The sequence below is a fragment of the Telopea speciosissima genome, chromosome 2 (genome assembly GCF_018873765.1).
Source record: "Telopea speciosissima isolate NSW1024214 ecotype Mountain lineage chromosome 2, Tspe_v1, whole genome shotgun sequence".
Lineage (NCBI taxonomy): Eukaryota > Viridiplantae > Streptophyta > Magnoliopsida > Proteales > Proteaceae > Telopea > Telopea speciosissima.
Window position 1 is genome coordinate 81,213,192 of NC_057917.1, and position 72,089 is coordinate 81,285,280.

Consider the following 72,089-nt stretch of genomic DNA (forward strand, 5'->3'; position numbering starts at 1 on the left):
TTGATAAGACAAAAAGAGCTAGTGGTGTTGCTGTTTCGACGATAAATGTTTTTCGGAAGGCTGGGAATTTAGACCAAGGCGATGATGGTGATGGCAACGATGTTGCGTATTCACCAATGTTATTGCGGTAATTTGGAGATGGATTGTGGATGGATTGATAACTGATGAGTCTCCAAGTATGGACCATGGTTGTTGTAGAGGGAGTGCAGGTTCAATTCCATGCTAGCATCATGATGGGGAAGAGTGGTGATAGAAACGGTAACTCTATCAATCCCTCTCTGTCATATTCGTTCCATTTGAAGCACATTCTTTCCAACGAATTAATTTGGGAATCAAAATCGTGGAAGGGGAGGATTGGGGTAGTGGTTGCAACCGTGATAAGTCTGGATCAAAGAGAAAAAGAAGACAAGGTTCTAGTTGAGTCTTCGATGGTTGTGAAGGTTGTTGTCATTCATTTACTTCCAACTCTTCATTACATTTTAATTTCATAATCATTCATTACTTTCTACTGACATAACATTTGAAAATTTTCTCATACATATTTCATTGCATGGCATAAATCAGATTCATATCACATTCATAAATCATATGCTTATCATTTCATACAAACATCTCATGTCATACTTCATTTTACATTCAATTAATATCAAGTAAACACTTTAAGCATTCCCATGGCATTCATTCTTATAATAATATATAAATCAAACATCATTCAATAAACACATCACATCTTACAATTCATACCCATGCTTTCCTCACACAACAAGCATACATTGTATTATAGTACATAATCATGGATCCATCACCTTCAACTCAACTTCTCTATTTCATCTCAACTTCCCTTTCATTCACTGCTCCAACAGCACTAAGGCTCATTAAAATAATACCATCATATAAATAATACCAAAGAATAGTAGAGCATTCCCACCATAATACAAATATTAATAAAATATTCACAGAAGTATAAAAATATCCAATGCATCGATGTTTTCGTTTACCCTAAACTTGAATTCAATCAGTTTGTTCCTAATCCTCACCTCTGTCTTACTGTGGTGGAACAAAAAAAACAGTTAAACAACAAAAATATTAAAAAAAATAACAATAAGGTAGTCAGAATTTAAAGATACCTTGTATCAGAAAAATTAGCCGCTATGAAATTTTTGATTGAATTATAAATGTCACTCCATTCTTTCTCATGCTTATTAGTAATTTCGAACATTTGCATATTGTTGAAATAAGAGTAACTAGATTAATGATCGAAACGAAAGAATAAAAAATAAGAACACGAAAAGACAATTTGCAGATTTACTGGTAACTTTCATGACTCTGGAAGCATTTATTGCTTTTGCAGTTTGATTTCTGCCTAATGATCTTGAAGCAGTAAGGTCTAAACTCTGAACTACTATCTTTTTTATCAGGTCTTCATCCAAAAGAATCATTAACTCGTCGTTACAAAGTAAGTGATCATGCTTCACTAAGTCGCCAGAGAGAGCGAGAATGTGAGAAGTAATCAAACATTCATACATATATCCAATCAATAAACACATTACAGACAATTTTATGACACAAGGTATAATTCTGAATTCTGACAACATTAGTTTCTTTCTTTTATTAATATTTTTTTAACTATTTTTTGTTTATTTGTGATAGTGAGGCGAGGAACAAACTTCTTGAACTCAAGTTTACACTAGGCGACACCATCGCCGCATTGCTCCACCACTAGTTGGGTTATGGAGATAGAGTCCTTATAGAAGGAAATTCGTCAAAGTGGAGCCCAACTAAGAAGCAAAGGATTGCCATCTTCAGGGCAGAGATCAGTGATGATCGATAGGAACTGAACCCTGTTGAGGGTGATCAGGAGGAGGAGCTGCCCTGTTGAGGATGATCAGGAGGAGGAACTGAACCCTGTTGAGGGTGATCAGGAGGAGGAGTTGCCCTGTTGAGGATGATCAGGAGGAGGAACTGAATCCTGTTGAGGGTGATCAGGAGGAGGAGCTAAACCCTGTTGAGGGTGATCAGGAGGAGGAGCTGAACCTTGTTGAGGATGATCATGAGGATGAACTGAACCCTATTGAGGGTGATCAGGAAGAGGAGCTGATCCCTGTTGAGGGTGATCAAGAGGAGGAACTGAACCCTGTTAAGGATGATCAGGAGGAAGAGCTGAACCCTATGGAGGATGATCACGAGGAGGAACTAAACCTTATTGAGGGTTATCAAGAGTAGGAGCTGAACCCTGTTAAGGATGATCAGGAGGAGGAGCTAAATCCTTTTGAGGGTGATCAGGAGGAGGAACTGAACCCTGTTGAGGGTGAGGAGGTGTAAACCCTCTCAAACTCCATGTAATCCATTTCAAAATCCAGACACCGTCTCTCATTATTTGAAGAAGCTCTTCTCCTTTCATTCCTTCTGCCTGTAATGATTCCATTGTAAGAGTAAGAGCTATAAGGTCAAAATAATGAAGTTCTGAGTTTGAAATTTTGAGCTGAAAACAGAAGAATGGTCAATTCGTGGAGTACCAAAATGGAATTTAATTTGAAAATTATCCATGGAACTCTTAAGTAAGCCTAAATAAACCACAACTATCCTGAATAAGGTAGGTAGCAATCTTGGATAGTTTAAACCAGAATTATCCTGAATAAGCCAATTCTTTTTGTCGAGGGTTTGGAGAGAGAGAGAGAGAGAGAGAAGAGCACTAAAGTCGATAGTGTTTGGGGGGGGGGTATGATGTTTTGTATTCTGTCATTTGCATAAGTGGGCTGATTACGAAGGGCCGTTAAGAGGCTGAGGACCTGAAGAGCTAGTGAGTCTATGTGGAGGCTCAGAGGCATCAACCCTTGATTTCTTTTTAGGGCTATATGGGTATTTCAGTAAAATTTTCTGTATAGGGTTTGTTATAAATTTGTAGCAAGGTTCTTTCTTCGTAACCAATCTAACTATCTAAGAGAGGCATGAGGACACTCAATAAGTCCCTTAAAACTGCCAAAGAATTCACTGAGAGACCTATCCCCTTGCTTATGTGTAAATAGTTTCTCATATATTTCATAAATACGAGACACATTCTTGGCTTGGGAATATGTCCCACGAAGATCAGTCCATACTCCTTTGGCTGTGGAGTGATACATAACATTAGAAACAATGGCTGGTTCCATACTATTCCATAACCAGATTTTAACAGTGGAGTTATCACGCATCCAAGTAGTGTAGGCAGCAGTGGAAGTCTTATCTTTAGGGTCATAAGAAGGAGGATCTTCAGTGAGATGCTGGACCTTATCCTTGGCATACAGATAGGTTTGTACAGCTTGTACCCATAGAGTGTAATTAGAAATCCCAGCCAGTTTAACACCAGTAATAGGTAGATGAATATGGTCCACAGTAGCTTTGGTCTCTTCCATAATATTAAACCAGAAAAGGAATAACAGGCAGTGAAGAAGTAACAGCAAGGGAAGGACCAGTTAAGGCTCAAGAGGAATATGGAATCCACAACAAGTTGTATATATGCAGAATACACATAGCAAAACCGGCAGCCAGTAAAATAGCTTTCGAGAAGCACAAAACAGGGATGAAAACTGTTTTTGATAAAAATCAGAATAACATCACCTGATATAGATATCTAAGAATGCTTTTGGGAAGATAAATAAAAGCCCAGAAGCTCAGACCAAGAAGCCAACAGCTTCAGCAGTTATAGAAAATATAGCAGTCCCAGAAAAACTTGGAAAAACAGAGTATCGCAGGTTAAAAAAAAACTGTAGTCCTTCAGGAGCAGCAATAGGAGAACTCAAAAGGTCTCAAAACTCTGATCGAGTGACACATATATGCAGTAGAATAGAACCCTCCAGGTTGGAGAAGTACATCTGGTGGAATGAAGAGAACCAGAAAAAATCCACAAAAAAAACTTGTGCAAGAAGATATCCTTCACTTGATCCTTAGAACATCAGTTAGCCCTTATAGGGAATGTATGCAGAATCAATCCTTACACAGCACATGATCTTCAGACATAGTATATGATAGCAGTACAGTCCTAGTTTGCTTGCGTAATCATCAATTAGGACATCATGTAGACAGGCAGCTTAGGCTGCTACAGCCAAGAAGAAGGAGGGAATCTAACTTGATCAAACCAGAATTGTAGAAAGAATAACCAGGATTTAACCTGGCTCTGATACCATGTAACAGAAATAAAAAGAAAAGACTGATCAGAAGAAGAAGATGAAGGAGAGGGAAGATGAGAGAAGAGCCTGCTAGAGATAGAGCAGTCTCGGTTGTGAGAGCTGCTCCTCTCATGCAGGAAATATATTAAATAATCTTTCTAAATATGTTTCCTAATTTAAGGAAACAGAATTACATCTAATAACTGAAATATGGAAAGAGAATAGGAACAAAATAAGAATACTACAGCTGGCAGACTACAGCTGGCCTATGGACTAGCTAGCTGTATCCATTACTTATGTACCCCCACGGTACATTAAGTCATGGACCCCCATACACATTTAATATATTTAACAGACTCTTAGTAGGAAACTTACTAAGAGTACAAAACTAATTACAAGGAAAGAATCTAACTAACGTAACTTAAACATCAACAAACTCTACAACTTAACATATATCACAATAGGGACACTCCCCCTATTGTGACCAAAGAAAACTAAAAATAGTACCGCAGGGTATGATAATAATACCCTTGCTAATGTAGGACAGTATTGAAGTCTCAACCAGTCCCAAATAGGATCTGAAATCAGGGAAATTGGTTCAGTTCGATGGGCTAAGAATGGGAGGTTTAATAGGGTAGGGTTTAGTTCAAGGGTGAGGGTAATGTGAAGGGATAGGCCTGGGACAGTAGGAAAGACAAGGGGTTAGGCAAAACAAATCTACAGAAGGGGTTTCTTGTCTGCCGATTTGAATAGCAGGCTAAGAAAATAGGGATTTAAGGGGTTTGGGGAGATTTCTTATGGAGGTCAATCAGCAGGTCAGAAGAGGCTGAAAGGGGGGTCGAGTGGAGCTCTTGGTTGGGGGAAGGAATGCTCAAAAGATGGGAGGAAGGTGATGGTTGGATTGAGCAGGGGAAGGGTGTAATGGAATTAGAAGGTTAGACAGAAATTAGAAGGTAACCTGGGAATGAAGGTCTGGGCAGCAGCAATGGAGCTCGGTTGAAGGGGAAGACTTCTCAAGGCTTGAAGACTTGCAGGGAATGAAAATCAGCCACAAGAAAGAGCCTCCTGGGCTTCCCGCCGCAAGGAGTCAGCTTGGATCACACAGCAGCTCCATCACCAAGGATCGAACACCATGGAAATAGCTTCATTGAAGCAACATGCAAGCAGCAGTATTGGAGAATAGAAATCGTGGCTTGTATGGCCTCTTGGGTTGTATTTATTGACTATCATAAAGAGAGAAAAGGCAAGGGAACAAAATTAGAAAGTCCTAAATTAAAAACTTCTAATTTTGACCCTTGACTTCGATTACAAAATTACAAAACACAATCAGCTTCTAACTAATGTGACTACTAATTTTAATCACCTACTAATTATGAAAATAGAAACTAACTACTAACTTAGCCCACATGGTTGACCATAACTTAAACTGGACCAATTTGAACCAATTACAATAGTACTAAATCTCGCGAAATCTCGATTGAGATTTCGGAAATTTCAAAAAACTCGAGATGGTCGAGACGAAACATGACTTCGAATAAAAAAAAATACAATATTTCGATTGTCTTGCGAAATTTCGAGCCAATATCTCATCTCGCAAGATATCGACTTAAAGTTACATAAACCACTTTATATAAATACACTATTTCATTGAGACTCTATCGAAATTTCGACCGAGAGCTCACCTGTGTCTTCTTTTTCGAGCTTTTGGTCTCCAAAGCCCAATTTTCACTCATTGTTGATGATTTTGGGTATGTTCTTCGAATCTTCTCGCCGCATCTACGCCGGAAACACCTTCTTAGCACATCTGTGAAGCCTTTCCACTATTTCAGGTAAAACCATATTCTCAAAATTTGTTTTTTTTTGGGGAAATGCATGATCAATATGTTTGTTTGTGATGAAATTAGTATATATTAGACACTGGAAGCCGATTTACAACTTTATGGTGTCGAATTTTTTTTTTGGTATATATATTATTTTTTTTATTTTTCTGCTTCAAAATTTTGATTTTCTTAGAACAAAAATAAAAAAATAATAGGGGTTATGTATATTGTATGGTGATCAATTAAATATATGTTAGACACTGTTAGCCGATCTACGGCTTCATGGTGTCGAAAATATTTTTCTGCCAATAAGTAATTATTTTAATTTTTGGAAATTATAAAAAATATTTAAAAAAAAGCAAAAAATAAGAAAAAATATGAGGTTTTTGTTTTAAAATTAATGAAAAATATAAAAGTAAATTGTACATACTTTTTAATTGCTGCCCATTTACATATCTTTTCGATTTTGTTGTGCTAGGCCAATAATTACTTGAAAAATATTTAAAAAATTATTTTTAAATATGAGAAAAATATGAGGGTTAGGGGAAAAATACACAATTAGCTATAAGTGAATTCTACATGTTGTTTTATTGCTGCCCATTTGCACATAATTTCGGTTTTGTTGTGCTAGGATAATATTTATTTGAAAAATATTTTTAAAAAATGTTTTTAAATATGAGAAAAATATGAGGGTTAGGGGAAAAATACTAAATAGTTATATACTTGATGTGCTTCAGTGATTAATGAATTGTCTTTTATTCATGCAACAGTAAACTAGTCCGATTATGGCGGACCGTGGTAAACGACAGAGCCAGATGCAGGAGGGGCAGAGGCATCCGGCCCGGACCCAGGGCCAGGGGGAGGAGAGAACACCCAGGCGCACTAGGGGTGACATTGCATGGTTGCACGGCACTCCAATTGATGGGGATAAAAGAAAAATACAATGCAATTATTGTCACCAGAAGTTTTTGGGAGGTGGTGCCACTAGACTCAAACAACATCTAGCTAGGAATTCTCCTGAAGTGGTCTCATGTCATATGGTCCCTGTTGAGCTGTCATTGAGTACATGAAGGGAGGGAGTAAGAGGAACGCTCAGAGGGAGAAGGCAAGAGTAGAACTTGAGTAAGCAGTGAGGTGTACAGCGGGAGGCTATCATGATGATGTTGATCATGGTGATGATGATGACGACAGTGATGATCCTGTCTATGTTCCTGATGATATAGAGATTGAGCGAGAGGCTAGGGATTGGAGACGAGCATTGATGATGAGTAGAGCCAGTTATCATGAGGATCAGGAGAGACAGAGAGTAGGTGGTAGTGGAGGAGCTGGTACCTCTAGAGCTGGTGCTAGTGGTAGTGGAGGAGCAGGTGGGTTGCCTAATCCCTTTAGGAGATCACAGAGTCCGAGGGTAGCTCCGCCTCCACCATCTCCAGTAGTACCACCACGAGATGACCCAGCACTTCACCAAGCACCTGGTGTTTATAGAAAGAAAGGCAACAAGCAACCAAAAATCAAGGGAGCATGGAAAAATTTGAAGGGGATGGCGAAGGAATCTATAGCTAAGTGGATGTTATACAATACCATCCCAGCAAACACAACACAAGGCCCCTTTTATCAGACTATGATAGATTCCATTACTGAGGCTGGCCCAGGGTATAAGGGGCCCACCCCACATGAGATTATGAATGTATATTTGCCCCAGCAGAAGAGAGAGCTTGAAGACTACATCAATGAAATGAGGGGGATGTGGGAGAGCTATGGGGTGACCATAATGTGTGATGGTTGGACTGGTCCTACAAGAAAGTCCATCATCAACTTTATGGTGTATTGTGATGGGAGGACAATCTTTCTGAAGTCTGTTGATGCATCCAAGGAGAAAAAGGATGCAAAGTATATCTACAAACTGTTGAAGGAAGTGGTAGAAGATGTAGAAGTGGGGAACGTTGTCCAAATTGAAACGGACAACGGAAGCAACTACAAGAGTACCGGTGAGAAGTCGATGCAAAACAGTAAGTACCGGTTGTTTTGGACTCCATGTGCTGCCCATTGGATAGACCTCATGTTGAAGGATATGTGAAAGATCAAATTGGTACAACATGTTGTGGAAAAGGCAAGGCAAATGACCAACTTTGTCTACAACCTCTTGAGGGAGAAGTGTGGGGGTGACTTAGGGAGGCCAGGCATAACTAGATTCGCCACCAACTACATTGCACTCAAGAGTATAGAGACCAAGAAGTCTGGACTTAGATCTATGTTTGCTTCTGAAGACTGGTTCAACTGGAATGGATCCAATACCCATGGTGGTAGGGAAGCGCAAGCTACCATTTCATCAGACGACTTTTGGTCAAAGTTGCATAAAGTGGTACAACTTCTGGACCTAGTGGTCAAGGTTTTGCATATAGTTGATTCTGCTCTCAAGGGACCAACCATGCCACATCTATATGCTGCCATAGACTTAATGAATGAAGGTGTTTACAATGCAAATCCACGAGGTAGCAAATACTTTCTCAAAATTATCAAGGAATGCTGGGAAAATCAACTTATGCCATCCACTGCATAAGACTGGTGAGTGTAGTTTGTTTTTTATGCAATTACATCTTTTAAAGTTAATTTGAAAGATATATTACTAACTATTAAGGCATTGACAATATGTAATGTCAATTTTAGCATATTATTCAAACCCCAAGTCCCAATACAATCATAGGCTTAGGTTGAATAGTAGTCTTATTGACGAAGTAAAAGAAATAATTGCCAAGTTGGAGCCGAATAGTAAATTACAAGCTATATGCAACAATGACGTGAGTCTTATAAGTTATAATTCATTTGGAATTACTCAGTTCAATACTAAATAGTAATGAGTCATTACTAATTTTAAATATTTTCCAAATGTTTATAGTTGAAGACTTTTAGGGATGCATTGGGAAGTTTTGGAACCGATGCTGCAGAGCAAGGCCGGACATGCGGTGATGCCGGTACTCATTAGTCATTACTCAATTCAATATCTTATTCTTTAAATTATGTATGTGTTGAAACTTTTGAAATGAAGGTGACATGCCTCTTTTGCTGTAATGCAGCTGAATGGTGGGTGTTGTATGGGGGTTCGGCAGACAATTTAAGAAAAATAGCAATCAAGATTCTCTCCCAGACATGTTCAGCATCTGGCTATGAACGGAATTGGAGTACATTTTCTCTCATCCACTCCAAGAGGAGAAATAGATTGGGTTCTGAACGTCTATCTGACTTGGTGTATGTGCATTACAATTTGAGGTTGAAGATGCAACACATACGCATGGGACGAGGGTATCAGGGAAAATATCGATCTCGTTGACATTTTCCAGGTGGAGTCAGATGATGAAGATCCTATTGTGGATTGGGTGAGGGATAGAGGTGAGCCAGTGTTAGATCAGCCTGGAGGTAGGCCTGACCCCATGATAGCCGAACATATAGAAGCTGATGTGGATGACTTTATGGCTGCAGAGGGTGAGGTACACGCACGGGACGTGTCACCCATACTGTTCCAGCCTACTGGTGGCAATGTTGATGAGGAGGAAGAAGATTGGTCCGTGTCCTCTGGTGGCGGTGGCGGTGGTGGTGGAGATGGTGATGGTGGAGGTGATGATGGTGATGGTGGTCAAGCATATGAGGGAACTCGAGTCCCGTATGTGGTAGAAGAGCAGCAAGAGGCAATCTATGCCCCCACACCGGCCACACGGCCCACACCATCCACCTCGACCTACTCGAGAAAGCATCGTGGCCAGTCCCGTCTTGGTGGCCGTGGTAGTGGTACTAGTAGGCAGACTGATCTTATGGACATTGATACCCTATCTGGCTCTGTTGGTGGACTGAGTATTGGCGATAAAGACAGCAGATCGAGTGGGCATTTTCGTGCCCCATCTTTTCATATAGAGAGCAGTCCATCTCCAGCACAATCAGAGTATAGTTCATCTCATTCACATCCATATGGCGAAGGGCAGGCTGGGCAGTTGACTTGGGGACGGGAGCCTATATCTTCTCCATCCATTCTCAGTTTTGAGTATGACTCCCACTCACAGGGATGTAGTGGATCGTCTTTTGTGGATGACTTCTTTTCCTACCCAACCCACCTGCCGTACAGCCCGTACCCGTACCCATACATGCTCTCGGAGCCGTCATATAACTCATATCATAGTGGATCAGTGGGTAGTACTTCTTCACAGTTTGGTGACCTATATCCTAGGATAGGTTACCTTCAGCATGTTGATGATGAAGTTTACATGGCCACTGTGGATCACTACACTCATTTCTTCTCCCAGACTATCATAGTTATCAAGGCGAGAAGGCATTCATGGTGTTTTAGAGAGTCAAAAATCAAGGCGACACCGCCATGGCGGCAAAGCGCCCGTCATGGCGCCCAAGGAGCCCGCCATGGTGCCCAAGGCGTCTAAGGCGACCAAGGAGCCTGGACGCCATGGCGTCGCCATTGAGACTCCTTGATAACTATGCAGACTATGACGTGGCATTCATTTGTCCTACAGTCGGAGAGGTCGGAGAGCAATACACGTCGGCTCCATCGGACTATGAGTGGGGTTGATCCTGGATGGCGGAGTAGTTATTATTAGAAAATTTGTAAACATTTGAGTCACTTGATGACTACTTGACTTGTATTGGATTATTGGGGATATTGTCATTTTGAATTTTTGCTATCATCTTCTTATGTTGTTAACTTGTTATTGACTTAATGTACTTAATATTATGACTTAAGTTATGAGTTATGAGTTATGACTGTTATGAGTCATTCACTTTATGTTTCCAACTTCCAAGTCAATTTACTTGTTTAAATTGCTTATTAATCATTAATTTATTATGTGTTCTAGTACTTAAAGTCTTAAACAATGTGTATGTATAATTAACTAAGTTATACATTAGGGTTCGATCGTACATTGCCAATCAATGGTGCAAATCCAAAACACCATTTTGGGTGACTATTTTTGCAATTTGAACATTTAAATGTGTTTATATAGCCTAAAATAGGGTTTCCATGATGTTTCAGGCCTTAACTTGGCCTAAAACCCACCGAAATGACCTACCGAAACATACCAGAAAAAATACAAAATTTCGACTGAAATATCCGAAATTTCGGATATTTAGGTCAGCCCGAAACACTGAAACGAAAGGAGTTTTCGAACCATGGAACCAACTGGTTCATTGGTTTATTACAAGACTCAAAATAAAAACATAACAACCCAATAGAACAAAACTGTTCACGTGAACAGTACCTCATGAACAGTGTTACACTACCAGTAGTTGAAAATCAAAATCGTGGCTGGTTGCCAAGGTAGGCAGCAGCCTTCTTCTTTTTCTTCCTTGAGTACACCCTTGGTTCTGCATCACTTGCAGTACATATCTTAACACTCTCCTTCAAGCTGGAGCATATAAATCACCCATGCCTAGCATGGAACAGCCCTTCCGGAAAGCAGGACTAAATAGAGGCTTAGTAAACATATCACCCAACTGATATGCAGAATAAATAAATGAAGTATCAATCAACTTCCTCATAACTACATTCCTAACAAAATGACAGTCAACTTCAATGTGTTTGGTCTTTTCATGAAATCCTGGGTTATTGGCAATCATAGTTGTCATCGCTGCTAGGCGACCCTAGGCGGTGGAGAGGATCCACAATCAGAGGACACCAAGTAGACGAATGAGGTGACCAAGGTGCCCAAGTCGACTGGATGCCTAGGCGACGCCTTGACAACTATGTTGGCAATGTAGATAGCAACTTGATTATCACAAAACATCTTCATAGGTTTAAGTTGAGAAGAGAAGATTTGAAAATGATTTGGCTTGTCTAATATGACAGAGGCCTTTCTTATTTATAATGTGGATATTGAGAACAAAGGGAACAAATACGGTATGTAGTACAACTCCATAAATGGTATGGAATACTAAGCTATGGCGTGGTATCCTTATCCTATGATGTGACATTCCAATCTTTAACACTCCCCCTCAAGTTGGTGCATAGATATCTCTCATGCCCAACTTGCATATTATATGATGGAACAACTTACAATTTAAACCCTTTGTAAACACATCAGCTAACTGATTTTCAGAATTGACAAGCAGAATCCAAATTGAGCATTGGTCAAACTTCTCATTGATGAAGAGTCTGTAAATCTCAATGTGCTTGGTCTTGTCATGCTGAACTGGGTTATGAGCTAATTGATTGCTGCCTTCTTAGTAGAGCCTCATAGGTTCTTTAGTAATCACTCCTAGATCATCAAGTAGCATCTTAAGCCATATAAGCTCACAAACACCTTGGGTCATTGCTCAGTACTTCGCTTCAACGTCTAGATACCACTGATTGCTTCTTGCTTTTCTAGGTAACTAGATTACCTCCAAGGAAAGTACAATATCCAGAAGTAGACCGTCGATCATCTATAGAGCCAGCCAAGTCTACATCAGTGAAGGCTTCCGACTTCAAATTGCCATAATTAGAGAATAAGATTACCTTTCCAGTGGAAGATTTCGAATATCTCAGAATTCGATATACTACCACGAGGGGTGTAGTCTATGGATAATGTAGAAACCATAGTTCAAAATCACAACGAAATTTTGTAAATTTCGATTGGTTTGAGACAAAATGTACAGTCAAATTAAAAAATTAATATATACAATGTTTCAGTCGAAATTTCTGCGAGATGTCGAAATTTTGACTGTGTATAACATCTCGCCAAAATTTCGGCCAGATGTTACAAAAGCCAACTTTAAAATTACCAAAACTGGTGACTCTTGGTCGAAATTTCAACGGAGAGTTCCAAAGAGTCCCATTTCACACTTATAAGTTGGCTCTTCGCTTTTGTGCTTTCTTCTTCGAATTTTCGCCGCATCAACACCGGAATCACTAGGGAAAACATCATTGAAGCTTGCTCCACTATTTCAGGTAAAATCACTTTCTCAAAAAATGTTTTTTTGAAAAACATATGATCAATACATGTTGGTTAGTAATGAATTTATTCTGTCAGACCCCAAAGTTTGTTCTACCACCTCACTATGTCAAATTTTTTTTTTCTACTCTAAAATTTTGATTTTCCTACAACAAAAATGTAAAACATTAAGGATTATGTAAACTAGATGGGGATCAATTAAATATATGTTAGACACCATTGGCCGATCTAAAGCCTCACGGTGTTGAAATATTTTTTCTGCCAATAATTAATTATTTTTATTTTCTGAAATTAATAAAATATTTAAAAAGGAAAAAATAAGGAAAAATATGAGATGTTGGTTTGAAAATTAATGAAAAAATATGAATTTTTGAAGTGCATTAGAGGCATATTATGGTGTATCATTTTCGGTTTTGTTTGTGTTAGACCAATATTTATTAGAAAAATGTTTTTAAATATGAGAAAAATATAAGGGTTAGGGGAAAAATACTAAATAACTATATACTTGTTTTAGTGGTCTCAAACTCTTAAAGTCTTATTTGAAGTGCTTCAGTTTTTAATGTTTTACTCGAGCAATAGTAAACAAGTCAGATTATGGCGGACCGTGAAAGACAGCACAGGCAGGGAAAGCAGAGGCAGGGGGAGCAGAAGCAAGAGGAGCAAAGGCCACCCAGGCGCCCCAGGGGTGACATTGCATGGTTGCAAGGAGTGGCAATTGATGGGGATGAAATAAAAACAAAGTGTAATTACTGTGATAAGAGGTTTTCGGGAGGTGGGGCTACTAGACTCAAACGACATGTGACTGGGAATTCTCCTGATATAGTCTCATGTCATATGGTCCCTGTTGAGGTAGCTAGGACCATAAGTGAGCACATGAGGGGAGGAAGTAAGAGCAAGGCTAAGAGGGAGAAGGCAAGGATAGAACTTGAGGATGCAGTGAGGAGTACAATGAGAGGCTATAATGATAGAGAAGATGATGATAGTAATGACCCTATCTATGTGCCTGATGATATACAGACTGAGGAAGAGGATAGGGATTTTCGGCGGGTACATGCGAGGAGTAGAGCCACTTATCATGAGGATCAGGATAGACTGAGAGTAGGTGGTAATGGAGGAGCTAGTACCTCTAGAGCAGGTGGTAGTGGTAGTGGTAGGAGGAGCTAAAACCTCTAGAGCAGGTCGTAGGCAGCTTGGGTTGCCTAATCCCATCAGGAGATCACAGAGTACGAGGGCAGCTACGCCTCCACCACCTCCGGTAATACCTCCACGAGTTGACCCCATACTACAACAGGATCTTAGTGTTTACAAGAAGAAAGGCAGCAAGCAGTGTAAGATAAAGGAGCAGGGAAAAATTTGAAGGGGGTTGTGAAAGAGTCTATAGCTAAGTACATGTTATACAATACCATCCCAGCAAACATCGTACAAGGCCCCTATTATCAGACGATGATAGATGCAATTGCTGAGGCAGGCCCAAGGTATAAGGGAGCCATCCCATATGAGATAATGAATGTTTATTTGCCTCAACAGAAGAGTGAGCTTGAGGAGTATATTGCTGAAATGAGGGGGATGTGGGAGACCTATGGGGTGACTATTAGTGTGATGGTTGGACTGGTCCTACAAGAAAGTTCATCATCAACTTTATGGTGTATTGTGATGGGAGGACAATATTCATCAAATCTGTGGATGCATCCAAGGAGAAAAAGGATGCAAAATATATTTGCAAATTGTTGAAGGAGGTAGTAGCAGAGGTAGGAGTGAAGAATGTTGTCCTGGTTGTAACGGACAACGGAAGCAACTTCAAGAAGGTCGGTGAGAAGTTAATGCATAATAGTAAGTATCGACTTTTTTGGACACCTTGTACAGCCCACATAAAGAACTCATGCTGAAGGATATGGGGAGGATAAAATTGGTACAGGGTGTGGTAGATAGGGCAAGACAAGTGACCAATTTTGTATACAACCATGGGTATGCACTAAACCTTCTGAGGGATAAGTGTGGGGGTAAATTGGTGAGGCCGGGCATAACTAGATTCGCCACAAACGACATTGCACTCAAAAGCTTTGAAGCGAAGAAGTCTGGACTTAGATCTATGTTTGCTTGTGAGAAGTGGTTTGAATGTAGAGGGTCCAATACCCAAGATGGGAAGGAAGCACAAGTTACCATTTCATCTGATGACTTTTGAACAAATCTGAATAAAGTGGTTAAAATCTTGGACCCAGTGGTCAAGGTTCTGCATATAGTGGACTCCGCTTTTAAGGGGTCCACCATGCCACACTTGTATGTTGTTATAGACATGATGAAGGATAACATGTACAATGCAAATCCACGTGGTAGCAAGCACTTTATCAAGATTATCAAGGATCGTTGGGAGCTTCAACTTATGCATATACTGCATAAGGCTGGTGAGTAATTTTGTTAATGTAACTAATTCACATTACATCTTATAATTTGAAGGATATATTACTATTTAACTATGCATTGACAATATATATATATATATATATATATATATATATATATATATATATATATATATATGTATATTTGTGTGTGTGTGTGTGTGGATTTTCAGCATACTATTTGAACCCCAAGTACCAATATAGTCCTAGGCTTGGGTTGAATACTAGTCTTATTGTTGGAGCCAGATAGTAAATTACAGTCTATCTGCAACACTGAGGTAAGTCTCATAATTCATTTGGAATATAATTAGTAAATAGTACTGAGTCATTACAAATTTTAAAAGATTTCCAAATGGGTATTAGATGAAGAGTTTTAGGGATGCATTGGGGAGTTTTGGAACCAAAGTTGCAGAGCACGGCCGGTCATGCGGTGATGTTGGTAATCAATTCCATATCTTGTTTTTTAAGTTACATATGTATTGAAACTTGTGAAATGCAAATAACATGTCTTTTTTGCTGTAATGCAGCTGAATGGTGGGTGTTTTGTAGGAGTATGACAGAGAAGTTAAGGAACTGGTTCCGCATTTGGCCGTGAGCGGAACTGGTGTACGTTTTCACTCATCTACTCCAAGAGGCGAAACAGATTGGGTTCCCAACGTCTATATGACTTGGTGTATGTGCACTACAATATGTGGCTGAAGATGCAACACATATGCATGGGACAGGAGGATAATAGGAAAACTATCGATCTCGGCAATATTTTCCAAGTGGACTTGGACGTTGAGGATCCTATTGTGGATTGGGTGAGGGATAGAGGTGAGCCAGTGTTGGACCAGGCAGGAGGTAGGCCTAATCCCATGATAGTCGCTGAGATGGGTGCTGATGTGGATGAGTGGTAAAAGAGGGTCAGATACACACACAGGAAGCATCATCCATGCGTTGCTGATGAGGAAGATGACTGGTCCATGTCCTCAAGTGGCGGGACTCAGACTCAAACTCACAGATCACCACCAACTCTTGGCTGGTGTGTTAAAACTCCTTTTGTGGAATGGCTAATACCTTCTTCTCAGAGCTTGTACCCTTCCGATTAGTTCACAAGGATCTTCTTTAGTGCATTTCAGCTGGTATGTTGACTGGATGGAAAACACTATGTTGGCCCTTGTGTTAGAATACACACTGATTCTTCTTACCACCAACCATAACATCGTTGTCATACATCTAGGGCCTCCCGAGTAGAACATAAGTGAGCCTCATGGGTATAACATCACACCAAACATCCTCTGAATATTGATGAAGCTGTAAAGGAACTGAGCAACGCTGATTCACCTCTAAAGTATGACCATTCAGTAGTGATACCTTATATGGTTGTGGATGCTTCCTAGTCTTTAACCCTGCTTTCTTCACAAAAGCTTCGGAAGTTACATTAACACAGATGCCACAATCAACAATTACCTGTATAGTGTGATCCCTAGAACGCATATGGGTATAGAATATACAATTGCGCCTCCAATCTTCGCCTTTGGTTTCAGCCACCAAAAGTCGAGTAACCACATTAATACTGTATGTATAGTCTTCGGGAGCATCATCATAATACTCATCAGCATTGAAATCACCATCATCAAATGGGTAGAGTAATAAATCAGGGTCTTCACCTTCAATTGTCTCTTCTTTTTCAGCAACAGCAGCAATCTTCCTATGGAGAGGACAATTCTTTGCATAGTGTCCAACCTCTTGACAATGAAAACAGTTTACCCTGTTGCTACTAGGCATAGGTGCTTTACCTTTGTGATCTGATCGTGTAGGATCTGCAAGACGTGAAGGACCAGCAGTATAGGGTTTGGGAGCTGAGAAATTTTTCTTGTTCTCAACAGCTGGAGTACCAAACCGTCTACCAGTAGATGCCAATAATTCTTCTGTCCGAAGAGCATTCTCAAAACAATCCCTAACATTAGATACATCAGCAACGCCAATAGCCCTGTTAATATAACTAATATAACTTATCAATCCCAATCGAAATCGAGATAACACTTGAATTTCATTCCCTCTAATGCTAGTAGAAGAAGAGAGTGACTCAAGCCGATGCATATACTCAGCTTACCCACCTGGCTTTTGCTGATGACCTTATGATCTTCTCCAAAGCCTCCTTTGTCTCCCTTGAGATAATCATGTCCTGTCTCCAAACTTTTGAGGATTTATCAAGACTCTGCATCAACCGGAGGAAATCTCTTTTGTTCTTGGGAGGCGTTTCGGAGGTTGGCAAAGCATTATTTTCCCAGGTGACTAGCTTCTCCATTGGGCAACTTCCACTCAAATACTTGGGTCTCCCCTTGATTCCGGCAAGATTATCTTCCCACTGCATCCCCATGCAAGATATCATTTGTAAGAAGCTCCAACTTTGGAAAGGTAGACTCCTGTCTTATGCTGGCCGATTAGTGCTCATCAAATCTGTTCTTCAGTCTTGCTACATTTATTGATCTGGGTGCTTCCTCAGTCTACCATCGAGGACCTGGAATCTCTCATGTCTGCCTTCCTTTGGAAAGGTTCTGATGCGACAAAATTTCTTCGCCCCACCAGTTGGGTTGCAGTTTGTCTTCCCCTAAAAGAGGGGGGGGGGGGCTTGGCCTAAGAAGAATAAGAGATGTGAAGACAACTAATGTTATCAAGCTAATATGGAAGTTGGTCTCCAAACACCATAGCATTTTGGTTGATCGGGTCTACTCCGGCCCCCTCTGCTCTGACTCCATTTGAACAGCCCCGACCTCCCCGAATGCTTTTTGGGCTTGGCGCAAGATCCTGAAGCTTCACCCCGTAGCTCTAGAGGCCATCTCCATCAAGATCATAGACGGCTCTTCCACCTCTCTATGGCTCGACCAATGGGCATCCTATGGACATACTTCTGCACTTGATCTCCCCCCCAGGATCATATATAACTTTGGCCTTCCAAAGCACTCCAAGGTCGCCAATATCATCACGCTTGGAGATTGGACCCCCCGGCTTCCTCTTCTCCATTACTTACTTCAGTATAGAATGCTCTGCCGCCCATTACTTGTCACTCATCTGGTAGGGGAGATAGGATCACTTGGACTCCATCCTCTTCAGGGCTCTTCAATATCAAAGTGGCTTAGAACCTTGTCCGCCAGCATGGTCCTATTGAAGCAGATAGGCGTTGGGTAAATTAGAAGTAATTTATTGTATTTATTTTCTTTTCTTTATTTCAGCCGTAAGTAGAAGTAGAGTGAGTCAAAGTTTGTCTCAGTCGAGTCCATGATAGAGTTAATTTCTATTTCAGTTTCAAATAGGAATATGATTTCTTTTCTTTTAATCTTATAAAAGGGAATGTAACCCACGACGGAGATTAGTTTTGAATGAATGAAAAATTGAGTTGAATTGTGATGCCGTGGCTACTTTCTCCTCCCCCTGCAATTCAGGATTTTTTTTCTTTTTTCTAACCCTTTCCTCCTCTTCTTCAGTTCTTCTCTAATCTCTTCTATACTCTAGGGTTTGAGACATACCATGTTTAGCCCCCCCAAAAAAAAAGACATACCATAAAGCAAGTTAAACTTCAGCTCCTTATTGAGAAGACTATCCTCTGAACTCAATTGGAACCTGCAACCACCGTTACTTCCAAGTTTCAGAAATCTGCAGTTCAAATAACACTTGATTTCCACAGCTGTAGTGGTTTGGATCGAACCAGCAGGCCTAGGCGACAACAAATCCGGAGATTTTGGGCTGTTTGAGGCAGATTCCAGAGGCTACCACTCAACTTTCTCCTCTTGTGTGACACCTTGACTCCCTGGTTCCAAAGGTTGAAGAAGACTTCAATCGTAAGTTTAATTTAACCCTATTTTGTCTTATTTGCCTTAATCCCCCTACCCTTTATTCTTTATTCCCTATTATCCATTTAATTTAGTTTGTCCAAGTCTGTCCCTTCTCATTAGTGAAAATTCCTTCTTTATAGTTGATTCTATCAAATTACGATCCTGCCATCCTTCTTTACAACTTCATATTAATTACCATTCTGCCACTGATCTTACAAATCGTCAAAATATTTACTAGTTTGCCATCAATTTTGAATTTGAGTGCTCCTTTGCTTGGGTGGGTCCACAAGCAACCCAGTAAGGGTTATTTTAACCCAAGTTTACACCAAATTGGTATTAGAGCCCAATTTCTGGCAGTTACTAACCATGGCAGGTGGTCACATCACCAACACTGAGTTGCAAAAATTATATCGGGAATTGGCTGAGAATCAACAGAAGAGTGAGGCCAGACTTGTGGCTAGAATTGAGAGAGGTGAAGCCAAGTTGGAGGCCAGATTTGAAAGGAATGAGGCTAAACTTGACAAATTTATGGAAGAGATGTTTGCTCTTATGAGGAGAACCGACAAACAAGTTGAAGCAGGAACGTCTACGCCACCTCCTCAGTTTCATACCTTACAAATCGAAGGTACACCTCAAGGCAACCTAATCCAGTTATACCCCAGGACATCACACGCTAATTTTCAGATAGGGACTATGGCATCAAAGTTGAAGTTCCAGAATTCAGTGGTAAAAAGGGGCTAGAGGAATTTCTTGACTGGCTTACCAAGGTTGAAAGGATCATTGCTTATAAATCCTTTTCGGATGAGAAAAAATGTGAACCTCACTAGGTATGCATGCTCATGGTGGGATGATGTATAACACTCGAGGTTTATCAAGCGACTTGGACCCGTTACTAATTGGGAGGTCATGAAACAGATTCTGTATGAGAAATTTGTTCCTCCTAATTGTGAGAAGGAATTGTTTCACGAATTGTTTAATTTTCAACAAGACAGCAAGGATTTGGATACCTACACACCAGAGTTCCACAAATTATCTTCAAAGTGCCGACTTCAGGAGACAGACCGACAACGGGTTATGAGATATATCAACGGGTTAAATAATGAGATTCAATTACAGTTGGCTAGCATTGATTTCAGATCTGTTGATTTGGCTGCAGCTCATGCCAAGACAGCTGAAGAAAAGTACAGTTATCTGAAGAATATGCTCAAGACTCCTTCAAATTATAAACCCCAACCACAGATCGAAGAAAAGAAGCCTGAACCCCGCAGAGTGGACGAAAAGAAGCCAGAATCCAACAAAGGCAACGATTGGGTGAAGAACATTGTGTGCCGTAATTGTGGCGAAAAGGGTCATTTTGGTAATAAATGTCCCAATAGAACTTGCTCCATAAATGTAGCAGAGAAACAACCAACAGAGAAGGATGATGCTGATGATGAAAACTTATGCCCTTACCCTTTTGATGGTAATGACTATACTTATAATGATGATGAAGTTGAACCTCACTCTGCCAGCCTTGCATCATTCATGAATGGACTTGTTGATAAAGCTCCCCTCTTCAGGCAAAAGGGTACTCTTCTGTACGGTACTGGTTCTACAGATGTTCATATAGTTGTTGATACTTGATACTGGGGCAGAAGCCAATTTCATCTCTACTGGTTTTGTTCGAGCACATAACCTTCCACAGAAGCAGCTTTTCAAGAACATTCATGTGCAAGGTTTTGGAACTACAGCTCGAGAAGAGGCCACTACAGTAGTTCGAGTACACCTACAATTTGGGCCTTTACAGTACTATGTGCCTTGGCAAGTCACGTCGTTTGCGCACTGCGACATTCTTCTAGGGCGTCCTTGGCAATAACATGCTTGTATTAACTACGATGGTGCACGAAACACCATCAAAGTAAAGCAAGGAGGGCGTACATTTCTAATGTTGCCTCATGCATTGAAGGATATGCCACGACGCCGACAGTTTTCTCCTCCTCCAGTTATGAATCACCCCTCCCTTACCCATTGAGTTGCAATTTGATTGTCTACCTTGAGATACGTCATCGAAATAATTACAGAGTGATCTTGGGTCCGGGATCTAACTCGACAAAGTCGAGCTCTTTTAAGACCGGGAGAGTTGATGTCAGTCCCGGCCCGGTTAGTAAGGGTATGGTGTGACCGGATGCCAACAGACATCCGAACAACCACTAGGATCGCAAGTGCAGTACTCCATATTCACAATTTATCACAATACAGTAATCAAAAGCAACGGAAGAGAACAAATAATAATAATAACAGCAATAGGAAGAGATCTAAGTGATAAACATGTTATAATGATAAAACTTGTATTTACACTGTACAATTTCTTACAAGCTCAAAGTATAGAGAAACCACTATATGCTTATCTATAACAAAAGTAATATATAAACACAAAAGGAATACATCCTAGTCCGTCAGGCCACATCACAGAAACGCGCATGAATCACACATGCATGAAGCATCATGCACTTCGAGCTCCTGCACCGTATAGTCATCATCAGTGTGGAAGTCCAAAGCAACAAAAGCTCCCATCCCTGGTTCCTCACAACCAGCCATACCAACTGAAAAAGGGGAATATCCGCGGGAATGAGCTCCACTGAGCCCAGCGAGGGAAAACATGCAAACAGATGCAAATAGTTCATAATGCATGTCTCAAGTCTAAGCATGCATCTAACAACAGACCTAGGTCTCATGAGGTTAAATGCTACTGTAACAGGTATGATATTCTCAGTCTCAGAACCATCCCTTCGGACCCCAAGAATACTACTCTATTACGGTGAAGACCTTCCAGTACCATAATCACACATCGGTCCCCAGCAAACCCCCAAAGTTAACCATACTATACATCCCATTCCGGAAGCACACATCGGACCTAAGAGACAGCAAATGGCATTCTAGAATCATCCCTTCGGACCTACCACGGGTTATCCAACACCTCACCTTTGTTGGCAAGGGTCGTAGCATGAGATCCTAGCCATATGCACTTTCTAACATGTATGTTATGTAGTTCCATAGTAAATAAAATATCAAATCAGTTCCATCATCAACTTGCAACCTCATAGATCATAGCGTCTCGACTATAGTTGTCACATCGTCACGGTGATCCAAGTCGCTAGAGGGGTATCTAATCGATATATCGACATGTTGCCCGCCACGGCGATCATGTCGACCACGTTTTATTTTTTATTTTCTCTATTTTTAATGTCATTTAGTATGCTATAATATATCCTATAATATAAAAAATCAACACTAAAGTGTACTCCTAAAGTAACAAAACAAAAAAAACAATTAAAAGAACATAATTTATATTGAGTGCAATCAGTGAATAAACCTAATAAACAGCCCATCTAAACAAAAAAAAAAATTTGCTGATGTGAATATGTGCTTGCTGCTGCTGTTGTTGCTTTACCCAACCAAAAAAAATTGCTTTAAATGTGTCAATAACAAGAGAGTGGCAATTGGACTTAACACTGATTTAATTCAACTGAAAAAAAAAAAAAAAGGATATAATAATATAATAGAATTTTAAGATTCAGCTGAAAGAAATTTCAATTTCGAGTGGTTTTTCAATTGATTCCATTCTGTTGGGTTTTCTGTTTCGTAGGCCCTAGGTATGGTGATTCCTCCTTCTCGGGAGGATCAGCCCCTACTCCTGGCCTAGAGGGGTCCCAGCAGCGTCGCGGCCAGCCTCTTTTGCCGCTGTGGTTTCTCGGTCTTTGGCTCCGTTGCCAGTTCAGGTGGAGGAGAAGAAACCCTCGACTTTTTTGGGGTTCCGGCTGTATTTTTCTCCATGGACGAAGTTAATTTGTCTGAGCGTGCCTTCTCTTCCACTTTGATTGCTAAGTGTAGCTATGGCCTACCGAGATATCCGAAATATGGCAAAATTTCGCCGAAATATTGCATTTTTTCTGCAATATTTCGGGAGTCCATCTCGGTGGGTATTTGGCCATATCTAGGCCTGATATTTCATGGACACCCTTATTTAAGCTAAATAAAAACATTTAAACCTTCATATTGCAAAAAAATGAACTCAAAGTGGTGTTTTGGGCTTGCACCCTTGATTGACAGTATACGGACGCCGACCCTGATGTATAAATACTTAAATACACATTGATTAGGCAGTTAAAGACATTAAAGAAATTTAAACAAACTAATTAAAAATTTAAAACTCATAAGACATAATTCATAAATAGCTCAATAGTCAATACTTTAATAGGCAATACACAAAGTGTCAAAATCACAAACTCACAACTCACAAGTTCACAAATCAGTGAAATCACAACTTACAACTTACAAGTTACAAGTGCTAATAATAGTTGTTGTGCCTTCCTGGATCAACCCCACTCATGGCCCGCTGGAGTCGACGTCAATTGTTCTCTGTTTGAAGGACATATGTGGACCACAGTATAGCTTCGAAGAAGAAACGAGTATAGTCATCCACAAGTGTCATGTAAATGGAGTCATCAACATACTGTAGGTAACCTATCCTAGGATATGGGCTAAGGTTACCAATCGATCCAGCCTGTGAAGAAGATGATCAAGTATGATATGATGTCGGCGGAAGCGGCGTTGGCGCATGTATGGCCGTGAGGTCGGTAGCTAGGGTATGCAAAGATTTCATCTACAAAAGATGATCCAGATGTCCCCGACTCCCTCGGGACGGGACAGTAGTCATAGTCCCCTACCCCACTAAACCGCCCATATCCATATCCATATCCACCATGAAGTTGTGATGCACTATAATCCGATGACAATGGAGTGGTATGTGCGTCAAAAGATGGGGTACCCCAATGCCCAGTCGATCCTCCCTCCCTATCACCCATACTCAAACCGCTAGCAGAGCTAGATAAGTCATCAATGTCCATATAATCAGCTTGTAACTGTGTTTGTCGACCCCTACGCTTCCTATTGTATGGTTGTATGGGGGGTTTTGAGGGTGGGGGTACGGGGTCACGTGCACCGTGGTCCGTATCCTGTGTGGCATGATCAAATTGTGTCTCTCCAGTGAATCGGACTGGCTCTACAGGCGCCGTATCCTCGCCTACCACATAACGCTCTCGCATTCCATCAAAATCTTCACCACCACCACCATCACCACCATCACCATCACCACCATCATCATCGTCTGAGGACCTAGACTAGTCATCATCATCAGCAACATTGCCACCAGTGGGCTGGAATGGTATGGGTGATGCTTCCCGTGCATGTATCTGACCCTCGTCAGCCATATAATCATCCACATCAGCACCAATCTCGGAAGCTATCATGGGGTCGGGCCTACCTACCTCTTGATCCAACACTGGCTCACCTCTATCCCTCACCCAACCCACAATAGGGTCCTCATCGTCTGAGTCAACTTGAAAGATGTCGGGAAGGTCAATAGTGCCCCTCTGTCCCTCATGTCCTATGCGTATGTGTTCCAATTTCAGCCTCAAGTTGTAGTGCACATACACCATGTCAGATAGACGTTCAGACCCCAATCTGTTGCGCCTCTTGGAGTGAATGAGCGCAAAGGTACTCAAGTTCCTCTCATAGCCAGATGCGGAACATGCTTGGGCAAGGACTTTGATTGCTATTCTTCTTAAATTCTCAGCCGATTCCCCATACAACACCCACCATTTAGCTGCATTACAAGTTTACAACAAAAAAAGACATGTGTCAAATATTGTTTCAAGTTTCAACTTTCAAACTTCAATACATATGTAATTTAAAACTTAAAAGAATTAGATATTAAATTGAATACCAGCATCACCGCGTGCTCTGCCTTGTATTGCAGCATCGGTTCCAAAACTGCCTAATGCATCCCTAAATATCTTCATCTACACCCATGTGGAAAATTAGTACTTATTAGTAATTAGTAATTACTACTTGCTAATTATATTCCAAATGACAACTTAACAAGCTCTTCCGATGTTAAGTAGCCCTCCACCAATAGTTCTAAACATCAAGGATCTCACGCGATGCCTCCTCCCCCTCAGGTAGCCCTGCCTGCTGCGTCCCCTCACCCCACTTGCCCTGCTTCCCCCCACCCTGCTTCTTCGAATACTCTCCCCACTGTAAACTCTCCTCCTTCCAGAATTTCACCCACCCCTGACGCTCCCACCTTTGCTTCACCCACAGCAAACACCTCTAACCCTGCAACCACATCCCCTACCTGGAGTTCTCTTCTATCCAGCAACACCTCCAACGCCATCGACAGACACTACTTACATTATGTCCCTCCCTCCACCATCGATGACACCAGGGTTGGTTACTGCCCCAAGGGCTTGCTTGATGCTGAAATCACCAAATGGCAGAGCTGTCTCGTGGGGCACTTCCTTGGCGCTCGACCTCCTTTTCATGTTGTTAAAGCTTCTCTACTCAAATAGTGGCGCGCAGCTGGAGCTGTTTACACTTATCTCCTCACCAATGGCATCTTCATCTTCAGGTTCTTTGATGATGCCGATAGATCTCGTGCCTTGGAGGGTGGTCCTTGGTTGATAGGCAAGAAGCCGATATTCCTCCGGCAATGGGACCATCGCTCCTCCCTCAATCGAATCGATTTCAAGTCCATTCCCGTTTGGGTCAACTTACCTGGCCTCCCTCTCCACTACTGGTGTGCCTCAGGCCTCAGTTTAGTGGGTTCGACTATCGGCAACCCTCTCTTCTCCGATGAACGAACTAAGAAAATGGATCGGCTCCCCTTTGCGCGAATATGTGTTGAAGTCTCCGAAGAGGTGCCTCTACCGGAGTTTGTCACCATCCAGGAAGAAGATGGCCACACCTTCACCCAACGAGTCTCTTAAGAATGGCTACCCCAGTACTGCTCAATATGCAAATCCTTCGGACACCCATTGAAGCAGTGCCAGGCTACTTGCAACCCTGCTACATCTCCCTCGTCATGCGTTGCGGCCCCTCTGGCAGAATTAGTAGATCATCGACGCAGCCCTCTCGACTCCAACTCTTGTGCCATTCCAGCAGCCTCGCTTCCAATGGCGGGGACGAAAGATTGTTTAGTCGAAGATGCTGATGCCTTATTTGCTACCTCGAATGATGACGAAGTTGTCGCCTTGCCCCTGGCCTCGCTCAAAGCTCTGGCGAAGCCTTCCCAGTTGTCTATAAGACCACTGCAGCCTTCTCGGGGCCGGAAAAAGACTAGGAACCGTTGCCGAAGAAGAACCCCTGAACCTAGCGAGGTTCCCAACGTTGGCGAAGTTTCGGATGCCCACCACCCTTGCGATTCAACAGGGGTTGACCACAACAGGTTCGCTGTCCTCCTGTCCCTGGATCTCGACACTGATGGTGACGTTGCAGCCTCGACTGCTCCTCCTGAGCTCTGCGAGACCGATTTGCAGGCCTCCCTTGCTCCCCCTCTTTCGCCTTCGTCCAGCTTTCCTCCCAACTTTGGCAAACCAAATAACCCCTTTTCTCCTGCCACTCACAACCTCTCACCTTTTTACACCAAACCACCCTCCCCCTCCCAGGATCACCTTTTCACCAAACGCCCCCCACGTGACAACATCCCTTTTGTCCCTCTCAATCTCCATATTCCCCCCTTCGTCCCAAATAAAGACAACACCCCAGCCTTTGACCCGAACCATCAACCTGCCCTCTTAACCCAGCCCATTTACCCAGCCATTTTATCCCTTTCCAGCTTAAGTAACCACCCTGACCCGAACCTCTTAAGAGCTACACCTGAACCGAACCAACTTAGATCTGAACCTGAACCAAACCATCTTAGACCTGAACCTGTCCCTGTGGTTGGACCCTCCTCTTCCCATGGTACGCTGTCCTCTTTGCTCCTTTCCCCAACATCTTCTCCCTTGGTCTGCTTCCTCCCTTGCGTGAGTACCGCTTTAGACCCCGCAGTGTGCCCCCGGGTTCCCAGGTCAGTTCCACAGCTGGATGGTTGCCCCCTCCCCCCCTTTGCTCATGATCCCCTGGACCATCTGGAATGTCTGTGGCCTTAATGCCCCGGCTAAGCAAGCTGAAATTCGTGCCCGCATCAAATCCTCTAAATCCTCCCCCTGTTGCCTCCTTGAAACGAAGGTTCTTGAGTCCAACTCCTCTCGCATCGCTCATTCTATAGCCCCCTCCTGGTCCCTCATCTCCAACTACTCCCACTCTCTAAATGGCCGTATCTGGGTTCTTTAGGATCCCTCCAAATTCCACCTGTTGGTTTCGTCTGCCTACCCCCAATATCTCCATCTCAGCATCTCTGATCACCTTCGCAACCATCTCTTCTTTTTCACCATGGTATATGCTTTCAACCGGCCTCCGGATCGGCTCCCTCTCTGGGACGACATTCATATTATCTCCCAGTCTGTTGGTTCCGTCCCCTGGGCCATGGGCGGCGACTTCAATGTCGACTGTTATAGCCAGGAAAAGCTAGGTGGTTCCCCCATTGATCACCATGCGGTTGATGCCTTCAATTCTTGTCTTGAGGATGTTGGTCTAAACGACCTCTGCTGGTCGGGTGCTGAGTTTTCTTGACACAATAAGCGCTCTGGCGTTGATAGAGTTGCTTGCAAACTTGACTGGGTTCTCGTCAATGATCCCTGGCTCTCATCCCTTCCTTCTTCTTACGCTGTTTTTGATCTCCCAGGCCTCTCTGACCACTCCCCCATTTCCCTCTTTGTCCTTCCCTATCTCTCCTTTGGTCCTAAGCCCTTTAAATTCTTTGATATGTGGTCCTCCCATGTTGATTTCCTTCCTCTAGTCCAGTCTTCTTGGAATATCCCTGTTCAGACCTTTTCTCCCCTCCTTGCCTTCTCTAAAAACCTCAAAAATGTCAAATCTGCTCTCAAATCTTGGAACTCTTCCACCTTTGGAAATATTTCTTCCCGTGTCTCCTCCTATTGTGTCACCCTTTCCTCCATCCAGCTCCGTCTCCAGGCTGACCCCCTTAATCCCTCTCTCGCAGAGAAGGAATCCCTTGCTGCCTCTGAGCTCACCTCCTCTCTCTCTCTCTGGAGGAGAGCTTCTTGAAACAAAAATCCCGAATCAAATGGCTTGAACTTGGCGATTCTAACTCTGCTTTCTTTCACCGTTCCCTCAAAGCCAGAACTAACTCCAACTCCATTCTCTCTCTCACCTCCTCCGATGGATCAGTTCTATCCTCTGTTGATGCCATCAAATCTGAAGCCGTGTCCTACTTCACCAATATCTTTTGCCCTCCCCCCTCCTCTCATCCCATCATCCCAGAAGGCCTCATCAATAAATTCGTTCCTTCCAACCTCTTCAACTCCCTTTGCTCCATCCCCTCTGATGCTGAAATTGTTTCTGCTGTCCACTCCCATAAGGCCAGCAAAGCTCCTGGCCCTGATGGGTTCAGTATGGGTTTCTTCTCCTCTTGTTGGGACATCGTTGGATCCGATCTCATCTGTGCCATTAACAGCTTCTTCTTTAATACCCCCCATCAAATCCTTAACATCAACCACACCTTCCTCTGCCTCATCCCCAAATCCTCTGGTGCCTCCTCCATGGCGGACTTCAGACCCATTTCCCTTTGCAACCTTCTTCATAAGTTCATTGCCAAAATCCTAGCCAATCGGCTTTAGCTTGTCATTGACTCCCTTGTCAGCCCCAACCAGTCCGCCTTCATCTCTGGGAGAAGTATTTCGGACAACATCATCCTTTGTCAGGAAATTGTTCGAGGCTTTCACCGGAAATCCACTCCCCCTTCAGCCCTGTTGAAAATTGATATCCACAAGGCCTTCGACTCCATTCGTTGGGACTTCATCACCCAAGTCCTTCTTAAGATGTCCTTCCCCCCAACCTTTGTCAACTGGATCCAATTCTGCATCTCTTCCCCTCGCTTCTCCGTTCTCCTCAATGGCAGCCCCGCGGGTTACTTCCCCTCCTCTGCTGGCATCCGCCAGGGATGCCCCCTTTCCCCTTTCCCCCTTCCTCTTTTGTCTCTCCCTTGAGATCCTCTCCCGCAGTCTCCAGTCCAAAACTGACCTCCACCTCATCACCGCCATCCCTAAGTGCAAGCCCACCAACCTGACCCATCTTGCTTTTGTCGATGACCTAATGATCTTCTCCAAGGCCGATCCATCCTCCATTGAAAACATGTCCTCCCTCCACCTTTTTCAGGGTCTCTCAGGTCTTCGCATTAACCTCCTTAAATCCCAAATCTTCATTGCTGGGGTTCCTGACTCTACCAAAGCGGTCCTCTCCACCATCACTGGCTTTCCCATTTCCACCTTACCTGTCCGCTACCTTGGCCTGCCGCTCATACCAGCCAGACTCTCAGCCCATCATTGTAACCCTATCCTTGACCTTCTTCGCAAGAAACTTCAGCTCTGGAAAGCCAAACTTTTATCCTATGCAGGTCGCCTTGAGCTTATCAGATCGGTTCTCCAGTCTTGTTACATTTATTGGAGCGGTCTTTTTGGCCTCCCTAAGGCTATCATCAAGGCTGCCGAGTCCATTATGTGTGCTTTCCTTTGGAAAGGTGTGGACTCTGCCAGGTTCCTCCACCCCAAGAGTTGGGCTTCTATTTGCCTCCCTAAATTTGAAGGAGGTCTTGGTCTTAGAAGGATTAAAGATGTCAACCTTGCTACTTCTATCAAGCTGCTATAGAAGCTCATCACCAACAAATCCAGCATTTGGACTTCCTGGGTGTATGTGGGGCCTCTTCGTAGAGACTCTATTTAGACGGTCAGCTCCAGCCCTGATTCTTCTTGGATATGGCGCAGAATTCTTCAAGTGAGGCACATAGTCAGGGGTGCTATTTCTTGCAAGATTGACGATGGGACGCAGACCTATCTTTGGCTTGACAATTGCCACCCTTCCAAGTGTCTTAGCCTCTTTAGTCAGCCACCGTGCCATCTATGATTCCAGGTTGGACAGATTTACCCCTGTGGCTTCTATCATTACCAACGGCTTTTGGTCCCCCCCCCCTCTAGTGGATCTCTGCAGCTCCCTTCCCCCTATCCCACCTGGACACAGAGGCAGAGGAGACACCATCGTATGGCTCCCATCCACCACAGGCACATTCAACTCCCACTCCGCTTGGGACATGGTCTGACACAGAGGGACCCCCTGTCCTTGGCAAAAAGTGGTTTGGTTCAAAGGTCACATTCCAAGACAAGTCTCTCCTAGATGCTGCCTCTGTTGGAATGGGCATGAAGACATAGATCATCATTTCTTCACTTGCCCTTTCGCTGCCTCCATTTGGAACCGAGTTCTTCGCCATTGCTGGCCTGCTCGTAGAAGGCCTCTTCCCCTCTCTCGTGAATGGGTTTGGATTCATATGACTTTTGGATTTATAACTGTAATGAAAGAATAAATAATTACATGAGCAATGTGGGACTAAACCACAGGTAAGAAACTAACAAAATAATAAAGGGAAAAAGTCCAGAATACCCCCAAGGTATTCTGGCCCATATATCTAACACTACCCCTCAAGTTGGAGTATATATATCATGCATGCCCAACTTGATTAAGATAGGATGAAACAGCTTGCTACTCAGTCCCTTAGTGAATACATCAGCCAGTTGATCAGTAGACTTCACAAAGGGAATACAAATGAGGTCGGCATCAAGCTTCTCCTTGATGAAATGTCTGTCAACCTCCACGTGTTTAGTGCGATCATGTTGGACAGGGTTATGAGCAATGCTAATGGCAGCTTTATTGTCACAATAAAGCATCATGGGAAGATGGACAGCAACACCGATATCCTGCAATAATCCTCTAAGCCACAAAAGTTCACAGATGCCATGTGCCATGGCACGAAACTCGGCTTCAGCACTGGACCTTGCCACAACATTCTGCTTTTTGCTACGCCACGTGACAAGTTTCCCACCCACAAAGGAACAATAGCCAGAGATAGACTTCTTGTCAGTAGAACCAGCCCAATCGGCATCAGTATAAGCTTCAATCTTAAGGTGACCATTGGGAGATAGAAGGATTCCCCTTCCTGGAGCAGACTTCAAATACCGCAAAATGCGACGGACTGCATCCACTTGAGAGGAATAGGGATCATGCATGAACTGGCTCACCAAACTTACAACACCTGCTATGTCAGGTCGTGTGTGGGAAAGGTAGATTAGTTTGCCCACTAACCGTTGATAACTACCCTTATCAACAGGCTCACCCACTTTCTCCCTAAGTTTTGTAGTAGTATCTGAAGGATGACAACCTAGCAGCCCTATCTCAGTCAATAGATTAAGGACATATTTTCTTTGAGAAAGAAAGATGCCCTTTGAAGATCGAGTAACCTCTACCCCTAGAAAATACTTTAGAGGACCAAAATCTTTGACCTCAAACTCACGGCCAAGAAGAAGTTTCAAATCCTCGATTGCAACATCATCATTACCAGTGACCACAATATCATCCACATAGACTATGAGAAGCGTAACCTTGTCACCAAGCCGTCTGATAAACAAAGTGTGATCAGCATTGCTCTCCTTGTAACCTGCTGAAATCATAGCCTTATGAAATTTGCCAAACCAGTCCCTAGGTGACTGCTTCAAACCATAAAGGGCACGCTTCAATTTACAGACCCTGCCCCTAGTCCTGTCATCAGAAAAGCATTGTGGAATGTCCATATATACCTCCTCCTCAAGCTCCCCACGGAGGAAGGCATTCTTTACATCTAACTACTGAAGATCCCACCCAAGATTTGCAGCACAAGATAATAACACCCTGACGGTGTTAAGCTTTGCCACTGGTGCAAAGGTCTTCTGATAGTCAACTCCATAAGTCTGAGTGAACCCCTTTGCAACCAGACGTGTGGAGGAAGAGCCACAAGATCCCACGTATTATTTTTGTGTACTGCTCTCATTTCTTCCAACATTGCTGCCATCCACTTTCCATCTGTAGATACTTCCTGCCAATTTCTAGGAATCAAGATAGAGGAAAGAGAAGATACAAAAGCACGAAAAGAGGGAGAAAGAGAGTTATTTGAAACAAAATGAGATATGGGATGTAAAGTGCAAGTCCTAGTACCTTTGCGAAGTGCAATAGGTAGGTCGGAAGAAGAGGGATTACCAGGAGATGTAGGATTCGTGTCTGGAGCCGGCGATTGGATGGGTACTAGTGATATAGTGGGTTGCAGCTGCCCTCTGTTGGATCTGCCCCTTGTATAGGTGATCATGTTGGAGTTGTCAATTCTCTTCAGAAATTCACCAATAGTTCTCTGGACTGGAGTCAGCTCCCCCTGGATAGGAACATTAACAACACTATTTTCTATGGTCTCCCCCTGTAAAGGATTCCCATTAGGTGAGGGAGGAACAGCCAGAGGGTGTTGGGAAGTCTCCAAAGTAGGATGGGAAGCATCCAAAAGAGGCTGGGCAGCAGCCGTGGGTGGTAAAGAAGGCTGGGAAGCAGCCAGAGGAACCTCAGGTAGAGGAATCTCAAAGGACACATCTTCACTAGAACTCTCCCCCTAAAGAGGTGGCGAAGAATAATAAGAAAGGGACTCATGGAAAATAACATCCATACTAACCATGGTACGTCGGGAAGGGGATGGTAGCATTTATAACCTTTCTGGGTTGGTGAATAACCCAAGAAAATACAACGGAGCCCTCGAGGTTCAAGTTTCCCCGGAGATTTGCTATCTCTAGCATAACACACACAACCAAACAACTTTAGAGGCACAATAAAGGAGGAATTACCCAGTAAAATATCAGAGGGGTTGCGGGAGTTAAGAACCCTAGAGGGTAGGCTATTGATGAGATAGGCCAAAGTGAGAACCGCATCCCCCCAATATTGAGGCGGGACATTCCTCGCAAACATCAAAGCCCTAGCCATTTCTAACAAGTGGTGATTTTTCCTTTCCGCCACACCATTCTGGGCAAGTGTATCAACACAACTAGTTTGATGAATGATTCCATGATCAGCTAAATATTTTTGAAATTGTGATTCTGTATATTCTGTTCCATTATCACTTCTCAATACTTTGAGAGTAGCCTGGAACTGAGTTTGGACCATTTTATGAAAGTGCTGAAAACATGCAAAAACTTGATTTTTTGTGTGCAAAGGATACACCCAGGTGTTCCTAGAATGACAATCAATGAAAGAGACAAACCAACGATGACCAGAAATAGATGGTTTACGACTAGGGCCCCAAACATCAGAATGCACCAATTGAAAACAAGAAGAACTCCTTATATTTGAAATTGGATAAGTTGAACGTGTCCGTTAGGCCAGAACACAAGCCTCACAAAAAAAGTCATCCTCAGTACGAAGGGTGACCAAACTAGGAAATAAATGAGCTAAAATTCCTAAAGAGGGTTGACCTAACCTAGAGTGCCACTGGTATAGTTCAGAAGAGACCATGGAGTTCTGGTGTAGCGGAGAAGGCAATGGTGGTGGAGAGAAGCGACCGCCATCAAGCAGGTACAGCCCACCGTGCACTTTACCCAATCCAATCGTTTTCCCAGAGTCCAAATCCTGAAACACACAATGAGAACGAAAGAAAGTGACTTTGCAGTTAAGATCACAGGTAATACAACTAATGGAAAGAAGGTTAGTAGTAAAGTTATGAATATGCAACACAGAGGACAAGGGAAGAGAGGAAGTGCAGTTGATGAGTCCTTTTCCGGATATGGAAGAAAGGGAACCATCAGCCACTTTAACCTTGTCTTTCCCAGAAGTGGGAGAATATCTGTGAAACAGGCTAGAGGAACCGGTCATATGATCTGTAGCTCCAGAATCTATGATCCAAGGATGTGAAGCTACAAAAGCACAATGACCTCCAAATGGAATACCTGACCGGGCAAAGTGTGAACCTGGAGGAGCAGAAGAATTGGCAGTAGCTGATGTAGTAGAGGCAGCAGCAGCGGAAGACCTCAGCATACGTAGGAGTGCCTATAGATCATCCTGGGATAGACCAGTGTCAGTAGCAGGGGCTGCAGTAACAGTCTCACTCTGATGGGCCTTGGTCTTTGTCTTTGTCTTGGTCTTGGCAGCCCACTTGGCTTCAAAGTCAGCCGGTTTCCCATGAAGTCTCCAGCACTTCTCCTTGGGGTGGTAAGGTTTGTGACAGTACTCACAAACAACAGACCCTGTAGTAGAATTACCAAGAGAAGCAGTGCCACTAGGTGCAGGAGTGGCAGGGGCAGCAACCCGAAGAGCTGACCTGTCAGTAATAGGAGGGTGCAACATGGCAGCCCTACGGTTTTCTTCAGAGGAGACTAGGGCATAGGACTGTTCAAGTGTGGGAAAAGGCTTGTGACCCAACACTTGAACCCGAATCTGATCATACTCCACATTTAATCCTGCCAAAAAATCATAAATTCTGATCTTGTCCACATGTTGCTTATAAGAAGTAATAACGGCAGCTGTACTTGGGTGAAAGTCAGAAAAATAGTCCAGTTGTTGCCAAAGGCTGCACAAGGTAGCATACTATTTGGAGACTGTCAACTCTCCCTGAGTAGTGCGGAGGCCCTTCTTCCTGATTTCATATACGTGGGCATCATTGCCAAGCTGTCCATAAGTCTCCTTGCAAGCAGCCTAAATTTCCGAGGCTATGTCAAGGAGAAGAAAATTGTGCTGCAGATCTGTAGTCATAGAACCGATCAGCTAGGACATAAGAACTCCATTGTTGGCAAGCCACTTGTCTTGAGCAGCTCCAACCTCAGTAGGCATAGCAGTGGTTCCCCTAATATGACCCAATAAGGCCACACCGGAAGAATGGCAAAGGAGGCAGACCTAGACCAAAGCAAGTAATTTGTGCCATCCAACTTGATTGGATTTGGGGAAAAAGTATGATAATCTGGTTTGCTGTTTCCATCACCAACAGAAGTAGCAGTCGAATCCACAGAGTCACCCATGAAGACAGTGAAGAATCCCAAATCGCAGAAGGGGGCTGTTGTGAAGAGAAACCCAAGAAAACCTCCGAGTTAAGGGCTGCAACAAGGATGAAAGCCCTCTAATAATGAAAGAATAAATGTCTCCAAAAATCAGCAACACCAGACAGAGAGAACCTTGAGATCGATTTTTTCAGGGTTTTGAAAAAACACCCTGAAAGTGCTGAAATCGATAAGATGAATTGAGGCCTGAAAAGTGACTGGATGAGGCTGAAATTGCAGTCGAATTAGTCTTGAACAAGGGAGAATCACTCCTCAAAAAATCAGAATCAACTGATAGATGGAACCCCAAGGTCAACTATTGTCAGGGTTTTGAAAAACCCTGAAAGTGTGAAGAGATCGATCTTGAGAGGTTGTAACTTGATATAACTTGATGCAGGTGCTGGAATACTAATCTGCTGCAGGTCTATGGTAAACAAATCCCTTGTAGTATAGAGTGGATCTGTCCAACGAAGGCTGAAGTCTTCAATATTCGCAGCAAAGAGGCCAAGCACCCTATCGATCAAATCTTCATATCATGGGATGAGGTAACAAAGGAGGGCAGCAGCTGGATCAATAGATCACCTCATCAGTGCTGCCCTATGGGACAGAGAAGAACAAAACAAAACAAAGGGAAGAAGAGAAGAGAAGAGAAGAGAAGAGAAGGGGAGAGAGATCAAGAATTAGAGAGGGAAGGGGATCGTGGATGGTAGTGTGAGTCCCCATTCATAACCAGCTCTGATACCATGTTAAGAGGATCAGAATTAGAACTCGATGCTTGGATGATCAATTCATCCCAAGCACATATGTATTTATAACTGTAATGAAAGAATGAACGTAATTACATGAGCAATGTGGGACTAAACCACACGCAAGAAACTAACAAAATAATAAAGGGAAAAAGTCCAGCATACCCCCACAGTATTCTAGCCCATATATCTAACACCAAGTCACCCCCACATTTTTCCCTCAATAGATTGAGTGCAAAGGACTGGTTGTATACAAAGTTGGTGACTTGTCTTGAACTTTCAACCACAGTCTTCACCAACTTTAACTTTTCCATATCCTTTAGCATTAAATCAATGCAATGGGCTGCACAAGGAGTCCAGAAGAGCAGGTACTTACTGTTGTTCATCATCTTCTCACCGGCCAGCTTGAAGTAGCTTCCGTTATCCGTTACAATCTGGACAACATTCTCAATTCCCACACTTTTTCAACTACTTCCTTTAACAATCTGTAAATGTATTTTGCATCCTTTTTCTCTTTGGATACATCCACAGATTTGAGGAAAACTGTCCTCTCATCACAATAAACCATAAAATTGATGATGGACTTTTTTGTAGGCCCAATCTATCCATCTGCCATTACAGTCACCCCATATGTCTCCCACATACTCCTCATCTCCCTACTATACTCAGTAATCTCCGACTTTTGTTGAGGTAGATAAACATTCAATACCTCATTTGGGGTGGGGCCCTGAGCCAGCCTCTGCAATTGTATCTATCATGGTTCCATAATGGGGGTCTTGTGCAGTGTTTGCTGGGATGGTATGGTATAGCATCCACTTAGCTATTAACTCTTTAACTAACCCCTTCATCCCCTTCCATGCTCGTTTGATTCTTGGTTAACTGCTTCCTTTCTTCCTATGCAGTTTAGGATCTAATGTTGATGGTGGTACTGGTACTGATAGAGGTGTTGGGGCTGCCCTCACACTTTGTGATCTTTTAAAAGGATTGAAAGATCTAGAACCTCCAGATGTGCCAGCTCCTCCACTACCCCCTACTCTCTGTCTCTGCTGATCATCTTGAAAACTAACTCTACTCCTTGAAACAGTCCGTCGAAAGTCCCTAGCCTCCACTGCTGTTTGTACATCATCAGGGACTGCAATGTCCTCATCATCATCATCATGGTATTGTCCTCCTCCTCCCATTGAACTCCTCACTGTATCCTCAAGTTGTTCTCTTATTCTCTGCTTGTCAGCCTTCCTCTTCTTCTTTCCCCTCAAACTCTCACCAATCTCCCTAGCTACTTGCACAGGTACCATATGGCAACCTACAACATCTTTAGATCCTCCAGTCAAATGTTGTTTAAGTCTATTGGACCCACCTCCCAAAACTGCATGTGACAATAGTTACATTGGGATTTTCTCTTATCCCCATCAATTGGAGTGCCATGTAACCATACAATCTCACCCCTATGCTAGCTGGCTGGCCTCTGTTCTCTCTGTTCTCTTTGCTCCCTCTGCCCCCTCTGTTGACTACTTTCCCCTACCTTTTGCTTACCCTTCGCACGTTGTCTTTCACGATCCGCCATAATAATACTTGTTTACTGCAATCTAAGTAAAACAAATAATTAAAAACTTAATGTAGAAGCACTTCAATTGAGACTTTTAGAATACTAAAACAATTATTTTTCCCCTAACCCTTATATTTTTCTCATAATTTTTTTATATATAATTTTAATATAAATATTGACCTAACACAACAAAACCGAAAATTATTAAACATAATATATATCTAATGCATTTCAAAACATGTAGAAATTACATTCATATTTTTTCATTATTTTTCAAACCTAAAACTCATATTTTTCCTAATTTATTTATTTATTTATTTTTATTTTTTAAATATTTTTCTTAATTTTCAAAAATTAAAATAATTATTTATGGGCAGAAAAATAAGTTTGGCACCGTGAAGCCGTAGATCAGCCATTGGTGTCTAACATATATTTAATTCATCCCCATCTAAGTTATATTACCCCTAATTTTTTCCTATTTTAGTTGTATGGAAATCAATATTTAAAACCAAAAACTTTTAAAAATATATATATATGGAAAAAAAAATTCAACACCGTGAGGTTGTAGATCGGCCTCCGGTGTCTAACATATATTAATATCATCACCATACAACATGTATTGAACATACTATTTTTTTAAAAATTAGTTTTAGAGAAAAAAGAATTACCTTAAATAACGAAAAATGCTTAGAGGATGTGCTCGGATGAGGCTCCGACGATAATGCGTCGAAAACTATGAAGAACAATGCTTAGAAAGTAGAAGAAAACCAAAGAGAAGAGAACAAATGAGGAAAGAAGAAGAAGAAATAAGAGGTTTGGAGGTCTCGGTTGATATACGAAATATGGTATATATGCCCATGGTCACGTGACCTTTAACTGGGAAAAGTGGTCTTTTGCAATATTTCGCCGATATATCCGCTTATGACCGAAATATGCCGAAATATCCAAAATTTCGACCGAAATTTGGTAATTTTTCATTTTGTATATACATTTCGTCTCGGCCTTGGCGAAATTTCCAAAATATGGCAAAATTTCGCAAATATATCGCGAAATTTAGTTTCATGTATGGAAGACCTTCTTTGTTCTCGATCAAGGAGTTTTTGCGAAAGGTGTTTTTCCTTCAAGGAGAGGTGGTGGTTTCGATGTTGGACCCGAGGCATCTGCTTTTGAGGTTTTCAATCCAGGCTGATTTTGTGAAGGTATGGATGAAAGAACAAGTCCATGTCCAGGGTTACCTGTTGCGCTTCATGAAGTGGACGTCGGGCTTTGTTTCGGATTGGGAGTCTCCTTTTGATCCAGTTTGGGTTTCTTTGCCAGGGTTGCCAGTCAATTTCTACCAGGGCAATTTTCTGGTTTCTATCGTTGATTCTATTGGGAGGGTGTTGAAAGTTGATAGCACGACGGCAAATTGCACTCGCACTGTGGCGGCTCATGTTTGCATTGAGGAGGATTTGCAGGTTTCTCTCCCCTCGCAAGTTTGGATTGGGTTTGGTTCTGATGGTTTCCATCAAAAGGTTGTTTATGAGCGGCTTCCGTCTTACTATGACTTCTGCTCGAAGATTGGCCATTCAAAGGATGCGTGCAGGAAAGTGATGAAGTTGGCTTCAAAGCAGCCTGGTCTTCAACAGCAGGGTGCTAATGAGGTTGTACAGGGTTCTGATAAAGGCTCGGGGGCTGCTACCATCGAGAAGGCGACAGATCGTAATTCTTCTGGTGTTTTTAGCCCTACGGGAGAGGGTTTTTCGCGGATTGCCGCTGCACCTCAGGGGGGTGTCTTGCGTCATAGGAGCTTCACGGCTGGCCATGGTTCTCATGGAAGGGGTAGGCGATGGGGACGGGCAAGCCTGGGGGATGACGGTGCTCGCAGAAGGGTGGCGGGTGTTGATAGGCCAGGTGTGGCTGTCCCCGATGCTACAGCTGACGACGTTTGTGGGCAGGGTGTTAACGAAGATGCTCTTACCGTGGAGGAGGGTGAAGTAAGTGCGTTGGATGACGTTAGGGGTGTCCCGGTGCCGGTTGTCAATAAAGCTGAGAGGGCTGCAGGTGATGATTTGGGGGTTTCGGCGAGTGTTGTGCCTTCACAGGTGGGCCTGGAAACTATTTGTGAGGAAGGCATTGAAGAGGGCAGCGTTGGTGGCCGCTTGGCAGGTTCCTCTCGGTCTGTGGATGGTTGTTCCTCGCCTTACTTTGAGGGAAGATCTGGAAGGCTCACTTGTAGGGATGGCTTGCAGGTGGACAAGGTTCAGGCAGCCCATGTAGATCGTGTTGCCTTACTTGAGAGATTTAAAGCCTTTCAGGCATCTCTTAGGGGGAGGATTCGTAATACTGTGGAGAGGTTGGGTGAGGGGAACTCTTTAGTCCCCTTGGACCTTCCCATAGTGGAGGGTGGGTCCTGGCCTGTCGCTATCAATGCTGCCAAAGTCTATAAAAGGAAATTGCCAAAGAGTGCTCGCTTACCAGTGCTCAGTGGGACTTCTTAGGAAATAAAAAAATTAAAAAGAAAAAGGGTGCTCGGCCGGCGCAAGGTGGAAACCAATGGCACTTTACTAGGTCAATGGGACCGGTGGATTCCCGTGTTACAGCTTCCACATGAATTGTTTATTTTGGAATGCAAAAGGGGTTGGGAATAAGCCTACTTCTAGGCATCTAAAAACTTTGATTAATTTGCACAATGTAGACATTGTTGCTATTGCTGAACCTAAGGTGCAGCCATCCAAGGCATGTTTGATCTTGAGAAGGATTGGTTTAGATTCAATGCTCTAATAGAGAGAATCTGGATTTTTTGGAGGGCTACGACTCAGGTGTATGTTGTGGTGGAGAACCGCTAATTTGTTACTCTAGATTGTCTGGCAGCCAGTTCAATTCGATACCATATCTCTTTTGTACAAGGTTTGTGCTCGGTGGTGGAAAGAAGAGAATTGTGGGAGGCGCTGTATCAGTTTTCCATTACTTCCGGCCTTCCCTGGGTGGTTGATGGTGATTTTAATGCAGTTCTGTCGCCTCAGGATAAGATAGGTGAGAGACCAGCCTGCTCATTGTCTATGGATGAGTTTGGAGATTTTGTTAGTAGTGCCAGACTCATTGATGTGGGTTACATGGGTAATATGTTCACATGGTTTAATAATCAGAGTGGTGCAGGGAGGGTTCTGGCCAGGCTGGATCGGTTCCTGGTTAATTCGGCCTGGTTGGCAGCGTTTCCCAAGTGTGAGGTGTCCCACTTGAACAGAGCTTGCTCAGATCATGTGCCATAATGGCTTTCCTGTTCTGCTTCTCGAAGCCATTTCTGTTCTGGTTTCAAATTCCAGCAAATGAGGTTGCTTCATCCGAATTTTCTGGAGTCTGTGAAGAGTCAATGGGAGGTTCCTGCCTTCAACTCTCCTCTCGTGCTCTTCTTGAAGCTTAAACGTCTTCGTTGCTCTCTACGAACTTGGAACAGGGAGGTGTTTGGCAATGTCCACCAAAAAATCAGGGATGTGGAGGATGCGGTTAGCAAGGCGGAAGTGGCTTCTGACCAAATTGCTAACACATAGTCTTTTGAGGCCCTTGTGGAGGCAAGAAAAGTCTTGGAGGGGGTGTTGCAGCAGGAGGAGATTTTCTGGAAGCAAAAATCGAGAATCTCCTGGTTGAAGGAATGGGATAGAAACACCAAGTTTTTCCACTCCATGGTCAATGTCCGTAGAAGCCATGGGGAGATCCACAAAATTAGATCTAGTGATGGCTCCTGGATGACAGATCAGGAAGGGGTGCAAGCTGTGGCGGTGGGTCACCTCACGGAAATCTTCACTTCTCAGGGTTGTGTTGTGGATAAGGACATGCTCTCTTTTATCCCCCCCAGGATGTGACGAAGGAGGATAAAATCTCTTTGTTGGTTGCTCCCTCTCTGGAGGAGGTGAAAATGACGGTATTTTCGTTGTCTTGCAACAATGCACCGGGCCCGGATGGGTTCTCTTGTTATTTTTTCACTGTCTGTTGGGATGTGGTTTATAATGATGTCTGGGCAGTAGTTAAGAGACTTTTTTGAAGGAGGGGCGCTCCCGAGAAGCTATACTTCTGCTAACCTCATGCTCATTCCTAAGAAGGACTGCCCTGAGGTAATGTCTGATCTTCGCCTCATTAGTCTTTGCAATTTCTCCTATAAGATTATTGCCAAGATTATTATGTCCAAGCTGGCCGGTTTACTTCCCTCCTTGGTAGCGGAAGAGCAGGGTGCTTTTATGCAGGGGAGGTGCATTCATGACAACATTTCCATTGTCCAAGAGGTCACGCAAGATTTGAATAGAAAGACTCGGGGTAGTAATGTCGTCCCTAAGCTGGATATAGCTAAGGCGTATGACCGTCTGGAGTGGAAATTCCTCTTTTTGGTGCTTTCTAAGTTTGGGTTTGTTGAGGCATGGACAAACTTAATCAGGAAAACTGTGGCGAATGGTTGGCTCTCTATCATGATGGGGGGTAATGCGTCCGATTTTTTCAAATCTACCAGGGGTGTGCACCAAGGGGATCCCTTATCTCCTGCTCTCTTTATCTTGGCAGAAGAAGTTCTTAGCAGGGGCATCAAGAATCTGTTTGTCGAAGGGCGTGCAGCTTATTTTGATCTCCAGCGGGGGTGCCCAGGCATCTCTCATTGTTTATTTGCAGATGACACCATCATTATTACCAAGGGTTTAAACAGTTTGTTGAAACAGATCCTTGGTTTTATTAGCAAATATGAAGGTTTTTCGGGGCAGCTGGTCAATAAGCAGAAAAGTTGCTTCGTTTTGGGTGACAAGGTCTTAGGGGCTAGAGCTCGTATGGTGGGAGCAGTTATAGGGTTCACGAGATGGTCTCTTCCGCTTACTTATCTGGGGGCTCCTCTCCACACGGGGCGGCTAAAAATATGCTTCTTTGATGACTTGGTAGGAAAAATTAGAAGCAAGGAGGCAGGGTGGAAGGGTAAGCTCTTATCATCTAGAGAACGCGTTACCCTCTTAAGGCATGTTCTGTCTTCTATCCCCATCCATGTGCTTTCTACTTTGGAGCCTCCTAAGGCTTTCATTCGTCGGATCTATGCAATCTTGGCTGATTTCCTTTGGGGCAGGTTAGAGTGGGGAAAGCACAGGCACTCGGTGAGTTGGCTTAAGGTCTGCAGGCCTCTTGAGGAAGGAGGGTTGGGCGTCAGACTATTGGAGGAGGTTGGCCTCTCTCTAAGGCTTAAAGGCTTATGGAGCGTCATGTCGGACCACTCGCTATGGAGTTACTTTTGCAAGGCGAAGTTGCTGAAAAATTGCCATCTTGCTTTGGCTTTGCCGAATGGTGTGGGCTCTAAATCTTGGAGAAATGCTTTGGCGGGTAAAGATATGTAGCTGGCCAAGTCTAGGTGGCTTGTTGGCACAAGTGAAATTCCCTTCTGGCTAGATGACTTGTCAGGGATGGGGCCTTTGATTGACTATGTGGACAACGCCCAGCAGGCTGATACTACTCTTCGTGTAAAGGACGTATTGGGAGTGGATGGCGTATGGAACCAGAATATTTTACTCCAAATTGACTCAAATGAGGTGAGACAGCATCTTTAATGGTAACTTTTCTCTTTCAAATAATGAGGACTTGCTGGTCTGGACTCCCTCTAGTGATGGTCGCTTCTCAACGAAGTCAGTCTGGAACGAGGTGAGATGTAGCTCGCCTGAAGTTTCCTATTCCAAACGGATTTGGAACCAGTCTTTGCCCACAAAGATTGCTTTTTTCTCTTGGCAGCTCCTTAATGGGATGATACTTACGGATAAGTCCTTGATGTCTGTTGGTATTCCCCTAGGGTCGAAGTGCAATTGTTGTGGGAGTCCAAGGAGAGAGTCAACAAACCACTATCTAGTGTTTGGTGGCACGGCTTTATTTTTCGGGGATTTTTTATGTAGCGACTGTCCATGCTCAGGATGTCAGAAGCCGTATGTTGCTTTGGCACGAATCGGCTAGCTACAGGAGTCTCAGTGCCTACATTACAGGGCTCTTGCCTTCTTTGATTGATTGGGAGCTTTGGAAGGAGAGGAACAACAGAAGGCATGGGGAAAGGATGAGATCGACGGTGGGAATTGTTGAGAGCATCAAGGTTTGGGTGAAATGCCTTCCTTTACCATCCAAGCTTGGCAAAGCTTCTTCGGTTAGAGGTGGGCAAATATTACATGCTTTAGGGGTCTCGGCACCCCCTCCTAGGCCGAAACGCCCTCTCCCTGTATATTGCTGCCTGCCATTTGTGTCGGTAAAACTGAATGTGGATGGTGCGTGTAGAGGGAACCCAGGTGTAGGGGGGGGGGGGGGAGAGGAATTATAAGGGACAAGGAGGGGTTTGTTTTGGCGGCCTTCTCTAGCTTCTACCGTGCCTACACGAACTCAATTGCAGAACTACGAGCATTGAGAGACGGTTTGAAGCTGTACTGGGATTTAGGCCTTTCTGATGTTGTGATTAACTCTGATTCATTTTCCACTGTGAGCATGGTTAGCCTTAAGAGCTGTAACTTATGGAGGGGATGGTATTGGTTTCAGGAAGCTTTGGAGCTGATTGGTTTGGTCAGGCCTTGTATTTCCTTTGCGTACAGGGAAAGTAATAGGGCTGCAGATTGGTTGGCTAATCGAGCCTGTGATGCAGGGTCTTCCACCTCTTTTAGGGAAGACAATCTCCCATAGGGAGAGTTTCAGCGTATCCTTCGAGAATACAGGGCTGGTTTACCTGTTCACAGGATGTAGTTCCCAGGTTCTTTTATTTATTTATTATCTCTTGGGTTAGGGGTAAGGTGGTATGTCCCCCCCATGTATTCTTTCATTCTATTTGGAAATCAATAAAATTCTAGGGGCTGGCCCAGATCCCAAGTAATATTTGGGTTTAAAAAAAAAAAAAAAAAAAACAACAGAGTGGCAATTCTGTTTCTGTAAATATATCAAGTCTTAACTCTTAAGGGGAAGTGGCAGTACTGAAATCAAAATATCAAATAGAATCTTCAATGGCTCAAGCTGCTACAAAGTACAAACAACTAACAACTTAAAGAAAAATCCCAGAAATTGCTGGATTTGCAGGTGGCGATAGAGACGAAATCAGCTTTGTTTGCAAAGCTCCAACTCACAGCAAGAGAGGTATTATGGCTTAAGATTCTGGGGTTCAGGTCGCCCAGTGCATGTGGCTTAAGAAGGAATGATCAAGCATAGTTCACAACCGTGGGGAACTGTTGTGAACCAGAAAAGAATGACAGAAAAAAACCTCTGTCGAGTGTCGACTCTCTCTCTCTATCTCACAACTCTCTCTTGCTCTGTCTCTCTCTGCGTGTGTGTGTGTGCGTGAGTGAGAAGAAGAAGAAGAACTTCAGTTTAGGATAGAGTTGTTTGCCGAAGGACTGGGAGGAGAAGAAGAGGAAGAAGAACTGAAGAACTGAAGAAAAAGAACTACCAAATAAAAAATAAATAAACAATTACTTACCGGAGCCGACGAAGGAGGCCGCTGGACTGCTGGAGAGAACAGTCGGAGCTCGAAGAGGTAAAGAAGTAGCGACTCCTCCTTCTAACAACTCTCTCGGTCTCTCCTTCCCTATTAAGACTCGCGTCTTTTCAATTTCTAATTTTCTATTAGGGTATAGGCATTATTAGTCAATTGTTTTTTTTGTTTTTTTTTTGTTAATGTGTATTGCAGGTGTTAACTTTTCAAGTTACACCTCCAATACACATTAAGATAAAAGCATCATTTTTTAAAAGGTAAAAAAAAATAATAATAATTATTAAAAACTAAAGTTTTTACACTTGAACAATGGTATCGGCCAATATGGCCATATATCGAGGTATGGCGTCCATGGCGACGCCATAGAGGCCATATCGGTCGCTATGCTAACATATACTATATCATTGGTTGATATGTACATTATTCTAGCGATACGACGCCATGACAACTATGATCTCAACACATCATTCATAATGTTATGCATATGCATCACGGAATGCAACCTAACATTATGCAAACATTTAATGCATAAAAGAATAACTAAAAAGTACTTGAACATAACTCTGAAATGGTGCATGTACACATGCAACAAGCATAACTTAGAAAAATAAACAAGAAACACTCTCAAATTAAGGTTAATTCCCACTCACCTTGAGTTGGAGAGTTGCAGAAGCAAGTAGATAATCCGACTCACAATTTAGCCTCACCAAAAGAAGATTACAGCCTAATTTAACATTACACAACATTAATTAGGTTACTAGGACATACTAGAAACAAGCCCTAAAACATTTAAGGCAAAACCAAGACAGCAGAGGGGGACCGGATTCAGGCCAGCCCAGGGACCAGACGTCCGCAGGGGGGCAGCCTCTGTGAAATCCACTATAAATTTGAACTTTGGAACTTGTGTGATTTCAGGTTCTAGTTCTGTGTCTATGGTTGCTTCGATGCTGTGGGCTGCATCGGTAGAAGATGCGGATCAACTCCTCGACTCACCCATGGAGGATTCCAGAGAGTCATCACAGTTAGCTATTCTTGAGTCTGAGGATCCTGCCGGCACCTTGCACCAGAGTTACTTGTGTCAGATCTATTGCCTCAAGCGTATGCAGAATCTCTCCATTTCCTAATCTGAGTTGTAAGTTATAATCTATCCTTATGTTTATATATAAATAATATTGATTAATTATTATATAGGGGTAGTATGGTATTTTCCATCTGTTGGACCCATGTCTCCAATGTGGAATCCAGATTCCTATAGTTTACCCCAGTTGGATTCCCCCTGATGTCACATGACATCACCCCAATGACTAATTATAGCTAATTAGGTAACTAATTTATATAAAATCAGATTATAAAAACACTTCTTAAAATCTATTCTTAACTTATTAAACCAAACAGCCCCTAGTCAATTAATACTATATATACTATACTTAGTTTTAGGAAGTCATTTAACACCAAAACAGAAATCGGTCAGCCTAGGAAATCTAGAGAAGAGAAATTAGAAGAGAAAAGAGAAGAGAAAGGAAGGGTTAGAGCTTGGAGGTTGGGCTTGGATCTTGAAGACTACCATTAGAGGGACCTTAGAGCTTACAATCAAGGGTGCCATCTTCAATCACATCTGCTGTATCAGGTAGGCAATGAAATCCCTGCTGTACCTTTCTTCTTCCTCTCAATTCTCTTATCTCCAATTGGGTCTTAAACCCAATTCAGCCCTAAACCATTGAATTAGTAGAAACTTAACCAAACCCCTAATTTGTTCTTGAATTTAGACCTATTCTGATTCTGGTTGAGAGATAAACCTAAATATTACTTCTTATCCTTCAACTATAAATGAATCTAATGACCTATTAAACCCTAGAATGGTAAATTAGGCTAAATTGACGAAATTTCCCAAATTAGTTAATGGTTTTGAATTGAATTAACCCAATTCTGTTGACCCACCTTTTTTTTTTTTTTTTGCTAAAGGATCATTGTATTAAGAGAACCAAAAGAAATACAAAAGGACTAAGTCCAGGCACTAGCACACAATCTCAAAAAATACAAGGAAGAACCCCACATTACTGAAATCTAAATCTCGGCAAACCCATGGCATCATGTGCCAGCTGATCTTCAATGTATCTTGGAAGGGCACTGTTGGAAACCGATTCCCCAGTCTTAGCTGCCCGCTTTGCCAAGTAATCAGCTATGGGATTAGCTTCCCTGAAGCAATGAGAAATTTTCCAGTTGCAAGCCGCCAGATACGGCTTGAGCACTTGCCATCTTTGAAGTACAAACCATGGGATGTTTGAGGATTGGATAGACATTACCAATGAAGCCGAATCAAATTCAATCCACACTCCACAGCTCCCTAATCCCCAACTGCTTCGCAATGTGAAGCCCATCCATCAGGGCCTCAAATTCTGCTACATAACTGCTGGTGACCCCCAAAGACCTGCTGAAGGAGTGTACCACTTGAGCATGATAATTGCGAAAGACACCACCCGCCCCCGCCCTGCCCGGGTTCCCAGGAGAACTGCCACCAATGTTGAGCTTGAACCCGTTGGGGAAAGGTTTGCACCAGAACACCTCTGAAATGCCACAGGAGGCAGAGGTAGAGGTTGCCAGGCCTATAGCTCTGACACAATTCAGGTCTTGGAGGTTCTTGATGCCCTTGATCACAAAGTTGCAATCCCTTGTTTCCCCTTTAATACAATCCATTATCTGTCTCAGACTGCGAGAATAGCCCTCATGACATCTTCTATTACGCTCCTCCCATAAGATAGGACAAATGACAATAACACCTGCAGCCCAAGGTTCTTTGATGTTTGAGCACCTCCATTTTCTTTTCCACCACTCGAAAAGATCCGCAACAGTAGAGGGCCTACCCCAGACATGGCCAAACCAAGAAGAGAACTCTCTCCAAACAGCAGTGCTAAATTCACAATTGAGGAAAATGTGATGTAAAGAATCACTGTCCTTCTTACACAGATTGCATCTGGACGCCAGGCTAATTCCACGCTTTTGGTATTCCTCATCAGTGGGGAGCTTTCCATGAGCTATCCTCCACCCAACCATAGAATGGTGAGGTTGAAAATTTTTATGCCAAATCAGTTGATTCCAGGGAACATTTGGGGATTTTTTCCTAATACCTTCCCATCCCGAGGCAGTGGTGAACTCACCCGAATTCGATAGGCACCAACGAACTGAGTCCTCCACATCATAATTCGGAATTCGGGTATTTTTTATCACCTGAAACACCTCGATCAGTGCTGTCAAAGTGACCGTTGGTAATCTCCAAACCCCAGAGTCAATAAAGTCCCCTACTTTGGTCCCATTGTTGCTGAAGAATTCATCGCCGAGGCGGGCGATATCTTTAATGGAATTCGGACCCAACCATCTATCCGACCAAAAATTGATGTTCTTACCATTCCCTAAGATCCATCGTTCATTAGCAGCAACAAAGGACCACATTCTTCTAACCCCCGGCCAAACCGACGATGCTCTATAGCCTGGACGAATGTTACCCCACTTATTGACGAAGCGATGTCTGAGAAAGGTGTTGGAAATCGAAGCCTCATTCCTAATCTTCCAGGTTGTCTTGCTTAACATGGCCATGTTGACGTCCCTGAGTCTCCTGATCCCGAGGCCCCCTTCCTCCTTAAGTCTGTAGATATTGTCCCAGCGAACAGTAATAACTTTAGCAGCACCATGTTTGTATTCGCTCCGTCCTCCAAGCTACTTACATCTACTGGTGTGGGATCTTTGCCCTTCCAAAAGCCACGTCTCGTGAGATGGAGCGCCTCTTCTGCGCCTTTCTCTGGAAAGGGGTCGACACCTCCAGATTTCTCCACCCTCTAACTTGGAAGTCCATCTGCCTTTCCAAATCCGAGGGAGGTCTTGGGATTCACCGCATCAAAGACTCCAACACTGCCGGCATCCTCAAGTTGATCTGGAAAATCTCTTCCCGTCAGGATTCCTTCTGGGTCAACTGGGTCTATTCCCTCCTTCTCAAGTCCGACTCCTTATGGACTGTCCCCACCCCCTCTGATGCCTCCTGGATTTGGAGAAAGATCCTTGCCCTCCGTCCCCTGGCCCTTCGTGGAATCTCTACCTCCATTGCTCGAGGTTCTTCCACCTCCCTCTGGCTTGACCCTTGGCACCCTCTTGGCATCCTGTACTGCAATCTCGGTCCCAGGTCCATCTACTCCTCAGGTTTCCCAAAAAATGCCCCCCTATCCTCTCTCATTTCCGCTAGAGCCTGATGTCCCCCCCCCTCTTCTCAATCCCTCTATTGTCGATAGGATTTGGCCTGCTCTCCCCCCCCTCCTCTGATGACAAACTTCTATGGTTGCCCTCCCCCAATGGCCAATTCACCTCCTTCTCTGCTTAGAACTTTGTTCGCCACTCCGCCCCCATTATCCCTTGGCACAACCTTGTCTGGTTCAAAGGCCACATTCCCCGCCATAGCCTCACCACCTGGAGAGCCCTTCGCCTTTGCCTCCCAACCCAAGCCTTCCTTATTCACCGTCACATCCATGCTTCCCCCACCTACTCCCTTTGTTGGAACGGTCTCGAAGACATTCCCCACCTCTTCTTTGACTGCCATTTCACCTCTACCATCTGGAAAAAAGCCCTCTCTTCCATTTGGCACCGTAGCAGAAGACCCCATCCTTTTGACAGAGAATGGCCCTGGGTGGCCAAGTCCTTTTCAGGGACCTCGATATGCGACATCATTGGCAAGCTAATCTTTGGAGCTGTTGTTCACCACATTTGGATGGAGCGTAACATTAGGAGATGGACTTCCAACTCTCGATCTTATGATCTGATTTGGAAAGCCATCTCCTTTGATGTCTCTTCCAAGCTCAGCCATCTCCCTCTTCGTGCTATCAGAGACACCCCTAGAAATAGGCACATTGCAGTTTTTTGGGGTCTTGATCTGACCTCCCTTTTTATTGCCACCTCTGCGTAGGTCGGCTTTGCTTCTCCCCTCCCCCCTCTTCCCTTGTATTTTCCTTTCTCTCTTTTCCCTGCCCCCTCCTGGGGTATGGTAATACATATTTATTCACCCAAAAAAAATAACTTCAGCAGTTTCCGGATCACCTTGTCCAAATAAAATTCCTCATCCATCGTTCAAGAGTCACAATGAGGGATGAGGGCCACCAGTATGCTGCGAAGCTGTGCAGAGGCATGCTGGACATTACAAACTTCACAAGTTCCACTCGCCCCGCCATAGATAAGATTTTTCCTTTCCACCCAGCAAGCTTATTACGGACTTTGTCAAGCACGGGGAGCAGCATATTTTTTCTAACACGACCTTTTGAAATCTCCACTTCAAGGTATCTACTAGGGAATTTGCAGACTGGAATCTGAAGCACCTCCACTATAGCTTAGCGTCTTTGAGGTGAGATGGTTCCCAGGAATAATTTACTTTTTTCTAGATTTATTCTTTGACCTGAGAATTCTTCGTACCTGCAGAGAAAATCTTTGAGATTCCTGACATACCTGATAGAGGCATTAGTAAATATAAAGATGTCGTCAGCAAACAGGCAATGTCCAGGAGTTTTCACACCTGGCGGGCCTCGCAGGGAGAGAATTTTCTTTTCTGCCATCAACATTTTAAGCCCCCTACAAAGACCTCCTCCGCAATTATGAAAATCATGGGCGAAATGGGATCACCCTGACGCAGCCCACGTTCCACACCAAAAAAGCCCACCGGACCTCCATTCACTAGCACTGAAATTCTCCTGGAGATTAGCAGTTGACGCAGCCAGTTCATCCACCTTTCCGAAAAACCAAATTTGAGGAGCACTTTAAAGATAAAGTCCCACGAAATTATGTCATAGGCTTTCTGAATGTCAATTTTCAGCACCAAGCCTCCTCTTGTGGCAGAGGACATCAAATTTGCTAGCTCTGAAGCAATAGCAATTTTATCATGAATGACCATCCCTTTTTGGAAAGCGCCCTATTCCTCCGAGTTCAGTCTAGGAAGGACCACCTCCAGTCGCCGAGCCACAATCTTGGAGAGAATTTTACAATAAAAATTTCCCATGCATAAGGGCCTAAATTTGTCCAGAGAAGCAGCGCCATCCACTTTAGGGATAAGAGCTAGTAGGCAGTTATTAATTCCCGTAGGGATGTAACTAGCAGAGAGGAAAAACCGCACTGCCATTCAAACATCAGGCCCAACCAGCCCCCAACAGAATCTGAAGAAAGCCTCAGGGAAACCATCGGGACCTGGTGCACTGTCTGCATCCAAGTCCCACACAATCGCTCTAATTTCAGAGTCAACCAGAACCGCGTCTAGTCGAAAAATATCTACTTCCTCCAGAACCCGAGGTATGCAGTTCAGTAAATCCTCGTGCTCCGTCAGCTCCACAGCCTTATGAAAATTCTCATAAAAATCTACCACATAGTTTTTTATTTGGTCCTGGTCATCAAGCACCTCTCCAGCAGCAATATCTACATCCTCCAGAACCCGAGTGCATATAGTATTTCTTGCCCGTCTCATTTTAGTAGAGATGTGGAAGAATTTACTGCATCTATCCCCCAAAGATTTCCTTTTTAATCTGGATTTTTCGGCCCATAACTTTTCATAGCTTTCTGTCGCTTTAGAATAAGCCTTTTTCGCATTCACTTCACGCTCAAAAAGTTGATCAGTCATCCCTAAGTTGTCAATCTCTGCCTGAACAGCCTCCAACTCGCTCTTAGTGATCCAAAGCTGCTCTTCCAAGTTGGGAAAGTTTCCCCTAGCCCAAGCTCTTAGAATGGGTTTTAGTCTTTTCAGTTTTTGGGCCAGCACATAAGGAGAAGAGCCCCTAATCCACTCCTTCCACGAAGCTTCGACCACGGAATGGAAGGTAGGATGCTCCATCCAAAAGCGTTGGAAGCGGAAAGGAGTATTTGCAGGCCTGGCTAGCGACTCAGACACCACCAACAGCGGAGCATGATCAGAAACAGTACTTGTGAGCACTAACTGCGAGCAATCTCCAAAAGCTGCCAGCCAAGAGTCATTGCAAAAGTTTCAATCCAACACAGCAGAAACGTGGCCGCACCTTCTGTTATTCGTCCAAGTGTATTTGCGCCCCGGAGATCGAACCGCCATTAGTGAGCAAGCATCCACCATCGCACCAAACTTCGCAACCGACCCCATGCTAAACGCCCCTAGACCTATTTTCTCATGCGATTCAAGAGTCGCATTAAAATCACCGACGACAAGCCAGGGCAATGAATCCAGCTGCACCACCACTCCAAGCGCAGTCCACAGGTCTCTTCTTTGCGCTCTCAAGCACTTTGCATGAACAAAGGTAAAAAGGACACTTTTGTGTACCCAGTCAATCTTCACCATGAGTTATTGTTCCGACTCCATCACCAAGGAGGGTTTTGTATATCCACGTTTCCACATCAGCCAGAGGTTTGGGACTTTATTAAGGCGCTTATTATGAATGAAGTCCGCATCGTAGCCCAGCTTATTAAAGAACAATATGGGGAAACGATTCACGTCCACCATCGGCTCTGCAATACACACCAAATCCGGATTCTTATCTTTAATAAAGCATCTCAAGGCTATCCTCGCCGCAGCCTTCTTCATCCCTCTAATATTCCAGAATAGAACACGCATTAAAACTGTTTTTTTTTTTACTACTCTAGCAGACTTTCTGGTTGACCCACCTTAAATAAGGCCTAGAACATAAAATTGGGAGCTTGCATGTCAAGATCCATGGACCACATAAAAAAGCCCCAATTCTGCTTTTTGGACCGGATGGAGTTGCAGGCCTGCAATCGGTCGACCTTAGGGTTTAGAGTCTGAATCCGGTGCATGATTTTAGCCCTATTTTGAACCATGATGTTAGGGCTTTGACCTAGGACTCTTTCCATGTCTAATTCGTGATGTTTTGTGTCTATTTAGGACTATATAGCCCTATCTTTGTGTGATTTACCTGGAGTTTTGGGATTCTATCTGGCTAGGCTAGTCTGCTATCTCAGGTAAGGGAAATTGAACTTAATTTGGTGTGTTTGTGAACTTAATTGTTATTTGTTAAGTATGTCATACCATGCATCATCAATATAACTCTGATCTTGTAGTTTGTTAGCTTCTACTTCTTTGCATTAGATGCACATGAATTAGAATGCATTTGCATATTACATTACACTTGATACTGTTCTTGGAACTGTGTGATTTATGATGATGTTACTGGTCAGCTTATTATTACTATTATTGATACATATGCCATCATATTAGACTACATATGGTTAGGATTGACATAGCCCAGTACTACGTCCTTTACCAACAGGGGAGAGGTGTTGGATAACCCGTGGTAGATCCGAAGGGATGATTCCAGAAAGCCATTCACTATCCCATTTCCGAAAAACATTACAGGAGTGGGAATAAACAGTAGAGTTAGTCACTGGGGGTCCGTCAGCGTCAGATGTTTGATGCCTGAGCTGCCGGGTCTCCACCGTAGTAGAATGGTTTCGCTCGGGTGATCGACGTCCGGTTATGTGTTTCCGGGACGGAGACTATCATTTTATTACAGTAGTACTTATACCTCATGAGACCTAGTATCCATGTTAGGAGCATGTTTAATTTAGGTCATTCATCATGGACTATCTGCATATGCTTGCATGTTTTTCCTTGCTGGGCTCAGTGGAGCTCACCCCTGTGGTTAACCTTATTTTCAGATGATACTATTGTTGCTGCTGGTGTTGCAGCGGGAGTTTCTTCTACTCAGGACCCTCCTTCAGCTTATAGAGTTGATACTCCACTTCTTGTGGAGCACGATGTCTCGTGCTTGTGTGACGACTGTGCCTTTTCTTGAACTGCCTGACAAACCAGGCTATCTCCTCTCTTTTTGCTATAACACACTTTTATATAATTTGTCTAGTACTTATATCTTTTAGGTTTTGGGTTACTATGTGCAAGGTTCGAGAACTCGCCGAGGTTCTCGGTTTTGGGCAAAACCGAGTCGAGTTGCTAGTCGGTTCCTAAAAGTGCAATTTCTCGACCGAGATCTCGGCGAGATCACGTCGGTGATATCTCGAAGGTGAAAATCAAGATATTTTTAGTACAAAAAAAACAATATCTCGCCGAGATCTCGAGATCTCAGCGATATCTCGGTTGGGCCCAAAGGTGCTATTTACTTGTATTCAGCCCAATTTTCACCTAAAAACCCATTTCCAACATAAGAGAAAGCAGGAACAGAAGTTCTTAGGCTCTAAACCAAGGGGAAAAACACCTCTCCTTCAAATTTCTTCTTCTTTCTTTCGATTGTTGGATGGAATGCACTGTTTGGAGTTAGATTGAAGTGCCAAAGTGAAGATTCAAGTGCCAAATTGGACCATCATCACCTATTTGCAAGATTTCAAAGGTGTTTTCTATTTCTTCCCCAAATCTATTTTTTCCAAAAAAAAATTTTGTAATCCTTGTTAGATTCATGTGGTTTTAATATATGTTGAACATCTTTGCCCGATCTATCACTTCATGGAGTCGGATTTTTTTTTTAGTTAATAAATTATTTATTATAATTTCTGGAAAAATAAATGATTTATTTGATAAAAGAAAATGAAAAAAATAGGATGAATAGTGATTGTTTGAAAATGATTTTGATATATGTTAAACGACTTGGGATGCTCTACAGCCCCATGGATTAATTTTTTATTTTCACCCATTAAAAAAATTATTTTATTTTTCAGATTTAATAAATATATTATAAAAATTAAAAAAATATATATAATATTAAGGAAAAATACTTATTGCTTATGAAAAATTATGTACAACATATGTACATAATATTCAACTTCAAATGGTGTCAAATTCATCATTACATTATATTTTTCTTATACTTTAAGGTATAAATAGTTTTAAAAAAAATTCAAAATTTTATTTTTAATTAAAAAATAAATACTAGGGTTAGGGGATAAATAAGAGATAGTTATTTCATAGTTCTAGTAGCTTGACATTACGTTTAAGAGTTATGAATAGCATACTTTTAAGTCTTGAATACCTTACTTTAAGTGATCCATGGTTATTAATACATGCTTTTTTATGTAACAGTGTAAAACATAAGACATTTTGTACACAATGTCTGATATAGCATGGCAACATGGAGTTCCCATGTCCGCAGACAAAAAGAAGTCCAAATGCAATTATTGTGGGAAGTTGCTATCTGGAGGAGCCACCAGGTTAAAGCAACACTTGTCTGGTACAGGCAAGGATGTTTCACCATGCCCAAATGTTCCTATCCAAGAGAAAGTGGCAATGACACAACATTTGAAAGGAGTAAGATTAAAAAAATCTGAGAGGGAAAGAATGCAACAAGAGTTTAAGGAGGCAATACTAGAGAGGGCTGGTGCAGAGGTCCGTGGCGGAGATGATACTGACATTGGGCCTCCACCTGGTGAGTTTCAATCAAAGACTAAATGGAGAATTTACCAGAAGACTTTGGCTGAGAGTAGACAAAGTTTTCATTTTGATAATATAAGAGCATATGAGCAAGCAAGAGGAGCTGGTGGATCTGGCTCAGCTGCACCAGTGCAAGAAGATGAGAGGAGGAGAAGCACTGGGACAAGAAATATACCACGACCCCAAACCCGACCACGAGTACAAGGTCCAGAACCCATTTTTGAGCAGGATCCCACCACTTTTAGGCAACAAGATGCCTACCAGCCAACCATCCCACAAGTATTTGGTGGTAAACAAGAGAAAGCACGAAAAGCCTTCAGCAAGTTCATGCTTTACCATGGCATTCCAGCCAATGTAGCACAAGGAACATACTATAATGCATTCCTTGATGCTGCAGGGAGGGCTGGTGCAGGATGGAAGGGACCTTCACCATTTGAATTATACAATGTATATTTGCCTCAGGAGGTAGAGGAGCTAAAAGAATACATTGATGGTTTGAAGCCAATGTGGGAGACATATGGGGTTACTCTTATGGCTGATGGTTGGACTGGACCTACTAGGCTGTCCATCATAAATTTCATGGTGAGTTGCAATGGAAAGACTATATTCTTGATGTCTATCGATGCATCAAAGCATATAAAGGATGCATCATACTTGTATAAGGAGTTGAAGCAAGTGGTGGAGGAGGTAGGACTAAGGAACGTTATCCAAATTGTGACGGATAACGGTTCCAACTATAAAAAGGCTGGAGAGAAGTTGATGAATAAGAAGAGTAAGAGGATCCGGCTCTTTTGGACCCCATGTGCAGCCCATTCTATTGATTTAATGCTGAAGGACATGGGGAAAAAGACTTTGGTGGCGGGTGTGGTAAATAGGGCAAGACAAGTCACAACTTTTGTGTACAACCATTCTTATGCTTTAGCCTTGATGAGGGAGAAATGCAATGGAGATTTAGTGAGGCCTGGTGTCACTCGATTTGCCACCAATTACATTGCATTGAAGAGCTTTCAGAGTAAGGCGATAGGTCTAAGGTGTATGTTTGCAAGTCATGAATGGTTTGGTTGGCAAGGTTCTAAGTCAGAAGAAGCAAAGGTAGCACAACAGACCATTGCAAATGATGGATTTTGGAAGGACTTGGGGAAAGTGGTTGGCATATTAGAGCCAGTGGTGGCAGAACTGAGGATGGTTGATACAGAGAAGAAGCCTACTTTGGGCCACATTTATGCTGCCATCCAAAAAATGAAGGAAATGGTTAGAGCTGCTATACCTCGAAGTGCAAAGTCCTACACTAACATCATTGATGAGCGGTGGGAGAAGCACTTGAGTCATCCATTGCATAAGGCTGGTGAGTTCAACATACTTTATACTTTAAATGTTATAACTTTTTTACATTTACATATTCAAAACCCTAAAGGCATTAAAGCGATTAAGTCACTAACAAATCATATTTGTGGTGTTTACTTTACCAGCATACTATTTGAATCCAAAGTATCACTACTCCCATGATCTTGGGCTAGACATAGAATTGTTAGAGGCAATTCAAGCTGTTACTCAAAAGTTGGAGCCCCATCCAAAGACACAAGCTGCTTGCAATGATGAGGTGAGAGTATGGGACTTTGGCACTTTGGTAGTTAGTTTATGAATGTAATTACTAAATAGGAAATACTAATGCCTCAAATTGAAAATAGATCAAATACTGCAGAGAGGCCTTAGCAAGTTTCGGTCGACTAGCTGCAGTGGAGGGTAGACAAAAGTCAGACCCTGGTAGGTGGCATGATATTACATTTATGAATTATAATTTTATCTCTTTAGAATGTACATATTCTTACTATTCTATATTTGTAATGCAGCCGATTGGTGGGTGCTTTATGGTACAAGTTCACCCAAACTGAGGAAGGTAGCAGTGAGAGTGCTCTCACAAACTTGTTCATCCTCCGGATGTGAGCACAACTGGAGTACATTCTCATTGATACATTCAAAGAGGCGGAATAGGTTGGGTAGCGAACGACTGGAGCAGCTTGTGTATGTGCACTACAATATGAGATTAAGGATGAGGCACATACGTGAAGGAATTGAGGCCAATGATAAAGAACCCATTGAACTGTCCAACATTTTTCAAGAGGACTCTGATGACGATGAGGATCCCCTATTCCAGTGGGTGAGGGATGGTGGTACACCTGATATGGATCAACTGGGGTAGGCCCGACCCCACCATTGCGTCAGAACCCGACCGATGTTGATGAATATATGTCGACGCAAGAGGGGCGTGCACATGCAGAGTCACCGAAACCTTTTGAGCCTGCTGTAGGAAGTCCTGCTGATGATGATGGTGGTGGTGGTGATGACACTGGTGATGCTAGTGATGGTGATGGTGATGCTGGTGAAGCTGCTGCTGCTAGTGGCATGCGGAGTGGCGGTTATTATGATGATCGTCTTGAGGGGATGAGCGAGCAGTACGAGCAAGAAGTTGGAACGCAGGAGAACCCTGTGCGTTTCACCGGTGAGTCTCAGTTTACGCATGCCACTCAAGATCAAGACCATGGTGGCCACCCTAAAACATACAACGAGAAAGAAGGGTCGCAAACACTCACATCGGTCATATGCTCGGGAGGAGGACAACGGAGTATGAACACCATGCTTACAAGTTTCGGAAGCATGAGTATAGATACTACTAGTGAGCATCGATGCGTGCAATCATCTCAAGATCATCATGGCTATGACTATGGCCAGCAGAGCACCGGTTCGATTATAGTGCCTATGGTCAGTATGGGCAGTCAGCAGCAGAGTATGACATTCAAAGCTCTAGGTCAGGTGTTGGGTATACATTCCTAGTCCCAAACCAGTTATACATGCCTCAAACTCAATACGACAAGAGCAAATGATCTTACACCTCATACCAATGAATCCTCCCATGTACCCTAAGATAGGGAGATTGGTATATGTTGATCAGAAGACTTATATGGAAGCTGTGTCACACTATTTGCAACACTATAGCAATTCCATGACATGGGAATTCTATGTGGATCGATATAGGGATGAATTTCTTGTTCAATCTCATTTTATGTAACAAATTAAGTGAACATTGATGTAATGTACATTTTATTTGAATGTTTTGATTGATGTGTGCTAATTAGAATGTTTTGATTGCTAATTTGCTATGTTTTCCTAAATTACATATAGATTATGTTGTTTTAGTACGATTCGTCGCCTACCAACCTATGGTCCAAAGTGAAACTCATATTTGGACTTGTTTTTTGGCTAATCTGGGCATGCCATTGTGTTTAAATGGCCTGAAATAGGCTGGATACCAAGTTTCAGACCCAAAATATGTGTACAACCCACCGAGTTAGGGGTCCGAGTCCAAAAAAAAAAAAATGCATCAACTCGCCGAAATCTCAGCGAGCTCTCGGCTCGACTCGGTTTCTGGCCTGGCCGAGATGCCACCGAGACCCGAGTTTTCGAACCTTGACTATGTGAGATTGCCATTGTAACTCAACTTCACTTATATAAATATAACTGCATTATTATCTAGACTTCTTTATTACTGCCTTTATCTCTAATATTTAAATTGCTTCCGCTGCGTTTAAATTCTGTATATTGTGATAATTGGTGTAAATAGGGTACTGCACTTGCGATCCTGGTGCATTGGTTGGATGTCAGAGACAACCAGTCACACTTGGCCCTTATGAACCGGGCCGGGGTGTGACAGCCTCTGCATTCGGTAGGTGCTGCAGAGCCTTGTTTTGAGGTCCTTCATCGTGGATTTTGTCATGCACATGTCCAAAAACAGAAATTGGCTAAGGGGAAATGAAGAATACACCATTTGGGTTGAATCAACCCAAATGCTTGTAGGGTCTAAGGCTTTAACACAAATCTGCCTAAATCTTCTATGTTTTGGGCTTGCTTGAGTTAGGAACTCAGCTGAAACCAAAGAAAGAGGAGAACATGGTCAACCCAAGGGCTTGCAGCCTACCTGTAGGAGATTCACAAGGAGGGAACAGCAGCAATCCAACCGATTAGTCCTTGTCCAGTGTCCAATTCTCCAGACAAAGCCGATTCTGAATTGGATAGGAGAATGAATTCCTAAAACTATTCTGAATTGGATAGGAGAATGAATTCCTAAAACTAAGTCTTGTTTATATAGTTAGTCATACTAGGGTCGCGAAATTTTGAACTATGGCTAAAAGCCCAGTGAGAAGAATCATGCTATATTAATCATTCTTATACTTGAACAGTTTTAAACATCATATCTAAAGTAAAACTTAAATCTGGTCATCTTGGTGTCCTGTCAATGTGCACAATACTCTGAGGTTTTGCCGGCCATCCACAATCGTCTATTCTAGTCCTGATTCTAGTCGTTGAAGCACTAGGGGAGTAACAATATGAATGTGATCGATGATTCCCTCAGATACACGATCTACTCCCTTGCTCCAATCACCGAAGCACTGGGGAGGACCATACACTAGTGAATCACTTGTATAAGTTACTGTCTGTGTCTTTGGTTATTGGTCTACTCCTTATTCCAGTCACCGAAGCACTGGGGAAGATTATAACCAGTTGTATCACGTATTAAATCTTCCCTCAACCAGTACCTAATCCCCTACTGGAAAGGGATGGCAGTCACAAGGGTTCTACATTCATTTCATTGTCATTCTTATTTCATTTCATACAAATCTATCATATTACATTCTTATCATTTCACTTGTTCATGTTCAGTCCTTGAATTCATTCATTCATTAATATCTGATTTCAATTCATATACAAGTTCATTTCAATTCTAAGGCATCACAATCTGTTATATAACACATTGAATCAGCAGATCTTATAATATAACTCATTTCATTTGATGAATACATAACAGTATTCTTTTCTTCACATAATACATTCATACATATACTACTGTACAATTATCACATACCAACAAACATGTTCCATTCACATACTCATTATATCATGCTTCATACAATCAATAATCTATAACAATACAGTATATGATCCCTCACATTCTTATCATTATATATAATTATATATAGCAATGCATCGTTCAATACACATGATCCCCTCACCTCTTCAACAGCACTTGAGTGTATATACACACACCCTTTGTGATTCCCCAAAATCAAAATTCAATATAACTTCAAATCTTCCTTCCTTGATCAATTTCTCTCTCAGCTGTTCTACAATTCACTGGCTCAGCATACCATGCTCTCATTCCCTATTAGAACAGAATCTAAATTCTATTAGAAACTCATCAAAACAGTAGCCGCGTAACAACAATCAAATCTAACCTTTGTACTTACCTTTGAAATCTAAAAGCTCTTCAAACCTTTCTTCCTACCTCTTCTTTCTTTCTTCCTTTTGTCAAAGTCCAGAACTCAGTAGCCTTAGGAATTTTCAGCAACTATATGACTGTCTCAGCTTTGCCACCACCAACTTAAGCATGCACATGGTGGCTGCCTCTAAGGTGACCATGTTATGCACAAGTGTACTTAGTCAAATCAGGTCCATAGTCACCTCCTCCTTCCAGCTATGTGACAGGGTTCCTATTGCCACCACCACCTTGGCCATGCAAATGGTGGTTGTATAGACTTGGTCAAACAAAGTGGCTGACCCTTGATTACACCTCACCCTTATGCCATGTGGCTACTAACCATGCCACCACCTCATCCTCTCCATGCACCATGTGGCAGCCCTAGAGTATGACACATGGTCCAATCATACTATGCCACCTCTAATCCCACAATCCCCCTAATAATAGGAATAGCTTAATCAATCATATTAATCAAATACTAGTCAATATTTAATTACTAAGATTAATATAAGCATGTCACCTTGTGCTTGCACTATTCATCATATAAATAAATTAAACAATTCAATAGACACTAAAAAATTAACAAGTAATCAAATTAATTATTCATGACCTAAATGCGGGTGTTACAACTGAACTGGAAATGGAATCATGTATTTTTGTTATTAATGTACAGGTTCAAAATAATGTTTTTTTTTCCAAGGGGTTCAAAAATGGGTTTGTTAGGAGCAGTACAGTCTTCGGTTAAATAATGAGTGGTTGCTTTGTCGGCAGAATGTATGCTATGCTACCTTTTTAAAAAGAAGTTGCTCAATCTGATGGTAAAAGGCTCTTCCATTTAGGTGGCGGGGTTCAAATCTCATTGGTTACATGCATTTATTACCCATTTCAGAACTTGCTCCAAGTCAAAGGAACTGCATTTTTAGTGATGCATTTAAGTCATTTTGTCATTTATGAGTTATTTTTGTTTCTATAACAGCAAACTGTGGCTGCATTGCAGTGATATCAGACGCAAGAAGAGGTGACACGGTTACAAGTCCACCCAACTTCATATTTTTCCCAAAAATAATAAAGTACTAGTCAGCAGTTCAATGTTTATTGATAACTTGAACCGTTCGAAGTTCGAACAGTCTGATCATCAAAACCAGATAGTCCGCTAACTTGTCCATGGTTCTTTGGGACCTCTGGCAGGTGACTGAAACAGAGCATCCACTAGAAAAAGGTCAAAGGACCGATGGTCCTCAAAGGCACTACGTTGAAGGATAGAGAAGCAGATATTTACAAGCATGCAACTGCAAATGTTATGAAAGTATACTGTTAACAGCTTAATCATTTACCATCAAGAGTTTGAGCATCAACAGCAATGAACTCTACTCCTCCTACAGTAAAACGATAGTTTCTTGCACCAAATTCTCTTTCATAACGCTTTATAACCTGCAGAATGTTAGGATGGCCCACAAGCTCAATAAAGGTCATGCTAAAAAACTTCAGTTTACAGACTAGTGGAAATAAAAAAAAAAAAATTTAAATGCAGTTTCATTAGAAATTTGGGAATCATCAAAGACACAAAGGAAAGGAGGCAAGAATTTCTCAGACCCCAAGTTTTACTTTTATTGAAAGAAGGATGCACAAATAACAAATATGCTCACAAATACACTTGAAATTGCAAGAAGCCTTCGTCTCATGGAAACACATTAGTACAAACTCAATTCAATTAAAGTAAGCCATATCCCAACTATTTGGGATCAATTATATGAATCCTGTTCCACCACGCCACTCTACTGAGTACCATATCTTCCGTTAACTCATGAACACTTGTCTCTTTTCTTACCACTTCAGCCTGGGCCGTTTTCCCTCTTCCCCCATCCTTTTAACTTTTAAGACCTCCAGCAGGCATCATACTAGTTCATTTCTTTGTGATCTTAGCTGCACAACAAACTATCTCAATCAACTTTACTTCATATTGTCACTCATGTGTGTGCCTCTGCAGCTACATGTTGGACTATAAGGAATGAAAGAAGGCCAGATGATCTTCTATTTCTGAATTTTCTAACTTTCTACTTTTTTATTCTGTCTGTTTCTACCAATTCCTTCATAGAAGGTAACAAAATATTACGCAGCAATTGGGTTGCTGAACAATGACTAAGAGGCGATGACAAGGAGTAACATGACTGTATCTCCCCTGCCGGCCTTCCGGCAGGCCTGACCCTCTCCTCTGGTTCGTGAACTTGTTTTACCGGCAGCTTTTTCTTGGCTTGCCCTCTTCCCTCTCCTGCATTATGGCCCTGTCCCCTTGTCCCCACTCCTCCATTTCCCCGCACCCTCCTGCTCCAGCTTCATGGAGCTCTCTTGTCGCTGGCAATTCATCCTCCCACTCTGATGGTCTACAGCTTCGCTTTGTTCCCCCTGTTTTCGTTGGCTCTGCGAAAGTAGCCATGTGTGCTCCTGATCTTCTGGAATCCGAGGCAAAATTGTGGGAAGATTGCCTCGTTGGTAACTTCCTTGGTCGTCGTCCCCCCTTTCATGTTGTCAAGCTCTCTCTCTCCAAACAGTGGCGTCCACAGGGATCTCTTGGCACTTACCTGCTGGACAATGGTTTTTTCATCTTCAAATTCTCCTCTTCGCTTGACAAGATGTGTTCCCTCGAAGGTGGCCCTTGGCAAGTAGGGAAGATGCCGATTTTCTTGCGCCAATGGGACCGTCAGCTCCAGCTCCGGCGTGTTGACCTTTCCTCTATCCCTCTGTGGGTTACTCTTCCAGGGTTACCTCTGCACTACTGGTTCACGGATGGCCTTAGCACTATAGGCTCTGTGTTGGGGAAGCCTCTTTTCTCTGATTTGAGGACCAGGCGCAAGGATCGACTTGCTTTTGCGCGCATCTGCGTTGAAGTCTCGGCGGCAGACCCCCTGCCCTCCTTTATCGTTGTCAACGAAGGGGATGAATTTTCTTTTGAGCAGGAGGTGCACTTCGACTGGAAGCCCCCTCAGTGCCTGACTTGCAAGGTCTTCGGGCACGACTCCCACCTCTGCTCTCCCTTGGAAAAGCCCTGTGATGATCCTGAACCCTCGGCGAAAGAAGTACCCGCCGGCAATGGGGGCCCTGGCCCCACCCCTTGCGGTCGAACACCTGCTGTTGCCATTGTTGCTCGATCTCCCGCCCGTGGTAGATCTCGGCTCCGTAACCAGAATCAGCGTTGGAAGAAGAAGACTTGGCCGGAAAGTACCATTGTCCAGTCGCTTTCGAAGGAGCAGTGTTGGTCTGATTCTCAGAACCGTTTCAGTCTACTTTCCGCCGAAGACGCAGAGGGTACAGAGCCTCTCTCTTGCCCCGAGAAGCCCCAGTTTGCAGTTTTACCTCGGAGCAGATCTCGTATGGCAGAGGGCTTCTCTTCTGATCTTTCCACTTCTGGCTTTGGAGCTGTTGCTCCTACCCCCAATGCTTCGAGCGCTCTCAAATCCTCTTCTGACCCTTTGATCTCTTCTGTCTGTGCCTTGGAGCCTTCGTCAACTTCAAAAGCCTGTGCCCTGGAGTCTTTGTCTGCTAGCGATGTAAACCCCATTTTGGCTTCAGCGAACCTTTTGAACCCCCCTGTCGAGACTTCTTCTGGCCTTGTCTTGGTGGGCCCCCACACTCTTGTCCCTTGTCCAGCGGATCCCAGAACTGGCCTCTCCCCTTTGATTCCCTTCGGGTCGGGTTTAGCCCCCTCTCACCCTTCCGAAATTTTACCCAGGTCTTCTCGTGGGTCGGGTCAAGCTCTTTCGCCCTTTACCCAAATTCTACCCATTTGCTCCTTTCGGTCGAGCCCTCTCTCTCTTCTTGGACCTTTTCCAACCCAATCTGTTCCTTCATCTTCTTCACCCGACAGGCCTGTTACTACCAGCGCTACTCCTGTGTGTCTCCCCTACGCCCTCCTCCTGCGGCTACCACCCCCTCCTTCGTAGCTCGTGCGGCGCCGTCGCCACCATAGCGAAACCAGGTCTCGGCTGTTCGACCAGGCTCCTTGAGTCTTGTTGCCTCTCCTCCCCCTTGCTCAATGATCCGTGGCATCATTTGGAACACCAGAGGGCTCAACTCCCCCTCTAAGCAATCCGCTGTTCGCTCTCGTATTCGTTCCACTCATTCTTGTTTTTGCTGCCTTCTTGAAACTCATATCAAAGAGCCTAATTCGACCAAAATTATCAGCTCTATTGCCCCGGGTTGGTCGATTATTTCAAACTATTCTCATCACACCAACGGCCGTATTTGGATTTTATGGGACCCCTGCAGAATCTCCATCTCCCTCTCTTCTGCCTCCTCTCAGTTCATGCACGCCATGTTCTCTGATTGCTGGGCCATTTCTCCTTTTTCCGATCGTGGTTTATGCTCTTAATCGCCCTGCCGATAGGATTGACCTCGGGCTGATCTCGGTCTATTGCTTCCCAGATTGGTCATCGGCCTTGGGGGTTAGGAGGGGATTTCAACATTATCGGTTCAGCCATGAAAAGCAGGTGGGGACCATATGGACTTGGAGGCTATGAATTCCTTTAATGATTGCATTGATGATTTGGGGCGGATGACCTCAGATGGACAGGCTTTCCTCTCACTTGGAGCAACAAGAGGGATGGAAGCAATCCCATTGCCTGTAAGCTGGACAGAATGCTTGTCAATGAAGAGTGGCTGGCAGCCTTCCCTTCCTCTCAGGCCTCTTTTGATAACCCAGACATCTCAGATCATTCCCCCATATCCCTAGCCATTCAGCCTTTCACCTCTTTCGGCCCTAAACCCTTCAAGTACTTTGGCATGTGGTCCTCTCACCCAAATTTCCTTTCTGTTGTGCAAGATGCCTGGAATAAGCCTGTTTTTGCCTTTTCTGCTCCTCTAATTGCTTTCTCTAGGAAACTCAAAAATGTTAAGGCTGCTCTTAAAGACTGGAACATCAAAGTTTTTGGCAACATTTCTCATCAAGTCCTGGAGTGTAAGGAAAGGCTTGCTGCCATCTGAGCGATCTTCAATCTGATTTCCTTAATGCTTCCTTGGCCATTGAAGAAAAAAAAGTCTCCTCTCGGCTCTCCTCCTTGCTGGCTAGGGAAGAAAGTTTTCTTAAGCAAAAATCTAGGATCACTTGGCTGGATTTGGGAGATTCAAACAGGGCCTACTTCCATCGAACGGTGAAAGCTAGGCTTAACACAAACTCCATTATTCAGCTCGCCCGGCCGGATGGATCCTTAGTCAACTCTGTGAAAGATATTAAAGATTTGTGATTCAGCCTTCCGAGCCTCTTTTCTAGTCCTCGGAGAGTCTTGCCCCCATTCGGACCGAGTTGCTCAACAAGTTTATTGGCCAGGCCTCCCTTGATTCTTTGAGTTCTATTCCTAAAGAAGAGGAAATAGTGGAAGCTATTCACTCTCTCAAGGTCAATGGTGCTCCGGGCCCGGATGGCTTTAGCATGGGGTTTTTCTTAGCCGCTTGGAATATCATCAAATCTGATCTTGTAGCTGCCATCGAAAGCTTCTTCCTTAATCCTAGTCAAATTACTGGGATCAACAATACTTTTCTTTGCCTCATCCCCAAAAAGGAAGGTGCTATTGCCATGAACGATTTTAGGCCCATTGCCCTGTGCAATCTCCTCTACAAGTTCATAGCAAAGATTCTTGCTCGTAGGCTCAAAGGTGTTGTGGATGTCTTGGTCAGTGACAATCAAACAGCCTTCATCCCTAGCAGGAATATCTCGGACAACATTCTTTTATGCAATGATTTAATTCGAGGGTTTGATCAAAAAAATCACTCTCCCTCCTTCCTCTTGAAGATTGACAATCACAAGGCTTTTGACTCTCTTAGGTGGGAATTTATTACTCAAGTGATGACTAAGATGAGATTCCCTCTGCCTTTTGTAAATTGGGTTAACTCCTGCATTTCTTCCCCCAAGTTCTCGGTGCTAGTAAATGGTAGCCCAGCGGGTTATTTTGGTGCTTCTGTGGGGATTCGCCAAGGCTGCCCCCTATCTCCCTACCTGTTCACCTTGGCTTTGGAAGTCCTATCCAGAGATATTCAGACTTGTACTGATCAGCAGATTATTTTGCCAATGCCTAAGTGTAAAGCCATTAAGCTCACTCATCTGGCCTTTGCAGACGATTTGATGATATTCTCAAAGGCAACAGTCACCTCTCTTCAGTGCATTTTAAGTTGCCTTCAGCATTTCCATGAGCGCTCGGGTCTCAGCATCAACCCCTCAAAGTCTCTTATATTTTTGGCTGGAGTCTCAGAGGTTCTGAAAACAGCTCTTCTTGCCAGATCTGGATTCCTAGAGGGCAAGCTTCCAGTCAAGTACTTGGGTATCCCCCTGATCCCGGCCAGGCTTACTGCTCACCATTGCACTCCTATGCTTGATTTGATCAGAAAAAGGCTTCAACTTTGGAAAAGCAAACTTCTCTCCTATGCGGGGAGGTTAATCCTTATCAAATAAGTTTTGGAGTCATCTTATATCTATTGGTCTGGGATTTATGGGCTACCTCAGGCCACCATCAAGTCCTTAGAAACTCTCATGGCCTCCTTTCTCTGGAAGGGCAATGATTCCTCTAGATTTCTCCATCCCCTAAGCTGGGCCGCTATATGCCTCCCTAAGAAGGAAGGTGGGTTGGGCATCCGAAGAATAAAAGAGGTGAACACTGCGGGTATCATCAAGCTTATTTGGAAGATTGCTTCCAAGAAGAAAAGCATCTGGGTTGACTGGATTTATTCAGGTCCTCCTCGAAATGACTCTATCTGGACGGCTACCCCTTCCTCTGATGCTTCTTGGGTCTGGCGCAAAATTCTTGCTAGCCGACACCTTGTGCTTCGGGTCATTCGGTCCCAGGTTGGTGATGGTCTCTCCACTTACCTTTGGCTGGACAATTGGCACCCTTTGGGGATTCTTCTCCATCAAGTTACTCCCCGCTCCATTTATGCAATGGGTCTTCACAGGCTATCTTTGGTTGCTGATATTCTTGATCAGGATGGCTGGGCTCCCCCCCCCCCCTCTGGCAACTCTCTTAGCCTTATTTGGAGTGAGCTCCCCTCTATTCCAAGAAGGCCTACTGCCCGAGGAGATTGTGTTCTTTGGATATCAAACAGATCTGGCCTTTTCTCTTCTAAGGAAGCTTGGAACTACATACGTTTGAAAGGCCAGTTGGTACCTTAGCGCAAGCTTCTTTGGTTCAAGCACCACATTCCTCGCCACTGTTTTACTGCTTGGAGGGTTTTCAACAACTGTCTCCCAACCCAGGATTTTCTTCGAAGCCGCCAGATCCAAGTCTCTTCTGCTTGCTGCCTTTGCTGGAACAATGCTGAAGACTTGACTCACCTTTTCTTTGAGTGCCCTACCGCTGCTGCTATTTGGAAAGGCATCCTCCTCAAGTGCTGGCCGGTCCGTAGAAGAATTCTCCCTTTCTCTAGAGAGTGGATTTGGGTTGATATGACCTTCACTGGCTACTCTATTTGTGATGTGGTAGGGAAGCTGGCTTTCTGTGCCACTATCAACCATATTTGGATGGAGCGTAATATCAGGAAATGGTCCTCCAATTCTCGTCCTTACCAAAAGATTTGGGATTCCATCTCCTTTGAGATTAAAGCAAAGTTATCGCTTGTCCCCCCCTCTAGTTGTTTAGACTCCCCAAGGAACAGGCTCATTGTTGACTCCTGGGGCCTCTCTAATGTTTCTCTTGTTTCTTCAGCCTCTCCTAGCTAAGGCTTTGGCTGTTTGTGTTTTTCTTGCCCCTAGGGGCCCTCTGTAATTCTTTTCTTCTCTTCGGTAATGAAATTATTTATTCACCCAAAAAAAAAAAGAAGGCCAGATTTCAGCATTCTTTTACTGATAGGAATTAGATGAAAACTACAAATCTCAACGACTCAAACATCTTTTCTTTTCGCGTCTATCACAATTGAGTAACTCCTAGCATAATGGTTAATTTGTTCGATCCAACTCACAGCCAGTGTGGGATCCAACACTCCCCCTGACTGTACGCAGTTCGGAAGCGCCGTACATGTGGAAGGACAGAACGGAATGGAGCGGCAAGATGGAAACCCGCTCTCATGCCATGTAAGTTTCCAACTCAAAAGACCGATCTGTTAAGGGGAGGTATTCCCACGTATATGAAGACACAGATGATCCCAACTCACAGTCAGCCAATTTGGGATCCAAAAATATGTAAGCTTCCAACTCAAAAGACCGATCTGTTAAGTGGAAGTACTCCCAGGTATATGAAGACACGGATGACCCCACTCACAGTCGATGTAGGTCCAACACTCCCCCTCACGTGGAGGCAATTCAGAAGCACCATACACGTGAAAGGATGGAATGGAACGGAGAGGCAGGATCGAAACCAGATCTTGTACCATGTAAGTTCGCAACTCAAAAGATTGATCAGTGAAGTGGAGGCACTCCCAGGTATATGAAGACACAGACAATCCCACTCACAGCCGATGTGGAATCCATCACATTTCATTTCTAATTGGCCAAATATTATAAAGGAGTAACCGCCTGATGCATTTTATTTGGTTTAGATTTACCTCACCAACCCTTAATTTTAACTATATTCTAAGAAAATTTACCTGTTCAGTGTCCCTCAAAAAAAAAGTACTGAATTATAGAGAGGCAATAATCTATCAGTGCTCCACACTACCATCAGCCACTATTAAAAAGTGGTTGGTTAACATATTGCATTCAGCATTCAGTGTACTAATGTACCTCAGGACTACGTGAGTGAAGGCCTGCATAACCAATATCATGGTTCCCAGAAAGGAAATGCACTACTGCATCTGAAGTTTTTCTATGATGATTCAACTTAAAGATGTGCCCAAAGCGACCCAAAGATTCCTGCCACCTGTTAAAATAAAGTAACAGGGATATGGTCAGAAGAAAGCTAATGATATTCGCATTTTGGAATAATAAACAATGCAGAGTCGCAGAGCAAGTCACAGGACAAGACAAAGGGCCAAGATTAATGTGGAGCAGATAGTAAGTTACACAAGCAGCAAAGAAAATGATATGACAAAGCACACATAACTGGAGCATATTAAAGATATTCGGACCAACAGTTCATTGATAAGGAACTTGCACCAAGATGGAACAAGAAGAATAGTACTCCCACCATTCATCCAAACAAAACAATATACGCAATTTTTTTGAGCAATAACAATAACAATAACAATAATAATATATTATTAGTATTAGTATTATTAGTATTATTATTATTATTATTATTATTATTATATAAGAGGTATCAATCTGGTTAGATGGGATCAGTGGTCTTAGACCACTTGAGCAATGCCTCTATACATAGATGTAAGGAACCCATGCTTATCACTCTTGGCCATACTGTCACAGCCGTTTCATCCAGCGTTCTTCGCATGGCCTACAGTCAAGACATGGGCAGCGCTTGAGAACTAACCATGGAATAGGTGGCCTAATTGCATTTTTATAATTAAAGTAAATAGTGTTTACTATGACATTTTTTTTTTGGGGGGGGGGGGGGGGTCGGGGGTCATGTCTCTTTCTGGAAAACCAGAAAAAAGCATAAGAGCTACCTTGTAGGGGAGTGTAGCCCTTGATTGCCTGCCACGAACACTCATGGCCTGAGGCCCGTTGTTGCTACAGATAACACACTTTGCCTGGTGATCCCCTTTCGAGAGCTAGGTTATAATGCTTTGCTTCAGTTAATGCATGTGCTTTGATTTCCTTCCATCTATGTGTGTATCTACACTTTGCTTCCCTCCTTTATCTTTAGACGGCTTGTTTAGGCTTACTCCTAGCCACAATGTGCTAGAGAGTGCCACATGGACACCCAATTGAGTTGGTCCTTGACAGTTGGTAAAAGAGCCACGTCAGATCAGAAGAGAAGCTAGGGCCCAGCCGCCATGACAACCAAACACGAAGAGTTGCCTCGATGCCCTCGAGGCCCAGGTCTAGACAATCGATGGTATGATTAAAAGCCTACCCTCGCTAGTGGTGAGGATAGATGCCCTTGGGCAACGGCAGCAACCACTCGTTGAGAAGATTGACGCCCTTGAAGAGGGCCACTAACAACTCTCCAGCACCATGGAAGTGCTAGAAGGAGGAAGAAAACACAAGGGGTAAAGTGGCAGCCCTACAAACTCAGATTGAGGAGCTTATGAGTCGAGTCAACTTGCTAGTGAGGGCAGTTGGCTCTAGTGGTGCTCGAGATGCCAAGGAATTAGAGAACTTCTTATTCGACATGGAACAATACTTGCATGCCGTAAGACCAAACAAGGCGGACACGGTGTCAATGGCTACTATGTACCTCACAAGCGAGGCTAAACTTTGGTGGAGCTCACATTAGAATGCCATCCAAGAAGCATTTTGTACCAATAACACCTGGGAGAAGCTAAACGAGTTGAAGAGCCAATTCCTCCCTGAAAAGGTCGACTACTTTGCTCGACTTAAGCTTTGGCAGTTTCAACACACTAGCACGATACGAGACTATGTCAAGGAATTCATGATCTTAATGCTTGACACCAAAGACATGTCTGAAAAGGATAGGCTATTCCACTTCATAGAGGGCCTAAAACCCTAGTGTAGGCCCGAGTTACATCGACAAAAGGGTGCAAGACCTTGCTTTAGCCTATGCTCAACCCTCTTTTAGACGAGTCCCTACATCAATCAATGGGGGTGGACAGTTTGGAAAGACCTTCAACAATATTAGCCATCAGAGTGGGAGGGACTCAAGTTCCAATAGACCCACTGTTAGCGGCGGCGGAAGCGAATCAATTCAAAATCAAGTTCAAAAATTTTAAGCACAAGGATCTCATTGAATACATGAACATCACACTAACCTTGATGGGGATGGAATGGTCACCTAGAACACACAAGTGGTGTGTTCCTCCAAAGGAATGCAGCACAAGGTCACGAACACCAAAGCTTGCTTTGCTCTCCAATGGCCAAAGCTTGAGGTTGAAGAAGGAGACTCTTCTCTTTTCAACTCTCAACTCTCTAAAATTTTTAGCAATTGAGAACTAACGATTAGTCCTTAAAATTGACCTAAGCCTTCTCTAAAGAAGCCCATACTAAAACCATCCGGACCAGGAGCTTTGATGGATTTGTGGGAGAGAATAGCTTTGGAAATCTCATCATCAGAGGGGATGGCCAGAAGGAAGTCTGTCAAGGAGGGGGGAACAAACTTATTAATGAGGTTCAGGGGAATGGGGGAGGGGGAGAAGGATGGGATTAAAGAGGGAGGAGAAGAAAGAGGCCGCTTCAGCCTTGATGTAAAAGACAGAGGAGATGGGGGTACCATCCCTTGCGAGGAGCTAGGTAATAGAGTTGGAATTCATCCTGGCTCGCAAGGAACGATGGAAATACGCCGTATTAGAGTCTCCCAGCTCCAACCATTTGATTTTGGATTTTTGGCGCAAGAAGCTTTCTTCTTGGAGAGAATGAGAGAAGAGTTCCTCAGAAAGCTTTTTTTCTTCCAAAGCAAGCTCAAGGAGGAGCGGATCCTATTGGAGCCAGGATTGAACTAGGGCAAGGTCGGACCGGCAAGAGGAAACTCAAGAAGGAATATTACCAAAGGTGGACAGGTTCCAATGCTTGAGAGCAGATTTGGTGCGGCGGAGCTTTCTAGCAAAGGCAATAAGAGGAAGGGAGGGGCAGAAGATAGGAGGGCGCCACGCATGGAGAAAGGTGGGGAGGAAGAGGGGGTGGAAGGCAATATCATAAAATTTGAACGGCTTGGGACCAAAGGAGTAGTAGGTTTAAATAAGAAGGTGGCAGGGACAGTGAT

The 72,089-nt window shown here is 43.2% G+C and overlaps 1 protein-coding gene and 1 long non-coding RNA gene across 2 annotated transcripts; both read right to left on the reverse strand.

Moving 5' to 3' along the window:
• Positions 1–2,933: 2,933 nt before the first annotated feature.
• On the reverse strand, positions 2,934–3,392 carry LOC122651218. The gene has a single exon (XM_043844524.1). It carries the CDS (start codon positions 3,390–3,392, stop codon positions 2,934–2,936), a length of 459 nt encoding a protein of 152 aa, XP_043700459.1.
• A 17,437-nt stretch (positions 3,393–20,829) lies between these two features.
• On the reverse strand, positions 20,830–36,288 carry LOC122652497. Its single transcript, XR_006331605.1, has 3 exons — positions 36,277–36,288; positions 25,159–25,165; positions 20,830–20,904 (listed from the first exon to the last, which is right to left on the reverse strand). It is a non-coding gene; the product is annotated as an uncharacterized LOC122652497 (long non-coding RNA).
• Positions 36,289–72,089: the final 35,801 nt, after the last annotated feature.

Excerpts from the sequence above, each read along its gene's own strand:
- LOC122651218 (XM_043844524.1), bottom strand. The coding sequence starts at position 3,392 with ATGGAAGAGACCAAAGCTACTGTGGACCATATTCATCTACCTATTACT.